Genomic DNA, 72,089 nt, shown 5'->3' with positions numbered 1-72,089 from the left:
TAAATCGAGGGATATCTGTACTGGTCCCTATATTATCACTGGGTAGTATTTACGATTAACAGATTAAAGAAATTAATGAATACAGATTTCTTAACATACTCAAATACTAAGATTAGGTAAGAAAGTTAAACATAAGTTCCACTTGTGAACAATTAGTTGTGTTCCCGAGAAAATAATAGATGTAATGCCACTAGGCTAGGCTCAGACATCACTTATGAGGATAGTTAAACAGGTATGGTAATTTTCTTACAACTGTACTGTACTAAAAATTAATACTATATACAAATTATACTCACAAATAAGAAGTTATACAAAAGTTAATGAAATCCTATTACAAAAGAGAAAATGAATTGGGGTAGAGCTCATAACAGTAAGATCACTGGCTAATAAAGAGTTTCGTGTCCTAGTATAGAAAATCACTGGGAAAGTACACAGTAGGACACACAATTGTTACACTAACTTGTCTATAAGGCTGGCACATCCCTAGACTTAAGAGACATACAGTAAGTCCTCGCTTAATGTCGGGGTTACGTTCCTAAAAACGCGACGTTATACAAAACAACGTTAAGCGGATCAATTTTCCCCATAAGAAATAGATAAAATATGGGAGTTACGTTTCTGAGCCTCTCTTTGCCCCATGAAATACATTACATATAAAGAAAATCATTGCCATATCTATAGAAAATAGTGCATACATATTGTCATGGTTTTGGTATATCGGTGGTAGTAAGAGTGGATTATATTATATAAAGATTATAATATGTTGTGTTTCTTATTTCTTACCGTAGAATTCGATACCTTCACACTGGTTACTTACAGGAGATTATGGCGTATCTACGTAGAAGTTCACTCCACCACTCGACATTCCATGATTTATACTTGATAAATGATGATTTAATGAATTCCATTAATTTCCAACATCCATCTAAGTTATTGGTTATACGTTGTCATAACCAATCAGTCATTACCTTTAGTAATAATAAGATAGGATCACAGATACGGGCAGATAATTGCACTTACATTTATTTGTCAAGCTTCCATACAATGATTTACAATTTGCATGGATATATGAGTCACTCACATTCACGCTGTAATAGAATTAATCTTCTAAAAGTGGGAATTTTCAACTTGGGAACACACGTGATTACTCTACTATGGGGATGACTTAATAGAGCCTTAATTCTTCAAGGGATACATTTACTGCCAGCCTGGATTGCTTTTGTTGCAACAGGCTTCCGCACAAGAACTTATTCCCACGGGGAATAACAACAAAAAGTACTCTTGGGTTACCACACATAGTCTCACGTCACTGACAGTCACTGTAGACGGTTGTCGCGGCAAGGAGAACTGGTAAGCGTGACTTGAATTAACCACTAAGGTGGAATAGACCAGCCTGGATTGCTTTTATCGCAACCAGTCTTCCACACGTGATATTTCCATGGGGATAACAAACCTAGGTTAACACACTTAGTCACGTGTCGATCACAGTCACTGTAGATGGGGTGTCGTGCAGGAGAACTCTAAGCGTGAATTGATTAACCATTTACTGTAGGTTTGATAGGCCAGCCCGGATTGCTCTTGTTGCAACCAGGCACCCACACGTGATATTTCCACGGGGATAACAACCTAGGTTAACACGCTTAGTCTCGTGTCGACGACGGTCCACAGGACGGAGTGGCAGTGGAGGACTCCGTGTGGTGTCCCGCTCCCTTCAGGAGGGAGGAGGTGGGCATCTTGCCTAACCCATGGCCAAGGGGATACTATTTAGAATGAGGTTTTTGGGTGCGAGGCGATGAACAGTACAACACTGTCTCACTGCCCCCGAAGGCTGGCTAACATACCACTAATGGAAAATATATGTCCCAGTTTTGCCTCGCCGGGTGCCTTATCTCTAGTAAAACAAACTTTGGAGTTGGTTGCGTGGGTAAGCCTAACGTAACCCATGACACATATACAACTAGTAAGTTTGCATTGATACTCACCGAAGGGTGGAGGTGGTAGAGCGAGTGTGTGGTGGGTAGTGAGGCATAGGAGGCGGGTGGCGGGAGGGGATGGAGTATGGCAAGAGCGGAGGAGAAGGGTGGGAGCAGAGGAGGGTGGCGAGTCACTGAGACTCTGCGCCAAGCTGAGAGAATATAGCTCAGTCAGACGAGAGAGGGTGGTGCGCCGTAGAAAGTAGTCCGTGATGACGCAAAACAACGTACAGTAGTATAGGATCACCGGGACATTAGATGAATTTTTGGTCTCTAAAGTTTAGCGATCTAGTACCGAAACAACGTTAAGCTTGGACTGACTGTATACTTAAGAAACTTAGCAGTATAAGTTAACTGGGCCGTGATGTGACTGGAGATGCGCTGGAGAGGTAGACCACCAATGTTGACACGTTGAGCTGAGTTGGAAGTATGGACAGAGAGGTGTGAAGTGAAGTGTGTCGAGAAGGGTATGGCAGCTCATTAAATAACCTCAGTGGTTATGTCACATTTCTATTCTAGAATTGTGATTGATTACTTCGATTCCATCAGCTGTTGTCCTAGAAAATTTGTGAGATGACGGAGACAGTGGGCGGAGTTTACTGGTGCCTCTCTGTAGTGATGGAACTAACAGAGATTTCCACATGGGTAACCAGCGAGCGATAGATGCCTTACAATATGCTTTTATACTCTTCTTCTCTAATGTTTTTATATTTCACCTGGTATTTGTTTTGCTATATATTTCAGGAAACAGCAAAAAAGAATACTAATGCAACCGATAAGGAACCATTAAGCCTTCAAAATCCTGTGGCTGGACAACCAACCAGCATTGTACCATGGTTTGTTATGATCATCCTGTAGGAATCCATGTGACAGCAAGCAGCATCTGACATACAAATTACCTCTATTCTTTGGTTTATATTGACCAATAATACAGTAATTCCAAAAGCTATGTGAACACACTTAGAATATTTTATTAATATTGTATAAATAAATAACACTAGGTAATCGAGGTATTGGGTGAGAAGCTACTGTGATATTCATACTGTAGTATACAAAAATCCTTTTAACTCGCATAAAGGGAACTCACAACTTCAATAAATACTGCATTTATTGTATCTTTTCATTTAAAGTGCAGTACATTTGCTTTATTTTGTAATTTTAGAAATAAAACAAACATTCAACTAAGTTTGTGTGAGTGTGTTGAAGCAAAACATAACATAACAGGAAATAAAATTTTACTTAACCCACTTTAGAAATTTTTCAATTTTCAATAATACTGTACATACAATACCTGTACTGTATCTGGTTTCTGAAACCTGATATCACGGGTCAGTACCTGTAATCATTTGTTCATTTAAAAAAAAATCCATTGAAATTTTTATTTAAATAAGATCTTGTTTTGTTTTTCCCAGGATGAAGGGGATTTTTTGTCCATAGAACACATTTCCAGTTATATATGAGGGTCAATGGGAAAACAGATTTTTGGTTATTGACAACTTTTCAGGAGCATAATCCTCCAGTAACCTGAGGGATGCCTTTACAAATGAGTATTCCCCAGAAGGGTGTTGCTCTTAAAAATAAGTGCGTGCAATAATAATATCTCTGTTAGCCAGAATCCCTCAAACCCGGAACTTTCCGATAACCGAAATTGAAATTTTCACGGAAAATCATTCCCAAAGTTGGAATTTTCTGAAAAATTACATCTTTGGGCACGTTTTTCTGAGGGGCACATTTTCTGGAAAACTCTGAGAAAATTTTCCCAGTACCCGAAAAATTCTGGGGATTGGGGCATTTTTTCTGGGTATGAGGGGTGAAAATCTGGAGCATTTTCCGGAAATTCCAAGAAAATTTTTCCAATACGTATCTGGAATTTTCCGGGGATGGGGGATATTTTTCTGGGTTCAAGAGATGATGAAATGATCAATTTCTGGAACTTACGAGAATATATTTCTTTTACCCGGAAAATTCCAGGTATGAGAGGTCTTTTTCCGGCTTTGAGAGATGAAATAATGTGTCATTCTGGAACTTCCAAGAACATTTTTCCGTTACCCGGAAAATTCCAGGTATGAGGGATTTTTTTCCGGCTTTGAGAGAGTCGTCTCGTTATCCGGAAATCTCTCATTCCCGGAAGTGCTCTGCACCATTTGTTCCAAACTTCGAAATGTTTATGATATCAAACTCCCATTACAATATTCATAAGATTTTATTAATACTGTACCTTGATTTTTTTTTCTCTGTGTAGTTATTAAGATTGGACTACTGAACTTAACTTTTTATTAATTTTCAGGTTTTCTATAAATACCTGATTGATGCAGATTGGTCAGTATCTGCTGGTAACTGGATGTGGGTAAGCTCATCTGCCTTTGAGCGACAGCTGGACTGTTCTACTTGTATTTGCCCAGTCAACTATGGGAGAAGAGTAGAACCCACTGGTGATTATATCAGGTAATAGAATTTTATGAAAACAAGCGATATTTTATCCACTTGAATGATTCCAGTATACAGATTTCCATTTTTCATTCATCTCCTGGTAATACTTTGTTATAAATTCAACTGTAACATTAATTAAATAATTTTTATGGGAACATAACAGTATTTGTAATGCTAGTTTTTCTGATTTCCTTTCTTTGTAGACGCTATGTGCCTGAGTTAGCTTCAATGCCCCAAGAATATATATTTGAACCATGGAAGGCCCCACGCAAGTTGCAGAAGAAGGTGAAGTGTATTATTGGCCGTGATTATCCAGAACGTATTGTTATTCATGAGGAAGTTTCACGGATCAATCGCAAGGTAACAATACAAAATTGATTACTGTACTGTTCAGTAAAGCCTCGTCTTAAGACAGGGATGTATTTTTCAATTTAACATCATAAATTGAGTCACCGTATTTCAAATCTTTAATGGCCATTCTCTTAACACAAACTATGACCTTCACCAGTGGAGGTTAGCTGTTGGGATAGCAGCCATCATCAGTTGACATTTCATGTTCCTTGCATTCCATTTTTGGACATATGGGGACAGAATATGGAAGCCTTAGCTACTTAAGGGTTGTTGGTACATAATAAATATGCCATTATGTTCCTGGAGACAAATGTATTTCCCAAAAGTAACATTAAAATACAAGAAAGAATAAATAATGCAATAATAACCTACCCATCAGGATGGGAAGTCCACCTACACATGAATTACCATTTTAAATATGGTACACACCAAGTTCCACACAACACTCAAGTCAACTTCCACCCAGGGAGGAATAAGTTGGCTAAATATTCTCTAGATATATATATATTAAAATATCTTAATACCTGATGAGTTTGTATTAAAAATACACTAGTAATTTATCAACACAATAAGGACCTGCATAACGAGCAATATTGTACAGTTGAGTCTGGATTTACACGGTGCCTTGCCAGAATTGAAATGCTTGATTTACGCGGTAAATTTGGTCATTTACGCGGAGAGCATCTGGCGGTCCTGCCGCGCCGCGCCATTTTTGGATTCAAACCTCCCGCCATCCTGCCATGCTTGGATAAGCGGCGCGAGTAGGTTGCGCAGTGTATGTCTCTGTTGCGTTATCGGTGACGTCATATGATGTATCAGACTGTGATTGGGCCACACATCCTTACCTCCCTCCGCTGCTAGCTGTGATTGGTTTAATGTAATATGACGTGCCCTGCCACGGGAGGGAAGAAGGCGCTTGACCTAGCCACGTCAGTTACTCTCCTCGCAGTCACTCCGTGTAAACTGTGTTCTATTGTTCCGATAATCTTGTAAGAATGGCTTCCACTGGACCCCCATTACCTGGACCCAGGCGCCCTAAGCCAAAGAAGATTCGACGTGCCCTAAGTTACGAAGTGAAGTACAAGATCATACAAGATTTACAAAAAGGAACGAGACAGGTTGATTTGGCGCGTCAGCATGGCGTGAACGAATCTACTATCAGGACGATCAACAAGGATGCAGCCAAGATAAAAGAACACATGAACATCACAAAGTCTGCAGGTGCTTCAATGGTGAAGTACTGCCAGAACAAAGTGCTGCTCAAGACGGAGAATTTACTTGTGAGCTACTTCATTCGTCAGGCAAGACGGAACATGGCGGTGAACACGCGGTCGGTTCAAGAGTACGCACGTGAACTGTACGTAGCAGTGGCACGTAAGATGGGAATTGCAGAGCCCAAATCATGCTTCCTCTGGGTGGCTGCAAGGGTTTAAGAAGAGGAACAAGATCACCAACATTAACATTGGTGGTGAAGGAGCGAGTGCTGACCGTGTTGCCGTTAGTGATTTTCCTCCATTCTTACGTGAAGTTATGGAGGAAGGACAGTACACCGACGACCAGGTGTTCAACATGGATGAATCCGGTCTGTTTTGGAAAAAGCTACCTTCCAAGACCTTCGTTGTCAAGTCTGCCAACAAGTGTTGGGGCCAGAAGTTGCAGAAGGAGCGCATCACCGTCCTGTTTACCACCAATTCCTCCGGTACCTGTAAACTCAAGTTATCGGTGATCCACACAGCCCGCAAGCCACACGCCTACAAGAACATGGACATGACCAAGCTAAATGTCCACTGGCTAACCGCACATAAGGCGTGGATGTTCTCTGCTCTGTCCCTCTCTTGGTTTGACGACTGTTTCGTTCCCAACGTCAAGAAATTCTGCAAGCAACAGAATGTTCCATTCAACATTTTGTTGCTCCTTGACAACGCACCAGGACACTCGCCCCTACTGTTGAATCGTCACCCCAACGTAAAAGTGGTCTTCCTTCCTCCCAACACTACGTCGTTAATCCAGCTCATGGACCAGGAGTTGATATGCAACGTTAAGGCTGCATTCTCTACAAAGAAGTTTAAGCTCCTGAACGACTGTACCAACACCAAGGATGAGTTGCTTAACCTGGGTGACACCGATAGCGAGAGCGACGAGGACGAGGAACAAGAGTTGGCAGATCAAGAAGTTCGTGTCAAACAGTTTTGGAAGAAATTTAACGTCAAGAAAGCTGTTGATTTCTTGGTGGGGGCATGGGATCAGCTGTCTGTAGCAACGATTCGTCACGCATGTCGGCATGTGTTGCAAGGTATCCCAGGTGGGAGGCAGAGTCAACCTGTGACTGGTGAGGTTCAGTCTGTTGCAGTGGCAATGGACCTTGCAAGAGAAGCTGCGCAGAGTGTTACAGCTGCAGGCTTCTCCGAGACCACCAAAGATGACATAATGGAGGTGATAAGGGATCCTGAGGTGACTGCCGACGAGATGTTAGAAGACGATGACGTCAGTGAAGATGCAGGTGGTGCTTCATCCCGAGAAGAACACAAGTTAACGCATGGTAATGTTAAGGATGCCATCGAGTTTGCAGAGAAACTCAAGCTCGTCCTTTCCAACGACCCTGACGATAACCGCTATGAAGTCTTCAATAACCAGCTGTTGCAGACTATGGAGCCGTACATCAAGGTGTATCACGACAACATCAACACTAGCCGTCAGCGTAACATCACGGACTTCTTCGCCTGCAACCCACCACAGCCAGCCCAAGCCAGTGAAAGTGACAGTGACGCTATGGACTTTGAGGGATTTGTCAGGGAGGCCCTGACAACTATGGTGGATAGTGATAGTGATTCACCTGAGGGCCAGTAATCTGCCCTCTGCCTCGGAACCAGCCGCCATTCCCGTACGCCGACCCACCTCTTCTACTAACGTAAGTGTTAAACCTAACCTAACGTAAGTGTTAAACCTTGATTTTTTTGTAACCTAACCTAACCTTACGTAAGTGTTAAACCTTGATTTTTTCTAACCTAACCTAACATTAGTGTTAAACCTTGATTTTTCTTTTACCTGGTACAGTATATTATTCTCTTAATGATATTTCTCTTCTATATTATGTGTGTGTGCATACCATCATAAAGTTAAGATACTATTTTTACTACAACGTACGTATTGTGTCGGAAAAAGTGGAGTTTGGGGGTTGGCCCAGTCTCTATTTCAATTAATCCCATACGTTCTGTTATTTCATTTACGCATTTTCGTTTTACGCGGTATTCCGCAGGTTCAATTGATCGCGTAAATGAAGACCCAACTGTATGTGTTCCTGTAAAAGAGAAAGATACACATGGAATTTGTTGGAATTTTTACATCTTTCAAGATGTTGTGTACAGATGAAACATGCCATAATTGTTATTAGACTTAGTATTGATGGTGCATGCACTGTTTGTGGATGCCATACTAGTTTGTAGACAAGAATAATTGTATCACTATACTGTAGTTATGGATTAGGTGATTTTGATTGATATGTAATAGAGTTTGAGAACTTAACACTTGTATGATAGAATCATGAGAATGAATTAAAAAAAAATCCAAAATATATGTGTTAGCAATGGACTCTTATTACTGACAGCATGTTGCTGAGAATCAAATTTGGATTTGTTTTACAAGCTCAGGTGTTTGGACTACCTGGGGAAGATTCTCACCTGGTTTCCAACATAAACAGATCCCATTTTTATTGAGAGAATTATTCAAAACAGGACTTCATTTTTTCTTGTCAGCACTATTGATTCTGATTTATTCGTTTAGATAGTGTGATAATCTACTTCAAGTTTTTGCTCGATTTTAGTTATAGAATTTGTTTAAGCAACATTTAAACAACTGTACTGTATTTAGATATTGCATGGTATTAACGGTATGTCAAAATTTCTATACTATACAGTTAAAACACTTTTATTTACAGATGATGAAAGAGATCAGTCTCAAATTGAAGAGAGAAATGCCACATTGCTGTCCCTCCAATCCAGATGAAATTAAAAAATTTCTTCGCCTTCCTACAACTTGTTACCATAATGTGTGCTAATATAATTCATGAAGAACTACTAACTCGCTCAAAGATGAGCCAAGTTCCATACAATTTAATTTTCACCTTTAAATTAGTGGTTCTTAAACTTGTTTCTTTGTGACACAGAACTTGATCCGGTCAGGCATGCTTGCGACCCATACTGTACAGTATTATAATTACAAAAAATTATTATATTTGTTTTGTTAGTGTGTCAGTATAAAAGCATTAGAGCAATATAATATAATATAGCTTAAACTAATAATATAATATCATGAAATGTAAATAATGTAACTCCAATTAATGAGGGGAATGACAGTGTTTTGCCTTCAAAGTGAGGTGTTGTGGCAGACAAGCTGTGTCTATGTCAAAGATTCGTCTTTGTCATTATTAATGTTTAAGTCCTGCCTCACAAAGGTACATGGTTATGAATGGTTGGAGGACTTTAAGAGCTTCAGCAGCAACGATTACTTTTTCATTGTACCGTAGTGTGTGACCCAGAAAGAACTGATGGAGATTGCTGGTTGAAACTTTGGCAGAGTAATTCATCATGTTGTATTTCTATCAGTTGTTGCTGCAGTCAGGTTGTGCTGTCTTTAATATTGAAAAAGATTATGAACCCAGCAGTATTTCCTGTTATTCAGCAGGAATATACTGTAGTGTTTGAATCCTTTTCTAAGATTGTTCAAGTGCTCCAAGTTACTGCCATGAATGTTTGCAAACGATGCTGATGCATTTTCCTCAAAGTCTTCCAACAGGTGGCTTAAGGATGGGAAAGACCCAGTTTTTCCTTGCTCCATTTTACTTTTCCACAACTTCAGTTTGTCCTTAAATGAAGACTGCTTGTCATTGAGTTTGATGAAAATGTGACCCCATCCTTGCATGGAAGCATTCAGGCAGTTCATTTCATCGAATAACTTTACAAAGTAGGCCACATGGAGCAACCATTTCAACTCGAGAACCTTCCCCAGACAATTGTCCTCCGCCAACTGCCCCGATAGGACAACTGCCCCTGGACAATTAACCCCCATTGCCAGTGAATAACTGGCACAAAACATGGAACACTAAGAATTAATGCTTTATTTTCATGTTTTATTTGTAGTAATAATTATATACACCCACCTCTCATTTTACGCGGGGGTTACGTTCTTGAAAACCACCACTTAATTAAAAAACACATAAATTTAGCAATTTTCCCATAAGGATACATGTAAATGGTACAGGTTAGGGGAACCATCGTATACCGCACAGGGTACGAACAGTGCTCTCACTTAAACCAAGCACGCAGCCAACCTCCGACACGCGCTCTCCTTTCTGAAGGCGGGTGATCACATTTAATTTCATGTCCATTGCGATTGTTTTTCATGCCTTTTTAGCTTTAGGCACCCCAGAGGAGGCAGATGGACATTTTCCAGACATGCTCAATGGGATAACAGTGTTTAACACTAAAAAGATACGTGATAAACACACAATGCAAATGAGAGCACAGAGAAAAAGTAGTGCTGGTGTGAACTGAGAAAGCGATACGTGGGAAGCTTGCTGGACGTCGTCACAGTTGTTGTACAGAATACTTCATTATCTTCATCATTAGTAGTAAAAATCTTTATTATTACATTATTATAATAATTATTATTATTAATACTAATATTAAAATTGTTGATGTTGATGACTGCAACTTTATAGTAATAACTTACATACTTACAAACACCTCACCAGGCATCACACGCAACTCCACTGCCAGGCGACCAGGTGAATACGCGCAGCAAATTTAAACTGTCTTGAGCACGTTATTTCAAAAATATGTGTGCGTAAACTAGCTTTTGGTATTAACGCTTAAATCAAACTCGCGTAAAACGCAAGTTACCTGTACACAAAATACACAACTCATACCTTTTTTTTTTAACACTACAAATCTGAAATTAGAAAAATATTGATAAAAAATTATGGTGAAATGAAAAAAATTGTGGATCAGTCATATTGAATATTTAAAAATTGGTTAGGTTAAGTTAAAGTTACATTAGGGTTAAGTTAAAGTTAGGTTAGGTTAAGTTAAAGTTAAGTTAGTTCCATGTTTTGTGCTAGTTATTCACTGGCAATGGGGGGCAGTTGTCCTTGAACCAGCCAAACCATATTTTTTGAGTGAATCCATGATTTAAAAATGTACATTTGAAAGTACAATCAAAGACAAAAGTTGTGTCGCGGTTTTGTCTGAAGATTAAATATAACTCATGCAACATTATGAGAGCCCCCTACCTCAAGGCAGAGCGCACCAAAAGCTTAGCCCTTCGGCATATGTTTTCACCAAATTTCACGTGTCTTTCATTGTACATTTCCACCATGCTGAAAAAAAAATGCAGGATTAACTTAGCAGCCTTTGACGCAAAGAACACACAAACAGAGCGACAAAATGGAGGGGGAAAAAGGAGCAAATTATTACAAAATTGGTTACAGCATGAAAATATGACAATAAAAAGTACCCCCGGTAAGTGATAAAAACTACATTCCCATACATAATTAAGCAAGTGTTTTAAAAAAAATTATAACAAACCAACCATCTTCACGAGTGACACGGTATGTTTTCTGGTCAGTAGAAAAATTAAGACTAGTAGAAGTGAAGTGTTTGCACTTTGTAGCCTTGACAACCATCGTAATGGTCTCATGACCAAATTGAACGGTTCAACATCTTGCAGCCCTTTCAAAATGCTCGGCGACCCATAATTCAAGAACCACTGATTTTAGATATATGATTAATTTGATACCCTTGAAAATTTATTCTTTCCTCATCATTATTACCACCATTTTAAAACCATTATATATACTGTATATATACCTGTATATATATATATATATATATATATATATATATATATATATATATATATATATATATATATATATATATATATATATATATATATATATATATATATATATATATATATATATTTCAGATCACAAATGGTATTTGTCTTCAAAGCAAGGTGGTACCTGATTTTTTTTCCCTCCATCCTGAACAGGGGTTGGTGTGTATGTGTGTGTAATTATGAACTGACTGTAATCAAATGTTATGTATCTATAATCAAAATTTTGTAAAAATTACTCGTCCAATATTATTCAACAGAATTCCAAAAAAAACTTGGTACAAATAGTATACAGTATATAGTGGGTGACGGGAGAATTCCAAGATAGTTCTTATACCACAGGTAATAATTTATTTTTATTTTTTATTAAAGACATAAAGTAGTAAACATACCAATAGTGTTTATACCACAGGTAGCCTTCAGGTAATAATTTCTTTCTTTTTTATTAATATATAAAGTACAGTACAGTATATACTCGATTTAGCAGAAGGAATTTTGTCCGTTATTTTTTACTCAATTTAATGAACTACCTGTAGTTTGCTAAATTGAGATTAATTCCGTTAATACACTCACATCTACGGAGACACCTCAGACACATGATATGTACAGTCTCGTTCAAGCTACTTAGAACACTGCTGGAGACAGTTGGCAACTCAAGGCCGTTTGTTTACTATACTGTAGTACGTAGTAAAAATTATGAATGAATGTAAAAGTGATCGGTGACCCTGTATGTAAAGGGTTTTTTCATCAAGTGAAGAATTACAGCTCTTAATTGATCATCTGTCACTATCAGTTAATTAAAACCTCATGACCTGCTCTTGTATGTATCTTCATGTTACCATCCATACTCTTTGCCGAGCAGACCTCATTATTAACATATAGGAAGTACAGTATGCTCTTCCTTCACAATTGAGATTTTTTTAAATGAACTGCAGACTGAATGTTTCTTGTTTACTTTTGCTTCTGCCATCTAAACGGGGAATTCTTTAATATTTTTTTTACTAATTCTGGGTGTATTTACATTTCAAGCATTTACTGATTTATGTAATGTGTGAAGAAAACATGTGTACACACTTCCCTTGTTATCTGTGATTTGATTATTTGCAAGTGGCATCTGGAACTGTATAAGTAGGTATACTACTGTAAAACTGTACTGTACACTGCCTCATCTCAAAACTGTTCTAAGTTTCTTGAAACAACTATCGCATATGACACACATTCGGCCATGCATTCCAAGTCATGCTCAATCTTTGTTGCACACTGGTAATCATAACATTCATGATCCATTTTCCTCAAACAATTTTGTGTTGTTCTTGCAGCCTTCCAAAAGAAAATTAAGTGGTGATAAAGGTGCTAAGTGCCAAAGAAGGATTTTCTTAAAGAAGTACTGTGCAGTACAGTAAGAGGTCTCTTTTTAATAAAATACTGTACAAAAATAGACATTAAATTTCAAGAATTATATGCTGTGTATAAATAATATGTCAGTAAGTTTAAGTGAACATTAGTGTTACAATTCATGTAATTTAGGAGTTCAAGAATGTATTTTGTGCTCTTAATTCACAAGTGAAGAATTAATACCTGATTGATGTTTTAATTAATTGTGTCATTGTCTCGGCTCATTCATAAGGAATTCCATTACTGTACCGGAAACAGGGTCCCTAACTTATCCCCTCTTGACCTATTAGTCATCTTCCATGACTTATCGGAAACAGAAATTTTTCTTTAAGGTCCTATCCTCAAAATAGTATTTGCACCACATTTGGTGATATTACTATACTGTACAGTCAAGGGAGTTAATCAGTTAGAAGGAAAAAATATTTTTAATGCTATCATTTTTAACTCTTTAAAAATGTAGGATAATGACCAGTTCATTTTGTGTTGCAAATTTTAGCCTTTTATGAATAACTGTACAAATAAAGCAATCATTGACACATTATCTAGTTTTAAAGATTTTTTTTTTAATCTACAAGCTGAAGTATAGAATAGGGTGAGAAAATTATTTTATCCTTTTTTTAGGTGAATTGAACAATCAAATTGTCATTTAATCATTAAGTACCGTATATACTCGTGTGTAGTTCGAGTTTTTAAGACCAAATATTTAGGCAAAAAATTGGGGGTCGACCTCTACATGGGTAATAGTTTTGTTAGGTTGAATCCGTGCATGATGGGAAGGGCGAGGAGCAACTTTTAGCTTTAGACATGAAAAATATTTACCATTTACTGCTAGTAAACAATGGAAACGTAAAATATGTACCAATTAGTAATGAAAAGCTGTGCAATGCCTTCAGCAGATGAAGCTCACCAACATACAATAGGCTAACTTACCTTACAACGTGCTTTCAGTAGTCCATGTTGAAGTTCTTAGCACAGGCTAACTTATTATACCATATACGGTATCACAGTACTCATTGATCTACAAAAAATACCGGTAATAAAAACCTTTTCGATTTTTCACACTTAATATAATAATCCACCTCAACCTCATATTGTTTACAACGATGTACGATCAGCTGTTGAGTATCGGCCAGACGGTACGTGTTTTTCGAATCGTTTTCAGTTAAAAACTGTTACACCACAAGTATATTTTACCTTAACTGTGCCTGAATGAATATATTCTCGGAAATAAATAGTAGTTTTGCTGAAACGTGATGTATTTCAATGTAAAATAGGATAAAATACATGATGAAAACAAAAGACTTTACCTAACCTTCCGATGTTCAAGAGATGTTACTCGTTTTTTCAATAGTTTTCGGTTAAAATACTGTTATATTACATTGATATTCTATTCATACTGTGCTTGATATAATACATTCACGGAAATATAATATTTTTGCTGAAATGACGTACGTATTACAGTGGAAAGTGGGATAAAACCATGACATAAACAATCGACTTTCGCTTTCTTTCGTTGTTCAAAAGATGTTACTGTAATCGCTTTTCGAATGGCTTTAAGTTAAAAAAAACTGTTGTATTACAATAATATTCCCTCCTAATTGACTTGAATGGAAATATACAACATTTTTGCTGAAACTACCCGCGTTTCAGTATAAAGTGTCGTAATAATGGTAAACAATTTGCCTTCGGCGCTCGGTGTTTCGGGCACGGCGACCCTCAGTTTATAGGATGTAGAGTGTTTTTAGTGAAGGTTTTGCTGTTCCATTACCCTCAAAAACTTGGGTCGACCTATAAACGAGGCACATCATAAATTAATGATTTCTTGGTCAAAAAATCAGGGTCGACCTATAAACGAGGGAGGATTATAGACGAGTATATACGGTATATAAGTGTAACAAACACTTAGATTAATCATAATAATGTAATTGTAAATAACTGTACTGTACAGTAGTAAATACTGTATCATTTTCTGTTTTCTATTGTGTGCAATGATATATATGCTTTTTACATATGAGGGGAATATGAATAAAGAAAATGCTTTTAAATAAGTTGCATCCCTATAGTTATTATCTCACTGCTTATTTTCGAGAATACCGGTAATATGATTCTACAAAATGATACCAAATATTTCACCAAAATGACATTTTCTCATACTCTATTTGTACTGCAGTTCATATTGACTTAGTGCCAAGTACAGTAGATAAAAGATCAGTACTGTAGCTTAAACTGGTCAACAGTTCAAAAATAGGTTTTGTAACTTCCAAACAATAATTTTTTTGATTGACATGAAATTTCTTTGTATACTGTAGCAGGGTACCATGCATTTTCAGGTACTATACTGTACTGTATAGTATTTTGGGGGTGATAATGTTATAGGTGCCCATATTCTATTGAGGTACTTTATAGCAGGGTAATGTTGGAGGGCACTTATCTTTCACCATTAAAATAAATATTGTATGGGTTTGCTTTTATTATTTCGTATTTTTATCCTTATAGGATATTTGATAAAAGTTCATACACAGAGTACTGTATGTCCTTCATACATGCTTTCTCTTGCATATAGTAAAAGAATAACCCATCTAGATTTATCCTCACGTAATTTACTGATTTATCTCGGCTAACAGTTTTGCTCTAAAAATGTCAGTAGATCTCCCTATCTACTATATTTTGCTTGAACAGTGGTGATGTATTAAGGTAGTAGGCAGCTATCAAACAGAGGTACTACCGCCTGGGAAATATGGAAAGCATAATGTGTTGTCTAATCATAGACCCTATTACCATATTGCTTCACAAAAATTGTGACCAAGTACCAGATTGCTGATCTGACTTTCTGCCTCATTTATGCACATTTGCAGGGTCTCAATTGTTTCTTTAACAACACAATATAATCTTGATTTGTTTATTTTTTTTATTTCTGTATTTATTTTTGGTTCAATTTATTTATTTTTTCGCCCGCAGGCCCTGATGTGGGTCGGTGACCTGTGCTTGGGTGGGCTAATCCCATAAAAAAAAATATCACATAAACGATGGTTATTGTCCGGCTAATATGGAATATGGAACATATCTCTCGGTGCACTTCTCAGCTGCAGCCTACCCATGTGCATCTACCCGGTGCACTACAGTCTCAAGCTTTGTTCCATGGTGATCTCACATGCTCTTGACTGTGTAGCTCAACAATTATTGGTCAGTATCGGTGTTGTTAATTACCAATTTTTTTTTTTTTTTTTTTTTTAAGTGAGAGGACGTCACTAACATTCACATTCCAGTATACTCTGTTTTGGTAACTGTGAAGTGATTTTTGCTATGGTTTTTGTGAATGTAAAGTGCTTTGTTTCTGTTGTTGTGACCATGATGTGTATTTATGTTATCATTGTTTGCTCAATTTTTGTGACAAGTGCTTTCACTCTGTGTCTGTGACTGTGAAGTAAGCAGAGTAACTTGAAAATGTCTGGGAAGGCCAAGGCACCCAGAAAAACCATGTCCCTGGAGGTGAGGTGAAGCTTGACATTGTGAAGCTGTGTGGGAGTCACAGTAACATCTCCACTCTACTTTCAAGAGTCCCCGTAAACGAAATGTGGTGATGACCAGGCTTGTTCTTACTGATGTGGTGAGTGTTGTTTAATTGTTTTATGTATATTATTAGTGTAGGAAATTTTTTTGGTGATTCATGTGGGTGTCGGACTGGCTGAGAACATATCCCATTGAACCCCATGTTAAAGTGATCCCGATTTACGACTTTTCGACCTACAATGGGTTTTCAGTAACAACTCCATTGTAAATAGGGGGATACCTGTATATTACTTTAAAAGAAACTATTGTCAACTTATTTTACAATATTGTATTTAGATATGGGTGAGAAGAATAGAGTTTCCTTCAGAAAATGTGGATACTGAACTGTAATTACTTTGGAGGAATATTGCCAGACACTTAAGATGAATTTGGGATTGACTGATTGGTTAAAATTTAAATTGGGGTTGATTGTTTTTTATTCACCAGATATGAATAAAACAATCATCAGTTACAGAGTGAAAGGCAAATTGAGAATTAGAAAAGAAGCTAAATTGAATTTTGATGGAATGGGAAAGCCATAGCTTGAAGATTCTGGTTTCCTTAATGAGCATAAGTATGTCTTCTAAGCAGGGCATTGTGAACTACCTTACTGTTATTATGATGGCGCTGAGTTAAGTCCTGTACAACTTTATAATTATGTGTCATCAGAGCCGCCGAGAGGGTGGGGAAACCGGGATAAATCCCTGGGCCCCGTTGTGTCATGATGATGTACAAGCACTGTACATAGTGCAGTCCCTAAAATAAATGAATGATGCTGTAAAAGGAATGTTGGCATTCATAACACAGTACAGTACTGTTATCGGTTTCTACCAACCAGACAAATTTTATTCGATCAAGAAGATTGCTCAAAACATGGCTGCATTGAGTCACTATTCTAGTCCATCATATACTGTATAAGGGTTAAGGGGTATCCACCTCCATGGGTACCAATTTTTGAGAACCAAGTCATAAGGGAAGTGCAGGCCTGCAGAAAAAAGGTGCACCTAGGTCATATGTCCAAACGTGATGAGGGAGTATCAATGCTGTAACTGACACCAAATGTGAAAAAGGTCCGGGTGTGTATGTTGACATTGAGCTGACGTTCTTGGGCCGTTATGGAAAAAAGATATAACAAACAAATAAACCAGTAGGACTTGTACAAAGATCGTTCACACACTTATTTGGTCCATACCACCATAACACTCATCAAAGTTAAGTGCTTCCCCATTCCATTGAATGGAGTGCCGACCACAGTGCTTCCTAGTGTGCAAAGCCTGCCACACTGCCTCAGAGTGTACAAGGCCTGCAGTCACTGCCTCAGAGTGTACAAGGCCTGCAGTCACTGCCTCAGAGTGTACAACAGGGCTGACGCGATTTTCAACTCTTGTTTACCAAACACGCTGATTGGTTCAACTGCTCGCGTTGTGATTGGTTGCGAGAACATGAGTCCATGACGTAATATTACGATTTTCTATAATATAATGTGTGGTGAGGGGTAACGAAGATCCCAGATACAGTAATTATATTAGAGTAGTCATCATACTCACTGAATTTCATTGTTCCTGTCATTAGTTTTATAAATTTCTGAATAATAACCACTGCATTATACACCATTCAGAGTGTTATATGAGATCACATTTGATTTGTATTTTTTCAATTGTAATTTGTATTACTTTAGTTCTGCTAAAATATCGCTAGTAAATGTAGGTAAGGTATTTAAATACATCCACAATTTATTTTTGTATATTCTATATGGTATTTTAGCCATGAAAAAGCATATTTCCTAAAGTCGGTAATTATTACCGACAGTCGGAGCAGTGACGTCACGGCTTACCGACTACGTCATCAATTTACCGATTAACAGACGAAGTACCAGATTTGAACCAATCAGCGTGTTCGATAAACAAGAGTCGGAAATTCCGACAGCCCTGGTGTACAAGGCCTGCCACACTGCCCCCTAATGTATGAAATCCTTCGTACGGTATAGTGAACTGAATCTACTGTATACCTCTCAATATTATGACTTTGGTGTAATACTGCTGTAGTGGACGTCTCCCCTACAAACTGCGTAGCAGTCACCACCTGCTATCACATTCCAACGTGCCGTTGCCTAGCAACGAAACTATTCACCGGCGACTTCTGGGTTTTCCCAACATGACTCATAGCGGCTGCTGCTGGGTATATAAGCTCTGTCTCTCCATTGAGATTCATTCTGACCATTCTTCTTGAACTAGCAACACCTCCTCCTCCGCCGCTGCCTGGCTGCCTTAGCTCCTCCTCGCCTGCCTGGTGGTCCTCGCTTCCGCCAGCGAGCATGGCGACCCACCAGCTGTCCTTCTCTGAGCTTCCTCACCAACCAATTCTCATTCTGCACCTCCAGCACCAGACTGTCTATCATATAACTTATAATATACAAGAATACCACATTAGAGTTTCCTTCCATCCTGAGTGCTAGACAACATTAATATCTCGATACCCCTACAATGGTGACTCCCGGAGATTAGCACTCACACAGGATGGAGGAGACACTGATCACGCTCCCAGTCTTCAAGCAGACACCGGCTCCTCTTCCTGCCTCACGCACCACATTCTGACGACCCCAGCACACCCGTCCTGCCTCAGACGCCGACCCCGGCCCAGCAATAACCCCTGACGCGGCCTCTGTTCCTGAATCCGGACCCACACACACCCTCTTTTCTCCCTCAGGTACTCCCTGCTAATGTCCTGCACCCTGCTGCTGTCGTGGACCCAGCTGCTGTCACGAGCCCTAATCTGCTTCTGCTGACGCAGCCCCTGCTCCTGACCCAGGCCCACACACACCCCAGCAGGCGCATCTGACGACTCAGTACCTGCCGTGAGGGAAGCACACAACATTCATCGCCTCCACACACCCTTTTTCTCCCTTCTCCCACAGATAGTGTGTATCTAGACAGTTGTATTTCAGCGATCGGCTCATCACGCCATCGCCGTTGTCTCACATGAGGCATGCACCGCCCGGTCTGCCTCACATGTGCTAAGCAACTCTACAATCAACAAGTCTCCTACACCGCCTGGAGGGAAGGGGGAGTATTGTAGTGGACGTCTCCCCTACAAACTGCGTAGCAGTCACCACCTGCTATCACATTCTAACGTGCCGTTGCCTAGCAACGAAACTATTCACCGGCGACTTCTGGGTTTTCCCAACATGACTCATAGCGGCTGCTGCTGGGTATATAAGCTCTGTCTCTCCATTGAGATTCATTTTGACCATTCTTCTTGAACAAGCAACACCTCCTCCTCTGCCACTGCCTGGCTCCCTTCGCTTCTCCTCGCCTGCCTGGCGGCCCTCGCTCCCGCCAGCGAGCATGGCGACCCACCAGCTGTCCTTCTCTGAGCTTCCTCACCAACCAACTCTCATTCTGCCCATCTTCCTGAACAAGCAACAACTCCTCCAGCAAGCTCCACGCTGTTAACATTTATTCAACCAGGAGGCCAGCAACAGGCAACATCTTCTCTAACGAAGCTCCTGCACATCTACCTCCTACAACAAGCTACTCACTGAACGTCTCTACTGGCCAGCTCCTCACCACACGGCACCTCCAGCACCAGACTGTCTATCATATAACTATATTATACAAGAAAACCACATTAGAGTTTCCTTCCATCCTGAGTGCTAGACAACATTAATATATCGATACCCCTACACTGCTAATGTTTTAAGCAAAGGCAAAAGTAAACTAATTCTGAGAGATATATACAGTGGACTTGTACTGTATATGTTATAGTCAAGCTATGTATTCATCATTTCATGAAATTATTTAAAATTTTTAGTCCTTTTGTAAAATTAATATTACACAAAGTCAATTAGAGAAATCCTAACAACTACAACCTTACCTAACCTAACCTGAAATTTTCGACAGTCAAATTGTGCAAAAATAGTACCATTTCAAATAATTTAGTGAAATGAACAATAAGGCTTTAGTCATTAGGGTTCAGTAAAATGACTGAGAGAAACATTAATTTCACGAAATAACAAAAGCAATTATTGCACAGCTTGGCTGTAAGTTGTAACATACCCAGTAGCGTATATGGATGGGGCGCTGCCATGCCCCCTCCATAAATATAATATGCTTGCTAAAAAAAGTGAATGAAAATAAAAAAGAGTATCCTATTACATAACCTTATCTTGTGACTCATGAGACTTGCCCCTCCCCCTTTCCTGCACCTGCCTCGTAAAATCCTAGTACAGTAATGTGCAATGTAGCACGCATGTACACTGTAGCTTACTGATGTGATCTCCCAGCCCTTTTATTTGGATTATCCTAATACTCGTCCTAGTACTTCTGTAGTAGTTATGTATTTACATACCAGTTGGAGAAATATTGGAGAGTAAAAGGTGGATGTTTGAGGTGAGGTGAGTGATTTGAACCCCTCCCTGTGGTGATGAAATTAAGATAAGAGAAAATACAAAATGAAGAACAAAACGGAGTCCAAGAATTGAAAATAAATAAGTAATTCCCACAGTCGCATGTCACTGAACTTATTTATAACGCATTATTTAATGCTGAAAAATTATCTACGTCACTCGTGCCGTGTCATTATTTAGTTAAATCAAAAGCCATGTAATATAACCATTTGTGTGGTTGAAAAGCACTTAACGATTCTTATAAAATAAACTTTATAGTCATTGTAACACGTTATTGAAGTCACAACTACTCTTGCGGCAGTTATAGGTGACGCCGGGTTGAAGGAATCGGGGGTTTAGCGGAAGTTAATATAAGTCAATTAATATTATCATCTTATTTCACTCGTGAGTTGATTAAACAATACGGAGAAGACGAACTTTATAATTATAGGTTATCAATATGTAACACGCCTGGATGAGAAAATGCACGACAATAGCCAACGTGGACAAACTTGGCAACTCTTTCGAATACTTGATGACCTTCGAACAACGATATACACAGCGTATAGGTGTTTTTTCTTTTAATTAATATTTTCCAGCTGCATCACCAGTATATGGTCCTGTTAATTTTCTTTCAGTTTGTTAAATACGAAGATAACATATCAATAAAGAACTTGCATTTTATATATAATATATATAAATATAATATATATATATATATATATATATATATATATATATATATATATATATATATATATATATATATATTTATATATATATCACCTGTTGAACCTGACCAATCACAAAGCCTGATTACGGAGGCGGCAACTGTGCAAGGCTTCTGATTGGCTAGCGCACTGTGACGTTGTACATCAACATTATAGGAAGCAAACGATATCCACCCGTCTTACCCTAGCTAAAGGGTAGCATTCCCTTTGTCATTCGTATCGAAACAGCCTCAGTAGGTCGCTGGGTTACGAGGCAGTGTGTGTATGATACTACAAGCAAGCTGTAAGAATCTCGTTCAGTCAGTCCTGGGCGTCACGGCGCGGTGGGTGTGTGTCGAGTACCTTGCGTCCAACTCTGGAGGAAACGATCGTTATATCGAATTCGGTGGTAAAAGGTGCTGACGTTAAGAAAGATTGTGTATTTTTAAAGATTGTTTACACAAGTGTTAGGGTGCCACACGTGTCGAGCAGCACAGGTGTCAACATCGTCCAGCAGAATGCCGCCGTTAGTTCCACTACAGCTGGTGTCTCGAGTTGTCCAACAGACACTGGGGGCTCCACTCCGCCACTCCACACGGGGGTTCCTCCTACACCCTCTCAGATCTTCCTCCTCCTCGGCAGCTAAGCCCGTGGTCACACATACTGGGGAAACCGCTACCACTACACCCATACCAGAGATAACAGATGTGTACCCACACCTGCGGACACATGACAGCATATACCAGTTCTCGCTGGAGCAGGTGAGCTCGTCTGTGTTAACTGTGTGGGGCCAATGGGGGGAGAATTGGGGAAAGTTGATTTTCGAAAATATGGGTTTGCTTGCTCTGTTCTTTTGTACTTGCTTTATTTTAATCCAGATGAATAAAGTGTTAAAAGGTTCTGTTTAGTTCCGCTGGCGGTTAATGTTCGTTTTTATCCCAATAGGTATTGCGGATTTTTTACCAGTATCACTAGGATTCTTTATTTAGTTAGGGGTCGATTTTCATCTATGGCAATAGTAGGTTAGGTCGTCCAGTTAATATTCGTTTTTATCCCAATAGGGATAAAAACGAAATTTTTACCTGCTGGCTGAGTTATTATAGTTGACGGGCTGTACAGGTACTGTATCTGTGTGTTGATGCGTAGCGTGTATATGGGGTCGTTCAGCAAGGAAAAGTGTAAACTATCGGTCTTAAGGTATAGTTTTGTGGTCTGCATCAAATTGATTTTCAAACCTACAATTGTTTTTCTCAAGCCCACAGAATTAAACAATACACAACACTATTTAGAAACATAGTAAACGTACACATGTATGGGCTTATTAGATGCTAAGTACGGGAAGATAATTTTCTGAGTGACAATGTTATGTAAGTGGTGATATAACTTTTATCTTAACAGTTATTAAAGCCTATAAGACTGGCACAGATCCAAACGTGGTTAATGTGTTGGTCGTTTGTCTGTGAGTGATGTACTGTATGTTTACACGTCTATATCCAGAAATATTTTGTACTCGTCCGGTGAGTACAATGTGTATTTTCAGGTATGGTGTGTGTGAGTGAATATCGTTGCCTGTTGGTGTTCGAGGATGTCGTGTACACGTTCACGCGTTCGTATACTGTATTTACATATAAGCATGTGTGTGTCTTGTGGACACTTAGTAGATTTTGTTTGAAGAGTGTTGTGCTTGAAATCGTTTCTAATAAATATAAGCAAGAAGACATTGCTTAAAAATCAATATGGTTCAGCTTCCCTGTCTTTGCACATCTCACACCCACATAAGAACATAATATTCCTCGTCAATGCTGTAGAAATAGACCATCAATTTAATTCCCGCCAACATCAACAGCTCATCTTGCTGCCAGTGGAGACGTCATCTGCCCGACCTTGGAAGTTGTTGACGTTGTGACTAATAATTAATGGTTGGGGGTGTGGAGATGGGAGGTCGTAAAGGAAGGATGTGGGGTTGACGGTGTGGAAAGGCAAGATTATTGTGGAAAATGTCCATGAGTAGTGATAATTAGGAATAATGTATATACAGTCGAACAAAATGAATTTTTTCCAACTGCATGATACTGATTTATGTACACCGAGCCTAAGTGTAAAATGAAGGCATATGGGTGTTAAAATGACAATCATATGGCAGCATACTGTAGATAGGCCAGCCATACGCGCAGTCCGTGTAGGTGATAACCTAGTTTTACCTATATCGTGGGCCTCTTCAACCAAGAATATGCTTTGGGTTATCGTTAAAAAAGATTTGAAAGTAGGTCACACTGGACTGGCCTCACTTAGCTAAGGAGGCGACAAGTATTTGTGACGTCACACTAATTTTAACACCTCAGGAGAATGGATAAGTCTCTAAACTGTTTGATTTTAACAGAAAGAAACCATTTGAGTACTGCCAAGCATGATTGCCATTCAGTGGTTAATTCCAGATAAAGTCGGACATAGTTCAATAATGATTTATTTTTATTTGCCGTTTTGTTTTATTCATTAACAGTCCACCGGATTTGAATTGTGTATAAAAACAAATGTCTTTGTGATTCACGAAGAAAGCAAACCATAATCAAGGCCCAGAGTTGTTCTTGACATTTGCCGCAGGAAGTTGTGCCTAAATATAGCTGTCACCAAGAGCATGCATCACATACAGTAGTGTTTTTAATTAATGCATTACTATTTTCTATTGTGGCTGAATAAATTTAATTAGAATGTGGGGTTGGCAATTCCGCCTCGTACCCTTGTGTACAGTACGTTGCAGTTGCCAACTGAGGCCGGCCTGGTGACTAATACTGATGAATATGGTCTTTATTATCAGTGCCAACCTTTCATATATAGAAAGCATTAACGTTAGATTTCCATTAAAATTTGCGTGTTAACTCCACACTCTGGTGTTATTGTATAGGGGTACCTAGTGACGGCACAAGGATCCCGCTTCCTCTATCAAGGAATAAACAATTGAAATTGAAGTTATGGACGTTAAGCAACTATCCCAGACCCACTACGAATTTTATAGTGCTACTCCTGGTACATTACAGTATAGTAACTTAAGCACTCCGTGGAGTGGTAAAATGTACTGTTTGGTATAGTGAGGGAGCAACTGCCTGGTACGGTGAGGGAGCTACCGCCTGGTACGGTGAGGGAGCTACCGCCTGGTACGGTGAGGGAGCTGCCGTCCGGTACGGTGAGGGAGCTGCCGTCCGGTACGGTGAGGGAGCTGCCGTCCGGTACGGTGAGGGAGCTGCCGTCCGGTACGTTGAGGGAGCTGCCGTCCGGGTACGGTGACTGAGGGAGCCGCCGTCCGGTACGTTGAGGGAGCCGCCGTCCGGTAGAGGAGTGGGGAGCCGCCGTCCGGTACGGTGAGGGAGCCGCCCGGTACGGTGAGGGAGCCACCGCCCGGTACGGTGAGGGAGCCACCGCCCGGTACGGTGAGGGAGCCACCGCCCGGTACGGTGAGGGAGCCACCGCCCGGTACGGTGAGGGAGCCACCGCCCGGTACGGTGAGGGAGCCACCGCCCGGTACGGTGAGGGAGCCACCGCCCGGTACGGTGAGGGAGCCACCGCCCGGTACGGTGAGGGAGCCACCGCCCGGTACGGTGAGGGAGCCACCGCCCGGTACGGTGAGGGAGCCACCGCCCGGTACCGTGAGGAGCGTCCTTATGGGAATTTCTTGTCTCTCCGGTGTATGTATGGCCGAGCTGTCAACTTAGTCTTGCTAGTGCGGGACATCCCTACGCTCTTCATATATAGTAGTATCCAGATAAGCAAGATTTTGCTGTAGATTTTCGGTGGTCAATGCCAGTGATATGAAAGCCGGAATGTGGAGTGCTTATCACACCAAGGTTTTAGTTTTGTAACTATTTTTCTTCGTCACTTATCTGCTTTTGCTCGCGTCTGTTTTTTTCTTCATTATTTTCATTTGTGCTGATGTACTTGTTCTTGCTATGAATGAATTTGTTCGTAAACACACACACACACTCTCTCACCATCCATACATCATTCGCTGCTGCCAACCGTCACCGAACACAAACACATTATCCCAAACACGTTTCCTGCACCTAATATTATTCCTCCAAAATGTAGTGTAACCTCATCTGACCTTGATATCCCAAGTGACATGGCCGAAATTGCCGAAAGGCGAAGCAACCAGCAACTCAACAGACACATCGACCAGGTCAGAACGCAGTCTCGTTCTCCAGGACTTATCTGCGTTACGTATATTCCGACTTTTATCACATACGGCTTGGCCTTAGTTCCGGGGTCTGGGAGTACTGTACTGATAAGTGTATCGTTTCGCCACTGAAGATAGTTTTTTTTTTTATAAATACACAAGTTTTAAAGATCCTGAATGTTGTATAATCATCGCATTTATTGCTGTAGTTATCGGTATTTTTACTACTAAATTTCCATTATTTGACTGACGTGAACCGGACATAGCGAACCTTAAGTAACGTAACCTTACCAAATTTAAGCAACCAAATCCTGACAAACCTAAGGTACCAAGGTATTTTGTGCATTTTTTTTTTCGCTGTTGTAATTTTAGTGGTGGAACTTTGTCCAGTGGGGTTTTATCCTACAAACTACGATGGTGGGTGTTTGTCCGTGTATCTTATCAGTTACGTTGAATGGTCTCTTGAGAAGGCAGGAGCGTATAACGTTGAATGGTCTCTTGAGAAGGCAGGGGCGTATAACGTTGAATGGTCTCTTGAGAAGGCAGGGGCGTATAACGTTGAATGGTCTCTGGAGAAGGCAGGGGCGTATAACGTTGAATGGTTTCTAGAGAAGGCAGGGGCGTATAACGTTGAATGGTCTCTAGAGAAGGCAGGGGCGTATAACGTTGAATGGTTTCTAGAGAAGGCAGGGACGTATAACGTTAAATGGTTTCTAGAGAAGGCAGGGACGTATAACGTTGAATGGTTTCTAGAGAAGGCAGGGGCGTATATCGTTGAATGGTCTCTAGAGAAGGCAGGGGCGTATATCGTTGAATGGTCTCTAGATAAGGCAGGGGCGTATAACGTTGAATGGTCTCTAGAGAAGGCAGGGGCGTATAACGTTGAATGGTTTCTAGAGAAGGCAGGGGCGTATATCGTTGAATGGTCTCTAGAGAAGGCAGGAGCGTATATCGTTGAATGGTCTCTAGAGAAGGCAGGGGCGTACTTAGGAATTTCTTGGGGAGGGGACGAATTATCAGCTCCCCAAATTAATGACGAAATACATAAAGAGTGTGCCGCCTCCTTCAGTATGCATACTGAAGGCGGCGGCACACTGGGCACTTTTCCTACCAGTATGATGGGCCAACACGGTCCACCGGCCAGCAAAACAAAGACGTTTGCGTCACACTGGGATGTTTCGCTGGCGCGTCTGCCCAACGCAACGAAAACAACAACAAAGCTTCTAGACGAGGTTCGCTATGGATCTCGTTATCATAGTTCTTCAATTGATGAAGCCAGTAAAGCTGCTGTTACCTCTATGATTTAATTAAACTATAGCGGTCTTCATTTATGGCTCCAAAAGAACTGAATCAATTTTAATCTTAACGACTTAGCCGGGTAGTGAAATATTAAATGCTTACTCTGGCAAAGGCTCCTAAAGCAGATCTTGTTTTTGTGTTGTCGCCAAGGAGGCGAGGCCCTTTCCCGCTCCCGGGGTTTGTGTGGTGGCCAGCCTCCAAGTGGGTCTCTCACCAAGTACACAATATTGGCTGACATAACCTCGGTGACAGTTGGTTTGACGTTTCCACAATGCAGCGAAGTTGACAGCTGACTAAACGCGAGAGCAGGGATGAAAGTAAACAGTAACACGTGACCTTGAAAGTTGAACTGCCCAAAACCTAATTTGATTAAACTTGATCACTTTGTCAGGGCGCATAATTATCTGTACCTCTCCTAATCCATCACGTTATAAATAATTATCTGTATATATATATAAATATATTTAAAGAAAGGTGTCATGGGTTGCGTTAGGCTTACCCACGCAACCAACTCCAAAGTTTGTTTTATCAGAGATAAAACGCCCGGCGAGGCATAACTGGGACATGTATTTTTCAATTAGTGTATGTTAGCCAGCCTTTAGGGGGGTGGGCAGTGAAACAGTGTTGTACTGTTCATCGCTTCACACCCAAAAACCTCATTTTAAGTAGTATCCCCTGAGCCATGGGTTAGTTAAGACGTCGTCTCCATCCTCTCCCTCCTGAAAGGGGGCGGGACACCACACCACACAGAGTCCTCCACCGCCACTCCGTCCTGTGAACCGTCGTCGACACGAGACTAAGCGTGTTAACCTAGGTTGTTATCCCCGTGGAAATATCACTTGTGGATGCCTGGTTGCGACAAGAGCAATCCAGGCTGGCCTATCAAACCTACAGTAAATGGTTAATTAATTCACGCTTACAGAGTTCTCCTGCACGACACCCGTCTACAGTGACTGTGATCGACACGAGACTAAGTGTGTTAACCTATGTTTGTTATCCCCGTGGAAATATCACGCGTGGAGGCCTGGTTGCGACAAAAGCAATCCAGGCTGGTCTATTGCACCTAAATGGTTAATTCAAGTCACGCTTACCAGTTCTCCTTGCCGCGACAACCGTCTACCGTGACTGTCAGTGACGCGAGACTGTGTGGTAACCCAAGAATACTTTTTGTTGCTATGGCCCGTGGAAAGAAGTTCTTGTGCGGAAGCCTGGTTGCAACAAAAGCAATCCAGGCTGGCAGTAATTGTATCACTTGAAGAATTAAGGCTCTGTTAGGTCATACCCATAGTAGAGTAATCACATGTGTTCCCAAGTTAAAATTCTCCTTTAGAAGATTAATTTTATTACAGCGTGAACGTGAGTGAATCATATATCCATGCAAATTGTAAATCATTGTATGGAAGCTTGACAAATAAATGTAAGTGCAATTATCTGCCCGTATCTGTGATCCTATCTTATTATTACTGAAGGTAATGACTGATTGGTTATGACATAGTATAACCAATAACTTAGATGGATGTTGAAAATTAAATGAATTCATTAAATCATCATTTATCTAGTATAAATCATGGAATGTCGAGTGGTGGAGTGAACTTCTACGTAGATACACTGTAATCTCCTGTAAGTAATCAGTGTGAAGGTATCGAACTCTCCGGTAAGAAATAAGAACTACGACAAATTATTATCTTTTTATAATATAATCCACTCCCACTACCACCGATTCATACTAAAACCATGACAAAAGGGATTCTGGCAGACCATGGAACTGGGCGACTATCCCAACACCATCAAGGTTGACCCAATTGCTTGTTGGGGATGTTACAGAAATTTTGCCATATTAAAAACATCTATGCTGTGATTACCTCATGCGGGTGACCGAACTGGAAGTGACAGATGAAGGGGTAAAAATTTTCTAACAGTAAAGGAAATGTCACAGCCATTAATCAGCTTTTGGTTATCGGGTTGCGATGATGCTGACTCACTCCCAAGTAGCTCAGATGGTTAGGTCATTGTACTTGGTGATCTTACAAAGTACCGTCTGGAGATTCAGACAAGACGACTAAAAATTTATGTTGGCGCGTGACTGCTGTGTCCAACTCAAGACTTTCTCGCGGTAGAGTACACACAAAGATTATATAGACATTTTGTCATGGGATGTGATCAAGCACGGAGTTTTGGGAAGTGTCGTGGATTATATCTTATAATTATCTTCCCAACTACCTCAATCAGTCAAGGTTATGTCCATGCTCCGACACTTCATTCTCACATTATCATGATAGACACTATAGACCGTGCTCGGGCTCAGTAATTATTTATTGTCAGTTTCCTGATCACTGACTTCACTGATTATTATTTTTTAGCTGTTTTTATGGTCTTAATGTTGGTTCTTGACGTACTGAACGAGAAAATAAGTATTTTTGAACTGTGTTCAAAATAATAGCAGGTCTTGTCGCAATGGGTGATGATGCTTGCTTTTTCCCCTGTGCATGTGACCAGGAAATGGAAATCTTAGGCAGATTCACGTCCCGTTTATGTTAACAAATGAAAGCAATCATAACAGTGTAGCAGACAGACATGACTTTCAGTATAAAATATTTTCTCAACATTTTGCGGTACTTTTGACAAAAGTCAATAAATTTTGCCCCTCAATGGCATCGGACCTCCCAGACTTACTCAGCGGTTATGAAACGAACGCAGAATATTGACATGAAGGCGATTGAACCCTACAGTAAAAGCAGATGTTTAACCATGATTCTACAGCTTTACTAGTGATTTTGTGCCGCACTGAATACTCTGAAACACATTAGAGTCGTGGCTTGGAACATGTGAGAAGGGTGTTAACCCAGTGTTTCCCTACCTAACATTGTAGGTTTCCTCCCAGTTTACTACCACTGGACAATAAACTTCATAATAAAGTAAGAAATAACAGAACACCCGCCCGAACGACTAGTAAGCTGATAAGTGGTGAAATTATAAAATTAGATTAATTAAAAATAAAGGGAATGTCGGCGACCTATGACCCATAGATTTGCCATCCTGTCTAAAACTACCTCACCTGAAGACAGATTTGGCTGTACCTTGAAAAGTTAAGCAAGGATTTCCAAGGTAGGTCTGGGTACTTCAACAGACATTCGAAGGATACTCGTTTGTTCCGGAATCCATTGCCAACCAATGATGTGCTCGTTAATTCCTTTAGACGTCAGTAATTTGATAGGATTTTATATTCTCCAGATTTTTCTTTCCTAATTTAAAGAGACTCGCCGCTGACGTGGTTATGGGATTTGAGCAATGCCTATATAGTGCTGTACCTGTAAACGGACCTTCTCGAGGATGAAACCTGTGAAGTCAAAGTTTCGTTCAAGGTTGGCTGATGCTATTACGGCACTGACCAACATGCGGCCTTTTCAGTTCAATTTACCGGAACATACAGTATAGCCCTACTGCAGATTATCTGTTTCTGCGTTATTTAATTGCTGTATTTTACTTTAATAAAGAAATGCAAAGAAAATTCTAAATTTTATCACCGCTAAGAGCACTTCTGAACTGCTCAGTTTTAGTCAGGCTGCGGCCAGGTCAACATTTGACTGGAGTGATTTACTCCCACCACGTAAAATGTTATTGGCTGCTATCCCAGATATGAGCTGTGGATCTTACAGATAAGCGAGTACTGCATCACGATGCCATAGCAGCATGCGCCAATTATACTAATCATTTAGCATATATAACCAGTTTTCTCTGAGGACTCCATTATTGAGCGGAGAAGAAGAGTAGCAACTGTTTGACGCCAACCGAACGTATCCTTGTACGCCCTCCCTACGCGCGGAAAGCAGCCGTCGCGTCGACGTGTATACGATGCACACATCTCTGAAGTCTGGACTTACTGTACCGTATGTTATTTGTATCGGTGTATTTTGAGTTGATATTGTTACTTGTACCCAGTGTCATGAATTATTTCACCTCGGATAACACAAGTGCACATAGTCAGATATAAACATACTGCTGCAGCAAACGAGATTTCGAGACTATAAACATCGTCACGGCCAAGGCCGAACACGTGCCGTATACCTCCAGACAGACAAAAGTATTTTATTTTTGTGGCGAGGCGGAATAACCCATATAAGTCAGTTTTACCTTAAGAACTTGAACTAACGCGCATTATTAATCCCCATTAAGGTTTATTAGACTAGAAATGGTAATATCTTGTAGTTCTTGATAAAGCTGTCAGCTTGCAAACATGCAAAACTGCACGCGTATCCACCCTGGGAGCCGCCGCCCATGGACATCTGCTTTATATCCCCTAGTATTAACAGGCGTAAGGCTGTTGAGCCAGGAGATAAGTCAAGACTTATTGATACCTAACATAACCGCATAGTTGCACCTGGATTTTCAAATAACGTTGGGATTTTTAAGTCCAGCAACTAAAAGCACATCAGCCAAGGACGTGATAACCTAGCGCCAGCAAGCATGCAACGCCACGACCGACGGCGTCAGAGGGGTGGGCGGTACGTATGAGTCCTGGCCAACACCAACCCCTGCCGCAAATATCACACACTTAGGCAGCGGCCGCCAACACTGCTTCAGATAATCTCGCTGGGTGACCTGCCAGAAATACTCTCGACAGCATCAGCACAAGCGGGGCGTACTTAAGTACGAGATGAAGTAAAATACACAACTCAGGAGACTGTCTAGGCTAGGAAGATAATGAACTAGAAAATGAGACCACGTGGTTGGGATTCGAGACTACATGACCAAGATCACATCGTGTGGGAGACCAAGCAGTGTTGGGACCAAACAGCTGGGGAGAACATAACCCGCAAGACCACATGACCTAGATCACCCGTTGTGGCGGGGAGTCGTCTTGGAGAACAGAACTCCTAGGAGCATATAACAGGCAAGAGCATTGACCCCCACGACACTCGTGTCTGTGATCGGGCCTCAGCTGACACTCATTCCTTAGCGATGCAACCAAGCAACTTTCACTCTTGTACTTTCAACTGCAGCACTTACTCTTGCTGGAAATATGTAGTTTACCTTTACACCGATCAATAGTCTAGCGTTTTTACTTTCACGTTCAACTTGTTTCAAAATACGAGCTTTGAGCGACTGGCAGTGTGGTCAGATTTTTAACCTACTTACTGAACAAAGTTTTCCCACTTTCAGTTTTTTCTCTTGGGGCAGTGACCTAGCTCAAACTATCCTAGTGTTCATTTTATTGTTGTTGTTTTTTCTTCAAGCGTAATTTCAGTGTTTTGGGTATTACGTTCTACTTCGAGCTTCACGGTTAAATTACAAAACAAATATTGTTTACAATTAGTAACCCATTAGTATTGTCTTTTAATAATAAAAAAAATATATTGTTCATGATCTGATTAAGCTACACACACAGTACTTGTAAGTATAGGTTAAGTTAGAAAAGGGATGAAGTTTAGGTCTGAAGTAAAAAGTAGGTTCACTAAGGAATACAATGTGGGCGACACCTGCACTCAACCGCCTTCGTTTTCCCAACTGTAAAAGCAGGAGTTGACTTGGGGCTAACTAGCATCCCTGGAGACAGGAGGCGGGCGCTATTTAGGATAGGACTATAAAAAAGAAAAATCATTGGCAAGTTATGCTACAGAAATAAATATGTTGCTACGTTTTACTTTCGATTTGTGTATGATCAATACTGTACTGTACTTGTAATCGGTAGTAGGCAGGGAGATTACACTACACTAGACCATCGATAATATCAGCACTTACAAGCAAAGGAGATAACATGTAACGGCCTTGAAGGTCGCCACCACTTACATCTAATCGTTCTTTCGTTAACTCAAGTGCAGAGGAATCTAGCAACTAATATATCTTATCAGGACTCAGCCACACTACGATCCCAGACAAACAGCCTCTCAACACGACCATACAACGTAGTCACCAACACAACCACGCAACACAGCACGAGTCGGACTAATTATGTCAACATATTAATTAATGAATGAATGAAGAAATTTGTGCAGTCTTATGCGACCTGACTTAAAGTACCGGTACCTGAAAGTTTCTTGGTTTGACGTAACCCCGGTGTTTGATATTCATCCCTTCATCGGTGTTTGATATTCATCCCTTCATTTGGGTCACGCAACACCAAAATACGGGCGCAATCCTAATGTATTTTTTTTTTTTTTTTTTTTTTAGAACTCGTGAGATGGGGCCCCGTGTGTGTACAGTATGTTTGCTGATGTGCGTGACTTGGCTTATGCGGTACACGTTTGTGCATTGAGCTTGAGCTTAAACTTCCATGTGTGTTTTCATGCTAGTATGAGATATTTTGCTCATCTCACGTATCCTCACAGACCGCTCTGTTTATCGGAGAATGACCCAGTGGTTTAGGGAGGGTCATGGGATCCACTAAATTAATTAAGTTTATCTCAAATTTATCATTTCATAAGACGATGATTCACTAAAAATGTAGTTATACTGAACCTTAAATATTTGTATATCAGAAATATTATAGAGTATAGCGGACTTCACTTGAGTGTATGGTCAATGGACTAAAGTGTTGACGTAAAACTCTTGTTTCAGGATATCTAGATAATAACACAAGTCTCATCATATTCAACTGTCGACGAAAAAGAACTTATTAAACCAATAAAAAAATTAAAGTTGAAGTTACATGAAAAATACCTTCTTTCACCACAAAATCTTTTCCGTACGATTGTTTTTCTGCACTCGACCAGCAGTTGTCTTCTAGATATCAGATGCTCCTGACATCATGGTCAGTACAGTAGGTAAGGTTATCATGTAACAAGATAATAAGTACACGTGTAGAGGGAGGGGAGATCTTTTTTATGCTTTGCCCTCTGGTGCCAAACATCCACACTACGTCACTGTTTCAACCACTTGTGTACCCTAGTGATACCAGTAGCACCAATGACTGTTGCTGTCAGTGGTCTCGGTTACTACCCCCATGAGTAATTGACGCCTTCATGGTTCCCACTACTTCCCCTTACACAGTGTAAACGTACCGTCCACTTCCCTTCTGTGCGGTGCTGCTCGAGAAAGAAAATGAAAGTAGTTTCATATAATTTTGTTAAACGAGAGAACACAAACGTGTAGATAACGGTCTTTACAATGCCTCAGAAACTTACACCACGATGAGTACTAATTTTGTGAACTAAAGTTTGCTCGTAATTACAGAAATATTTGTTTTAAAATGGCAACCCCAGCGTATATTAGTCATTTACATAACACCTTCCAAAAATTCCTGACACATTTGAAGGTAGGTAGTTTTTATATGATGTCCTAGACTATCGTGATGGCACGAGGCTTATAATACAGTATCTTGCTTTTTTTTATTATAGCTAAAGGGGTTCGGTGATTCCCCAAAAGCAATTTATTTTATGATAAAGTATTTACGAACTACGTTCTCTCTCTCTCTCTATATATATATTTTTTTTTTTGGGGTGGGGGGGGTGGGCATTGGCCCACCCGGGCACGGGTCATTTTATAATGACCTTAGACTTATACTTGATTATCAGTTGGTAGATTCAGAAGCTTTGTTGACACTTCTTTGTGCCAGAAGCTGGTTGTCTGCCAAGTGTTCACACTAACTCGGCCTCACCAGCTAATAGAAACATCTACCTGTATCCTTAATAAACTAGTCTACCACCATTCTAGAACTGACTTATGATATTTATTTTATTAGAATATCATTACCATTATGTATCTCTTTCGCTGTAGATAATGTTAATTCATCACAGGTACAGGACAACATAAACAAAATTAGTTTCTGGTTAGATCTAGCACGTGGCGAAGATCGGCTGACGTAAACAAGCTGGTCCGCCGGGATACTAGTGACCAGCATCACAGATTCAACACAGGCTGGTTTATATTATACACACTACACTTCTTGACATAAATACACACAGTGAAGCTTGTTCAGCCATATCCACATACACTTTATTTAATTAATCTCGCTCTCTAATACAGGTACATAAATAAACACACACAAAATCGAACCTTCCATGCCTGGCTCGGTGAAGGGACCTGGGCAACACGTGAGCAGCAGGTGAAAGTTGGTGGCTGTGTAAGTAGGCTAGCTTATGCTCCTTCACCCTAGTCAACACTCCACCTCACACTCGCCCCCCACACTGGGATGACCCACTCCCACCTTCTTACTACCTACCCCCACCCAACACTTTCTCACAACAAACAGGCCAGCCGTGTCCGTCCATAAGTCCTTGCACAACACCAACCCGATGCACCTGTACCGGACTACCACTACCTGAACAGTGTCCAGCTTTTAACGACTTTCTTGGGCTATCTTTGTATACCTGTCTGTGTACATCCTGAACCAATGTCACCATTAATGTTTTGCGGCCATATTCCACCACCCTTACATGAGTTAGCCACGATTCCTTGAGGGCGGCTCTCCAGGCTGCACGGTTTCTAAAAACAAAGTGAGTTTGTTTTGTGGTTTTATTTGAGTGAATATATCTATTATCTGGCCGGCTCCTATCAGCCTCCATACTCTACTTGTACACTCGACAAAAAACATAACTACGTATTAATAGTGAAGTACCTATATGAAGGGAAATATGAGGTAACTTGTTGCCAGTTGTGTGGAGATTTATACAGTACAGATCGGGCTTGTAAACATCAGTCTCAGCCCAGTACCTACCGGTTTACTATCGGGCTTGTAAACCTCAATCTCGGCCCAATACCACAACCAGTTCACTACCGGGCTTGATAATAGAATCGTATTTGCAGTTTATATCCGGGCCCCAGTGTCTGCCAAGGACTTCATATTCTCACTGCAATTCCTGTTACGCCCCCAGTATGTCGTTTGTTTTTACCACACTAGGCATGTTCAGTATAGCTTATTATTCTCGCTGCGTTTAAACTTTGCCATTCAATTTCAATTGTTTATTCCTTGATAGAGGAAGCGGGATCCTAGTGCTGTCACTAGGTACCCCTGTACAATGACACCAGAAGCATCTGGCAAGTGTGACAAGTATATACAGTATAAATATTATAAAGGGGCTTACTAAAGCCTAAGGAAGGAAGGATATTCCTTCAACACATAATCAATATTATTTACAAAATATCTGGCCAGTATGGGGAGGATCATCGTGTCTCCGTCAGGGGGTCGTGGAGTGGTGGTCCAGCAGGCGTCACGGAAGCGTTGTGTGTGGGGACATCTTAGGAGGTAGTGGATAAGGGTGCTGCTGTCGGGTCTTCTGCATAATGCACAAGAGCGTTGCTCAGGGGATGCGGGGATACCAATCTCCCAAGCAAAGTCGTACCCAATGATGATACGGGCAGCAATCACGTCCCCTTTCCGCGACCCTTTCCCGTAGACGTACGAGAGGTCAGGAAGTTTACGGAGGAACTTTGCCATTGTTATTAGGTATTCAAAACCTTCCTGCAAGCTATCTACCGTCCACCTAGTAACATTAACTCGGTAACTACATTGTTCTGTACAGCAATTGTTCTAGTTTTGTTTTGTTTTTCACCCAGACAAGAACAGATTATAACCAAGCAAAAAAAGAAAAAGAGTTCACTTCATTCCTGGATGGCGTGGAAGGAAGAGGAAAAAGAATACAGTAATTTCAGGTCATTATTTCGAAACACACGGTTTGTGTAATTTATAGTATATATATATATATATATATATATATATATATATATATATATATATATATATATATATATTTCATGTAAATCCACAATGAAAATGTCTTGAATAAAGACGAAAGCTAAGGTGCTCCGTTGTTTCCATTTTCCCGTGTCAAGATATATATATATATATATATATATATATATATATATATATATATATATATATATATATATATATATATATATATATATATATATAATTTACGCAATCTGTTTACATAACCTTTTTAAGTTCTGACCTCACTAGGGGAAAGGTCACGGCAGGGTTAGCTCCGGAGGGATAATTATCAGATATGGCCAGTGCTATGTGCGGTCTTGGGTATGAGAGTTTGTTGACCAAACTGGAGTGGTCCACTGAAGAATTGGCGAGGGCCAAGTTAGAAAAGAAGTTACCACGTTCACGTTGGAGAACCTGAAATTAAGGAAAGAGCTGGCGAAGTTAAAAGGAGAGGCTGGACGAGTAAAGCCAGTGTCTGACGAAAACTCAAGCGAGTGGAAAGTTGTGAGTAGTGGGAAGACAAAGCTGGTGGTGAAGAAGCACACCAAGGATACGACAACAACGACAACAACAGCTAAGTGTACCAACCCGTTCAGTCCCTTGATAGACGAATTGGACGTTAGTACAGTCAGGGACAGGGATGACAAGGAAGGTATAAAAACTTTAATTGTTGGTGACTCACAGGTAAGGTACATGGACAGGGCCTTTTGTGGTAAAAACAAAAATAGGATGAGGGTGTGTTTGCCAGGAGCTGGGGTGGGGGATATAATTGACAGGATGGACAATATCTTGTCTGGTAATGGGAACAAACCCATTATCTGCCTCAGTGCAGGAGGCAATGATATTGGTCGGTGTAGGAGCGAGGAGCTTCTTGATAAGTTCAAGGCAGCCATAGATCGTATTAGGACTAAGGGAGGGATCCCTATCATATGCGGTGTCCTGCCTAGAAGGAGAGTTGGCAGTGAATGGTTGTCAAGGGCAGTTGGTGTCAACGACCGTCTTGACAGATATTGCAAGTCAATATCAGTCCCATTCATTGACAACTGGGACAACTTCTATGGCAGAAGGGACCTTTATGCTAGGGATGGGGTGCACCTGTCTAGGGATGGAGTAGCAACCCTGGCTGGGGCTCTAGAGGGGCAGTTCAAAAGATATCGAAGTCTTTAAACTGCTAAGAGAACATATGGGCACGGGGGTGGAGGAGACTGCAGTGGGGCGGGTAAACAAGGCGAAAGATTACAGGGAAATAGTAGCAGGAATGATAAAACTAAATTAGACAGGGAGTTTAAAACTAAACGCAGTAAGGGGAGGACTCGGAACACGACTAACTTAAATGTATACTACGCGAACAGTAGAAGCATGAGAAACAAAATGGATGATATTAGGGCCTTGGTATGTACCGAAAAAATCGATATAATTGCATTCACTGAAACATGGATCAACCTAGACACACGTGAATTACCAGTCGAATACCAAATTGCGGGTTACAAACTGTTCCATACCGATAGGCAGACCAAGAAAGGAGGCGGAGTAGCAATCTATGTTAGGGATAATCTGAAGTGTGAAATAAATAAGGAAATAAAAACTGAGAGGAATACAGAAACAATTTGGATAGAATTATGACGGTCGGGAAAAATTAATCACAGGAGTAATATATAGACCACCCCAGTCTTGATAGCGCAATGAGCGACTTATCGGGATGAAATGCAGGGCTTCCATACACAACAAAGTCTGTAAAGTAGGCGACTTTAACCTGGCCAAATAGATTGGACTGACCTTACGGGTAACTCAGAATCAGAGGATTTTCTCGAGACGATCCAGGACTGTTTCCTAAGTCAACATATAACCGAACCCACACTGGGTAATAATATACTGGATTTAGTTCTGTTGAACAGAGAAAACCTCATTAGCAATGTCGAGGTAGGGAACGAACTTGCAAACAGCTATCACAAAGAAATTCGATTCCAGTTAGATTTTCAGGGCAGACGTAAGGAAAATTCCACTAAGTGCAGATTTCAGAAGGGCAAACTTTGACAGTTTAAAGAGGCAGCTGAGAGAGGGGGTGTCGCGCTTGGCCGTGAACCTGACAGATGACACCGACCTGATAACGAGATCTGAGATTGCCGAGTTCCACGACAATTTAAATAGTGAGTTACTTAATGCACAAAGGCAGAACATACCATACAAAAAACTCAGATCAGACAACAATGACCCTAAATGGATAAATAATTATTTAAAGAACATCATTGACCAAAAGAAGGCTATAGGTAGAAGGATAAATCTTGGCGAAATTCACCTCCGGGACTATTATAGATTATTGGCGTAGGGTTAAAACCGAGATAAGGAAAGCAAAGAGGAATAATGAGGTAAGGATAGCAAGGCGAAGACAAACCCCAAAGGATTCTACCAAATGTAATCAAACTAAAATACTGAAAAGATTGGACCAATACACGGCCAGACTCGGCAGCTCACTGATAACGACAGAGAAATGAGCAATAATTTGAATAAATATTTTTCAACAGTTTTCACCACCGAAAATTTAAACATGATACCCGAGGCACTGACTCTATTCAGAGATAGTGAAGAAAACAAATTAAGTGAGATAGTAGTGACTAGTAACGATGTTAGTAAGCAAATAGACAAACTAAAGCCTAATAAGTCACCTGGTCCCGATGAGATATTTGCCAGAGTATTCAAGGAATGTAAGGAAGAGCTTAGTATGCCCTTAGCAAAGTTGTTTAACATGTCCTTAAAAACAGGTGTGGTACCAGAATCCTGGAGGATAGCAAATGTAATACCGATTTTCAAGAAGGGGGATAGATCCCTATCCTCTAACTACTGCCCAATCAGTCTAACATCAATAGTAGGCAGATTACTGGAAGCAATCATTTCAAACTCTATTCGAAATCACCTGGAGAAGCACCGATTGATCAATGATTCCCAGCATGGCTTTACAAGCGGACGTTCTTGCCTAACTAATCTATTAACATTCTTTTCATCAGTTTTCGAATCGGTGGACGGGGGGCACAATTATGATGTGGTATATCTCGACTTTAGCAAAGCCTTCGACAGAGTCCCCCACGAAAGACTAATTAGAAAGGTAGAAGCTCATGGCATCAAAGGTGACATCCTTAAATGGATTAGGGCGTGGTTACAGGACAGGAAACAGCGAGTGAGCATTAACGGCACTAAGTCCCATTGGAGCAACGTCACAAGTGGAGTTCTCCAAGGCTCAGTACTTGGACCATTATTATTTATTATATTCATAAACGACATAGATATCGGCATAGACAGCAACATAAGTAAATTTGCTGATGACACTAAAATAGGACGTGTTATCAAATCTGACGAGGACTCGGCAAAACTACAGGAAGATCTAAACAAATTTTTCGAATGGTCTGAAAAATGGCAGATGAAATTCAACGTCGACAAATGTAAAGTACTCAGTATAGGAGATGTAAACAGGGAAACCAGGTACCAGATGAACAACGATGCCATAGAGAAATCCGACTGCGAGAGAGATTTAGGAGTAATGATAAGTAGGAACCTTAAGCCAAGTAAACAATGTGTTTTTGCTCGTAACAAGGCTAATAAAGTACTTGGGTTCATACAAAGGAGTGTTAGTTACAAGACTAGCGAGGTCATCCTAAAACTGTATCTTGCTCTTGTGAGACCACACCTGGATTACGCAGTTCAGTTCTGGTCACCGTATTACAGAATGGATATAGAATCCTTGGAAAGAATTCAGAGGAGAATGACAAGACCAATCCCAGGCATTAGGAACCTTGATATAGAGACAGGTTAAAGCATCTTGGTACTCCTTGAGAGACGAGAGCGGGGCGACCTGATAGAGGTGTATAAGTGGAAGGCAGGGCTAAACAAAGGGACATTACAAAGGTACTCAAATTATCCAACCAGGCGAACTCAGAAAATGGTTTTAAATTAGACAAATTTAGATTTAGGCGTGAAATAGGTAAACACTGGTTTGGAAACAGAGTAGTGGATGAATGGAACAAGTTACCAAATATCATCATTAACTCGAATACGCTGAATTGCTTCAAACATAGGTTGGATGCTCATATGAGAAATAGGGGTTGGGTGTAAACGGGACTGCCCAGTATGGGCCAATAGGCCCGCTGCAGTTTCCTCCATTCTTATGTTCTTAAGTTATGTAATTTTCCTATGCAATCACAGCAATTTATGTAATTTCCTTATTTCATGGAGTTACTGTCAGTGGTACGCCGCCAGTCAATAGTTCTAGTATCTGTTTTTAATACTATAAAATAAACTGTATTCTAGAAGACAATGTGTCCACAATGTCCTGTTAAACCCTTTTATAAAACAGGGTAGAATAGGACATGTGGACACCCTGTGCACACCAAAACTGAACCGCATAATCCAATTAAGTGGTCTCAACATCGTTGATCCTTTCACTAACCTTGCTAGGTATTATGAACCCTAGTACTTTGTTAGCCTTATTTCAAATAAAAAAGCATTGCTTTCTAGGTTTAAGTATCTAATTATAATAACCTGAGACTATATACGGAAGATAGGAAAGTGGCTGCCCAAAGCATAGCATAAAATATGTTGTGGAACTGTGGCACCATCTATTGAACTGCCAGCACAGTTGGACGACCTTTACAGACGTCAGATATTTCCAGTTGCGTATTGTTGCTAGTTACTACAAAATGTCGATTGTTATCTTCTTCAGCCACAGTTTTAGATTAATAAAACACTGTAGGTGTGTTGAATCTCTTAAACTTTATATAAACTCTGGTTTCCAACAAAATTTCACTATTTGTGTCACGTCGAGGGAATCTCTATATCTCCCTATCTTTGATAATGATACCGAAATCTATCTCACAGTCGGTTATTTTAGGTTAGGTTTGATTAGTTTCTTTAGATGATTTGGTGATTTTTTTTTTAAGAAATATCACAGTAATTGTTAAGGCTTCTTGAAGTTGAATTGTAAAACTGAGAATTGAAGAGACTGACGTAAGTGCCAAGTTTGAAGTTTCAGAATATGTTAGACATATTCAGGGAACAACATAAGCGCAAACTGTACTGGCGTGGAGAGCGTACTCATCCAGACTTAGGAAGGAAAATAAAAATTTGTATGCACAAATTAAAAATGATCCATTGTACATCAGCAATAATCGTGCACAGACACAAAGGCAAGGACCTCACAGGAAGATGGTAATTACATGCATGAAAAGATTCTGCTTACAGCAAACACCAGGTCGACAGTGTCAATTCTCCAACATATGACGTGACGAGCGACTGTCAATACTCAACACATCTCTAACATTATTAACAAAAAATCAACCTGACACAAAACAATATTTACATACAGGGTGTGGTGGCCCAGTGGATACAACCTTTGCCCCCTGTCCTAAGGGTTGTTTGTCCTCACCCAACGGCACCTTCAGTCACCCAGCTTTAAAATGGTACCTGGTTTTAAAAATTGGGAAATGGAGGGTGTGAGCGCAGTGCCAGCCATGTTGCCTCCTTTTGTACTGCAGGCCAGTATTCACTGTGTTGTATCCGTATTGCCTCTAACACTAACATTCGACACAGCGACACTCGACAGGAAGTACGCAGGCTAGACTGCTCCCCAGGTAGGTCACCTCCTCCAGGTACAGTAACACGTCAGACATCCGTACCCTTCAAGGTCACTTAACGATTCTGGCGGACTGTCCCAGTGTAATGCGCAGTTGAATGTGGAGTTCCCCAAATTCCCCCTTTTGGTGGTCTCTGAATATTAACTTTTTAAATCACTACAAGCAGGTGGTGTGACGATTTAATTCTCTATTCCGTAGTTTTAGTTTAACAAATTTATTGACAAAGCTTGGAGTACAGTTTGCCTATTCTGAGTAATTCAGTCAGGTCTTAACACGAGGGTGTTATCACTTCTCACTGCCACGCAGGACAGAGGTTCATACAAAAAGGAATAGATCATATTCATTAACAGTATATATAGGTCAGAGTCATGTGGATAACATAACACACAATTTTTACAGATTTTATTACAGTAAGATGGTAACTTGGGTGCTTGAAAAACGTTCACACACACACCAAACACATTAATTCATTAAATAACAGAACCCTCTAGGGAACAAAATCATCGCCGAGACAGTACCTTCATTACAGTATAAACGTCCCCAAAACTAAACATCTTGCGGCCGGCAGCTACGTCATAGCATCTCGGAAAACTCGTACCACTTGTAGAATCTTGATCGTCGTCCGTCACCAATATTATTTTTATCTCCTAATCAATAGGGATTATCCTTCCGTCCCTGAAAATCCATACATGTGAGTTTTTTCGATTTATTCTTTAGTTTACGTAAACAGTGGTGAATATTACCTGAAGCGGTAGAAAAAACGTGTGAATGTCTGAATCAGTAAAGCTCTGTAAGCGTGTGATTGTCTGAATCAGTAGCTATAAGGGTGTGAATGTTTGAATCATTAGCTATAATCGTGTGAATGTCTGAATCAGTAGCTATAAGCGTGTTAATTTCCGAATCATTAGCTATAATCGTGTGAATGTCCGAATCAGTAGCAATAACGGTGTGACTCTGAATCAGTAGCTGTAAGCGTGTGAATATCTGAATCCGTATCTGTAAGCCTGTGAATGTCTGAAACCGTAGCTGTAAGCGTGTGAATGTCTGAATCCGTAGCTGTAAGCGTGTGAATGTCGAATCGGTAGCTATATAAGCGTGTGAATGTCTGAATCGGTTGTTATATAAGCGGGTGAATATCTGAATCGGTAGCTATATAAGCTTGTGAATGTCTGAACCGGTAGCTATATAAGCGTGTGAATGTCTGAATCGGTAGCTATATAAGCGTGTGAATGTCTGAATCGGTAGCTATATAAGCGTGTGAATGTCTGAATCGGTAGCTATATAAGCGTGTGAATGTCTGAATCGGTAGCTATATAAGCGTGTGAATGTCTGAATCGGTAGCTATATTTAAGTCAACTTGAGTGACTCATTCCATAGACTTGTACAAAAACGGTCGTGATTCGTGAGGACTCACTGTGTCAAGCCAAAATTAACCAAAGTCAATTAATTGGTCAGTCCATCCACTCTTGCCACCCATCTCCTCCTACCTGTGATGGTTTTAAGCACGATGTTTATCAGTTGATGAGTCAATTCGTCAACTTCTACCTCCATCTCATCCTACCCATGGGATCCTTTACCTTTGCTTGTTTTAGACATTGATAATAATCAATTGAGTCAATCCATCAACTATTGTCTCCCATCTCCTCTTACCTGTGCTTATTTTAGATACGATGTTAATCAATCGAGTCAATCCGTCAACTCCTGTCCCCATCTCCTCATACCTGTGCTTGTTCAAGGTGCAGGGTGATAACCAGTCCATTAACCCCGGCCTCTATCTCACCTTACCTGCATTTTCTTTATTTCAGCCGGAGGAGTTCTGGGGGCGGCTGGCTCGCTCGCGGCTGGAGTGGCAGAAAGAGTTCAAGACGGTGACGGACCACGATCGCCATCATTACCATTTCAGGTGGTTCCCCGACGGCCAGCTGAACGCGTCAGGTGAGGCTGTAGGTGACACTGCGTTTCACATGAGTGTGGATGAATGTGTGCGTGCGCTTCAGGTTTATTAATAGAGTTGCAGCCGGTGGCTGAAAATATACAAATTTACATGTGATTTAGACATAATGGGCTGAATTTTGTTGTACCCGTAGTGGCGGACTGCGCGAGGTGGGCAGGGTACTGCAGGTGGTATTAGGTGGCGATGATGAGGATGGCGCAGTAGTCCACTACCAAACCTTGCTAGTGCGTGGTGGTGGAGGTCACTGAGGGATAGCATTTCCAGGGTGGAGAGAGCGTTGTTGTAGCCGGAGTAGTCTGCGCCGAACATGTTTCTGCAGGCCCTCTTCTGTACCTTCTTTAGCTGACGTTGTTGGGTAGAGTTGAGAGAAGACGACCAGGCTAGTGACGCATACGTTAATTTTGGGAGTATAAATGCATTGTAGATAGTCCTCAGCTTTGGCGAGGGTGCCCCAAGTGATCTGAGTCGTCGTAGCATGTAGAGACGGTACAAGGCTCCCTTGATAGTGTTGTTTACATGGGCCTTCCAGTCCAGTTTGTGGTGTGTGTGTATATACCTCAGGTGAGTGTGGGGGAATGCTTGTGTGTTTCAGGAAGGTGTAGTTGAATGAGTGTGTGGTACTGGTAAGTTTGGATGAGAGTAGGTTCACCTCAGTGTGGATAAACGAGTGCATGCCTCGGGCGAGTGTGTGTGTGTGTGTGTGTAGAATTGATAAGTGTTTAGGTACTGTGTTATTCAGTAAAGTGTATTTCGCCTGAGTGTTCCAGCAGTGTGTTCAACCAAGTTTCGTGTCTCAGGTGAATAAAGTCACTTGTATTTGTGCTCTGGGGAGCGAAAATATGATAAAGATAATAATAATAATAATAATAATAATAATAATGATAATATTAATAATAATGATAATATTAATAATAACTATTATCATCATTATAATAATTAAAAATATAATAACAAAATACCTGTACAAAAATAAAAATAATATACCAAAAATAATAATAATAATAATAATAATAATAATAATAATAATAATAATAATAATAATAATAACCATAAATAAATACAAAAACGAGAAAAATAAATCAAGAATGAGAAACGATATACATTATGTATGTTGTGTTGTCAAAGTAAGAGAAACATTTGAGACCCTGCAATTGTGTGTAAATGAGGCAGAAAGTCAGATCAGCAACCTGGGACTTGGTCACAATTTTCGTGATGCCATATGGCAGCAGGGTCTACCATTAGACAACACATTAAGCTTCCAATATCTTCCCAGGCGGTAGTACCTCCCTGTTTGATAGCTGCCTCCTACCTGGTGTTACAGGTGGTTAGGTTTCATTTAGGTCAGATTTTATCATATTCCAAGGGAAGACAGAGACTGGGATGGATGGATGAACGAAATTAAAAACTGGATCCCCCAGAGAGATACAAAACCTTAGAGAATTGGTAAAAACAACCCAAGAACGTTTAAGATTGGAGAACTGCGGTCGCCAACCCTCACATACGAGGTCAGTACTCGGATTGGATTGCGCCCCGACCAACGTACCTGACACTGGATACTTACACTTTTGTTAAACACCTTATAGAGGCGTAATATGTGATGACAAGCAGTGTTATTAGTATATCCCAACCATATATGTATAACTCAGAAGTAGATACCAGATATTGCTAAGTGTTCAAGAATTTTGACCCCGACTGTATGTAAATTATAGAGATGGATATACAATAAGTGCATTAAGAAGTGTTTAGATAATGTTGATAAAAAGTAATATTGTGTTGTTCGAGGTTTAATTGTAAATAAATAATGAAAAGCATGACGCTAGAGATTGACTGTTGATTGCCTCTTCAAAGGATTCATTTTTTGTGGGGGGGGGGGGTGTTAAGTGACATATATCCTGCCTGTATTGCAGAAACCACATTATGTATTACAGGATTTCTTTTGATGAATGTTCTTTTGAATAATAATGCATGTATACAAATACTGGCAAAAACAAGTACAGTACTACTGTACTAGGAAACAGCCACATCAATCAGTCCCCTAGCCACATGAGTAGTGCCATGGTGCCACTTGAGCAAGGAAGGCACGGTAGGGCATAACATCGCACCTGGATGCGACTGTGCCTACACGAGAGCTGCAACACTTAGAGGCTCAGCCATGTCAATATTATTGTTCACTCTATATCTCATATACCGACTAAGTAACCTTTCAATTACTGTACATTATAGTTAGAATGAAAATTTAACATGATGTATATATCTAATAAATGAATATAATGCAGTGTATGAATATGAGGTGGTTATTGTAAGGCGTTTCAGGTGCACGGAATAGCTAACGCGTTAGCTATTCTGTCTGTGCGCGTCTGCACAGATAGAATAGCGGCGGGAAATATGACTGCGAACTACTTTATGTTTTTCCCGCCTTTGCTAACCGTCGTGTAATATTTCAATGTGATTCTGATCTTTTAAAATGTTGTTTTTGCATAATGTACTGTTACTGATATGTAATTTGTCTTAGTATGTTTTAGTGTAGGCAAAAATAAGTACCTGTATATATTGAATGCATCATCCGAAAGCGTGAATTTGCTACCTGAGTTTATCAGTTAATTCACGTATAATACTTCTGATAAAATTCCTACATGCTTATGTTTGGAAAAATGAATGTGTGTATCTTTATATAATTTAGCTAAATATCTTTCTCGTCAGAAACAGTCATCCCAACGATTATGAATAAACTCATTTAGAAATACATCATTACTCAGGACAAAATCGGACAGGTTTCCAACAGTCAATCGGCTGTAACTCTTGAGGAGGGGGTGGGGCATTTTTTCTTAGCTGAAAAATAACGCTCTATACTGTAGTTGAAACCTGTTTAGGCTCCGCCCTTTTTACGTGGGTGCAGTCCAATTTCATTAGCCGTTGGTGACTTTGGTGAAACATTATTGTTAATTACTTAAATATGATTAAAACTTTAATATCATTCCTCATAAGATACTTTAAATAAGGGTGAACAAGTTGATTACAGTTCTGTGAGTGCAAAATTTAAGACTTAAACGAACTTGAATTTCGTCGTATTACGTGCACAAATATGCGAACACAGCCACGAGAGAAGAAGCGTAGAGCAGAGCTGCTCTCTGGTTGTTTCATGTGCTTTCCAAGTCCTTTATAACGGGCCCGATTTTTTTTTCTTATTTATTGTTGATCGGTTGACATTTTTTTTTTTTTTTTTTGTGGCTTTCTTTCCACAATTTTCGATATAATTACTTCACTATTTCTTTCTGTATTGTGTCCAAATAACAGTTCTCCTAATTTTGTTGTTTTCTGAAGACTGTGTTGTACAACAGTTATTCCCAAGACGCGGTACAATGTCGTATTTTTTAATGACAGTCCGGGAAAGCTAACGCGTTAGCTATTCTGTGCACCCTAAAACGCCTTACATAAACGCCTATAATGATTGCGTGAAGTTGAGAATGGGTGTCTGAAGTACGAAGCTAAGATGTTGTCCATGTATGACGCAGTGAACTGTGTGGACCGTCATGCCAGGCGTCACCCAGACCGTGTGGCGCTACTCTGGGAGAAGGATGAGCCAGGGCAGGAGGAACGCATCACCTACAGGTAACCTGGTATGAATCAGGTGCAGGGGAGGGTGGGAGAGAGAGAGATAGGAGTGATGGGAGTCAGACTACAGCTGTCTAGACAAATTCATCACAGGAGACGACCCAGTCATGTGAAGTACTGTATTGTATTACCTGATAACCTCATGTCCACCCTATAACACAAGTACAGTACCTCACACACATACATCCAACCCTTATGACCTTCCCTGCATCACCGTCTCTTCAGGGAGCTGCAGGACCTGGTGTGTAAGATGGGGAACGTCCTGAAGGATAGCGGTGTTCGGCGCGGCGACCGGGTGGCTCTCTACCTGCCAGTGTCACCACTCGCTGTTGCCGCTATGCTCGCCTGCGCCAGGATAGGAGCCGTCCACTCCGTCGTGTTCGCTGGGTTCTCGGCTGAAGCTCTCGCCTCCAGGATACAGGATGGTAGGTGGCCTTGGGTGGAAATTCATTATAGTATTGGACACTAGTGTAATGGAGGTACTAGAGGATAAAATACGTTTAGTAATGTATTAGTCTAGTAAGTTTCTCACTCCATAGAATAGACAACTTGTGCTTTTAAAAGTTATCCAGTGAATATAATCCCCACTTTTTTCCGGGCTCTGGTTATTTTAGGGTAAGTTAGGTTATGGATAGAGATTTCAGTTATGTGCAGATATTTTATTAAATTATTGTCTATAGATGATGGACCATAGAAACTTCAGGACATTGACAAGAAAGCCGTAAAAGTAAAATAACACCGTAATAAACTTAAGTTAATGTTTATTGTCTACAGTAGGTTTGTCACTGTTGTTGATGATAAAGCCTTACTGTATGTGAAAATGTGGCAAGAGTTCAATTTACATGTATTACTAACATCATGTAATTAATTGTAATCCAGATGACCTTTGTTATTAATTATCTGAGATAAAGGCACAATATTTATCAGGTGTCTTCGAGAGCTGCAGCACTAGAAAGTCTCATTTATGTCATTACAATATTTTTGTTGTTCACACTTCATTTTTCTGATTAATTGTTTCAATTTCAATTTGAACAGCTGGGGTGGAGACAGTCATCACAGCCGACCAGGCAGTGCGTGGGGGCAAACTTATCCAGCTGAAACAGGTGGTGGACGCTGCCGTGGAGAAGTGTCCCTCCATCAAGCGGGTCCTGGTGGGCACACGCACCGGTGCCCAGGTCAAGATGGGGCCAAAGGATATCGCCTTATCCCAGGTGTGTGGAATCTTCATTCAACTTTATTTAGTTATACTGTATTAGATAAAAAGTCATACATGCTTACATATACCTTATAAACATTTACCAAAACTAACACATAAGTATCAAAAACAATTATTTCCAATGTGTCCTCCACTCAGGTCACCTCAATCTTCCTCGACACCCATCTTTTGTTAATGTTTCTAAACTGCTGCATTTAATGTACAGTACTGTACAGCATTACATAAAGTACCACAGTAGGATAAGCATATTATACAAGGTACCTGTATATAAATATTTCCGGTATATTGTCACATCTCATGATCTCTGCCACTGTGTTTTGTGTGGTCACAATGCTTATCCACACTACACCATCTACAAATATGTGTACACTTTGCCATTGTGTGGAAGACTTATATATCAGTCTCCTGAACCTTGACGAAGTTTTGTTTATGTTCACAGTTGATCTATCTCAATACTGGAGATTTCTGACCTCCTGCACACACACACACTATCATTGTCTTCTTTATGTACCGGTACATAGACTCTTAGAACACTAGCATATCCCCTTTAAACCTTGAAATATCCCATTATGTTAGTTCTTTCAAAAGCAGAAGAGAAGTTTTAATTCTCTTTTAATGCCGGCCATGAGTCCCATATTGCTGCTGACAAAATGGGTCTTGTCCCCAAAAAATTTAAGTGGAAAATACTGATAACTTTCACACCAGACACGCACATGGATGGACGGAGGCAACAGGTGACAAAAATAAATAGAAATATAGGTACAACTACAAGTATAGGTATAACTCAGTGTTTTAGTTGTATGGTAATGAAATGCTATCAGTGGGTGTGCATAGATTGTATTGGAGTACCCACACACAGCACTTCCCTGTCTTGCCTCACTCCTCCACCTTCTTTTGATACAGGCCCTGAGCAGTGCCTCAACAGAGTGTCCCCCAGCTGTGCAGAATGCAGAGGACTTGCTATTCTTGCTGTACACTTCAGGCAGCACGGGCTCCCCCAAGGGCGTGGGGCATTCAACAGCAGGCTACCTCCTCTATGCCGCCACCACACACAAAGTAAGGCAGCAACTTGGTGCTCATCCACATACTGTACACACAACACCATCATCAATACACCTCACTCTGAATTCTAGCAGTACTGTATAGAAAATGTCCACATTGTAGAATAAGTTTAGAAGTTACTGACACAAGCAAATATAGTCTACAGCACACTTACAGCAAATTGAAGGGAGCACTTGCAATACCAGGCATTACTTTCTTTATGTAAGTTTCAAGTTGATAATTTGGAAAAAATTATTTCACTATTACTCTGTAATAATGAGGTATCACTTTTTCTCTGATCTTTTACTGTTTTTTGTTTTATTTGCACCTGAAGCTTGACTCAAGGTAAGGTAGAATCTCTTCTCTGTAGTAAATGTTTCTGAAGTTATGTTTGCATTGATGCTAGATTGTTCCCAGTAGCTTGAGCATGTTTATAGCTTATCATGATTCAAGGAACTTCAGTTTATTTACTGTAGCTAAAGGCTGTTATGATAGAAATTGATTGTGTAGTATTATAAGTGTTAACAGTAGCCATAAGACTGTTTACTGGAACATAAGACTGTACAAAAAAGCCAGACTGTAATGTATAGTTCTTTATGGTAGTGCAAGACTGTCTGTGTTAGAAGATTAAGGTATAGTAGTGTGGAAAATGGATCGGATAAACGATTACCGTAGTTACCCCCTAGTATTATTGCTATGCTACAGTGTATTACTGTATATGTCAGTTGAATATATATATACAGTATATATGGTTTCTAGTTTCTGTGCTGTGTGTTTGTAATTAATGATTGACAATGTAATACTATCAAAGTATTCTAACAAAGGATGTACAAATAGACATTAATATTTTGTAAGTTAGCACCACTTAGTGTCTGCTCCTTATAGCACGTCTTCGACTACCGGGAGGGGGACGTGTTTGGCTGTGTGGCAGATATTGGCTGGATCACCGGGCATTCCTACGTGGTGTACGGCCCCCTGGCAAACGGCGCTACTACCCTGCTGTTCGAAAGTACCCCCTCCTATCCCAACCCAGGTATGTTACCCCCACTACCCCACCCACTACCTATCCCAACCTAACCTTATTACCCCACATCACCTACCCCAACCCAGCCATATTAACCCACATCACCTACCCCATCAAGTAAGCCTTATTACACCACACCACCTATCCAATCCAGGTATTTGAGACATTCGAAAATCATCTCTTATGGGTTCTTACTAACTTTTTAATCAGTTTTTTGCACCTCAGTTGTGAATGGTGCTGAAAACAATTAAATTATCAGGTTCTTACCTCAACAGTGACCTTGCCTGGCTGTGTGAAGGCATTAAGGGATCACTGTACAAAGTCATTCTGTGTCTACTTAAGAGGTTTATCACAATCTATTAAAAATCTCCCAGGCTTAATACTATCAGTTATAATCTTTGAGTCCTGTTTTTTGCTATGTATGAATAGAACTTAAAGTAGTAAGCTATTTCTGTTTGTTTTTCTATGTAATTAAAAAATGTACAGTAATATATATTTAAATGCAGGAGGGCAAGAGCGGATCCAGGGGGGGTCCTGGGGATCCGAACCACCCCCTTTTCATCAGAGAATTCCAAGACTTTTTCTTTAATGCAGTATTGTACTCAGGCATTTTTGTATTATAAAAAGTAATTGCTATTGACCTTAGAATATCTCCTAATATCAAGTGCACATGACTTCAAAATGCCCATGATATTGGTCAGATTACAACCAGCTGAGTAGGCTGGCTTTGCTCACCATGTTCCCCACTTAGGTAGTAGGCAGCAGGAGGTACTTCTGCCTGGGAAGATATTGGAAGCATAATGTGTTGTCTAATGGTAGACCCTGCTGCCATATGGCATCACGAAAATGTGACCAAGTCCCAGGTTGCTGATCTGACTTTCAGCTTCATTTACACACAATTGCAGGGTCTCAATTGTTTCTCTTACTTTGACAACACAACTTATATACTGCATATCGTTTCTCACTATTGATCTTTTTTTTGTTTCTGGCATCTGTTTATTGTTCTATTTATATATATATATATATATATATATATATATATATATATATATATATATATATATATATATATATATATATATATATATATATATATATATATATATATATATATATATATATATATAAAAATATATATATATATATATATATATATATATATATATATATATATATATATATATATATATATATATATATATATATATATATATATATATATATATATATATATATATATATATATATATATATATATATAATGAGGCAAACAAGCACTAACGCCAGAAAGATACTGCCCCCCCCCTTTCCTGCACTAGATGTAGTCACCCACATGTTCAACATCTGTGATCGACCCTGCCGGTCCCATATCGGCCTCTTTAGTCACCTCGGAACTCGCCAACCTAGGTGTCACCCTAAATAACTCGTATCATATATGGATGATCGTCATACTTGATTCCGAGCGACAGCAAAGTATTAGTACTGTAGTACGCTGTAGTAGGAATCTTGATTTATATGTGTTTCTTAATGTTAATTTTTTCCTTGCTTCTTTACCAGGTATGCCATTCTGGATATAAGAAACAAGCATCAGTGGAGACCCTTTCGAAATACAGTATATAAAGAAATGAATGTGATGGAGCTAAACTTAATACTTAAAACAAGAGTTTCAGCAAACCTGTCATAAAAGAAGTTAAATCACTTAGAGTTTGTCGTGCAGGTCGGTACTGGGAGATGGTGGAGCGGCTACGTCTGACACACTTCTACTGTGCTCCGACTGCGCTGCGCCTCTTGCTGCGTTATGAGGACGACTTCGTGCTGCGCCACGACCGCTCCTCCCTGAGGGTGTTGGGATGTGTGGGTGAACCTCTGAACCATGAGGCCTGGCACTGGTTCAACGACATGGTGGGAGAAAAGCGCTGCGTCCTCACTGACACCTGGTGGCAGACAGGTGGGTAATAATGACTGATGAGGAATAAGTGATGAAGGACACGAGATGGGCATGTAAGATGAGAATATAATAATTTACTTCAAGCTCTGTGAGAATTTCCAAAAATATTAAATTAATGAACTTATTTGTCTGGATCCTTCATAAGTTTTAATTTTTGTAGTCTAGTTCCAGGAATGCAAAAATCCGTTTTGGCTCTTTAATATAATTTACTACTGTATTGATAAACTCCAATATAAAATGACAGTTTTACTTTATTGATTATGTATTTTGTCAAACCCCTAAATTGTTCGACAGAGACGGGAGGCATCATGATCAGCCCACGACCCTCTGCCCCTGATGCACCTGTCTATCCAGGAATGCCCATGAGGCCCATGTTTGGAGTGAATCCAGTGTTGTGTGATCCCAATGGAAAGGTGGTCGAAGGGCTGGGTGTGGACGGTGCCCTGTGTGTGAATTCCGTATGGCCCGGCATCTCCCGCACTGTCTATGGTGACCACAAGCGCTATGTTGACACCTACTTTAGTCCCTACCCAGGATATTACTTCAGTGGTGATGGTGGCTTGAGGTGAGGTGCCAGATGATCTGCTCATTGGTAAACTAATAATTTAAAGGGAGCTAAAGATTGATTTTGATAGGTTTCATTGGTTTGAAATGAGGTCCATAAACATACTGTTAATCAGACAGTTTATACAGCCGTAATAGTCAGGGTATCAGAATCTTAAGCATGCAAAAAATAAGCTTGAGTTTTTTTACTCGTGGGTCTTTTAAGTAACATCCTAGAATATAAAAATGCTACGTTCACTCAGAACTCTTATGCAATATGACTGTCTTTTTTCAATAGAGTTTTTGTGATACTGTATTGGCAAATTGTCAATGGAGGTTTTTAGTTTTTACAGGGCATGTCTTGTATTTTACTGACCTGATTAGTATATTTTAACCTCTTGGGTACTAAGGGTAACTGTGCAATGAATAAAATTGTCTTTAGTGTTGGCCAAATAAATTACTGTACACTATTGAAAATGACATCCAGTAGGGAAGATGTTGTAAACAAAATTATAAAAAGCACCATCTAATTTGAAATTAACCTAATTTATTCTACTAAATGTTGACCCCCATGGGTGAGCTCTTGCTGTTGATGAGCATGATAGGTGTGGTGTGGGTTATTTAGCAACTTTACTCACTTCCAAGCTCAAAGTTACTGACCCCACACATGTCCTAACATTTACTCAAATTAACTGAATGATTTACTCTTTCATAGTTAAATTTTTATAGCATTTTGCTGGTTATTAGACCAGACTTAATATGTTGTTCAACTTTATTTATATGTTGTTAAATTTGGACAATTTTCATTATTATAGTACCTAGTTGGTACCCTAATACATTTTATTGGGTAGTCTTTGTACAGTAATCCCCCAGTTTACGGAAGGGATGCAGCCTTGAAAAGTTTACCATGACTTGAAATTCCGTAACGTGAACCCCATTTTCCCATTGACTTCCGTTATGTTGTTGGAGATGCATTCCTAAGGATATTTTTTCAGCAAGGAGAAGTAATACAAACTTTTATGAATGAAAATAGTCATTTTTAAACACATGCATTGATTATTTTCTGATACAGTATTAATATGACCGTAAATACAGTAGGGTCTCGGAGTACTTGTAATCATAGTACATGACCCCACTTATACATGGCTGACACTTGGGACTCGCTCTTTCATGAACCAATCCACCCACCGTCTCTTGCTAGCTCAATGTGTTTATCTCTCGGCTGTGATCAATTGAGAAAAATATAAATAATCATTACAATACTCTAATGTGGCTTAGAAATAAAGAAAATCTAATGTAAAACTATAAAATATGAAAAATGAAGAGCATAGGTGTGTATGTGTGGGAAGTGAATGTTTTTGGGTGCAGGCAGTGAGCTGTAACAGCGTAGACAACTTGCCAGTCTGGCTCCCTTCCTCCCTCCGCTGGGTGACTGCCCAACTAAGAGGCTAAACTGTGTCTCATCGCCCAGAGGATGGTTTGAGTGTGGAAAGAGCTATTCTTTGTACAGTACTGTACATAAAATGATATACAGTATATTGTACCAGTAAATGTGAGGAATAAATAAAAATAATAGCTACTGCACACAAAACACTCGAATTTAACTCCACAAATGATGTTGAGTGCAGTGTGAGGTGAAGTGGTGCAACGAAAGTTATTGGGAGGGAGAGGCATTCAGGAGCCGGTGCATGCCCAGTACTTGTCAACATTGCGTAACAGAGACGTGACCGATCGCCCAAGCGGCTAACGAGACGATCAGTGGTGAAGAGGATAAAAACAATTACTGTCTTCTGCCTTGCCCTCTAAGTCATCATCAACTGCTTCAGGCTCTGCTCTGGGGGTGAAAAATATACCCAAAATTGTTTGACATTTACAGCGCATTTTCTCTTTGTACAGCTCACTGTAGCAGGTGAGGCCATTATGAACTGCTCTTGCAACTTCGAAGTTATGTTCATAATTGGGATCATTAGCAGCAAAGATTTGCAAACCTTCTTCTATAAGTGCAAACCGTTTTGCCATTTCCTTTGTAGTCCACTGAAGTGGGGTGGGTGGAACTTTTATATCCTCCTCTTCTCCTGCAGCTCGCTCTTGTTCCAACAGCATCAGATCCTCGTTAGACAGATCTTCTCTATGGGACTGTAGCTACTCAACCACATCATCTTCTACAACTTCTGCAAAGCCAACATCATTTGCAAGTGTCACAAAGTTTTATTGAACTTGATGTATACTTTCTGCTTGTGGAAAACCTTGAAAGTCGTGGGTACACTCTTGCCATATGTTTTTCCAAATGCCATTCATAACCGATGATTTTACTTAATCCCACGACTCTGCTATGATCTCCACTGTGTCCATGATGTTGAACTTTTTCCAGAAATATCTAACTGTAGGTTTATCCTCCCCTTCAATTGTTTTTATGAGATTTAAAAAATTCTTCTTAGAAATATGCCTTGAAGATTGCAAACACACTTAATCCATTAGCTCCACTTCATTTCAAGTTCACTGGGTGATTTGGTGCATTGTCTAAGAGGAGCAATGCTTTGTTGGATATATTATCCTGTCACTGTACCTTTCACCCACAGACAAAAAAATAATTAGTGTACCAGTCTTGAAAATGGCTCATAATCATCCAAGCCTTCTTATTTGAATGCCAAATCACAGGTAGATTAGACTTGGCGTACCTCTTGTAAAACCACGGATTTTCATATCACCAGCAGTGGCTAACGAGCCGATCAGTGGTGAAGAGGATGAAAGTAAAAGAAGCTTTAAAACCTGATGTTGACTTTCTTCCTTCGAAGTAAATGTTCTAGCAGGCATGCACTTCCAATAAGGTCCAGTTCATCCATGTTGTACACTTGTTCTAGTGTATACCGGTAGCCTCTTTCATCAATAATTTTCTTTAGCTTGTCAGAATATTTAGGTGTGGCTTCTGTATCAGCACTGGCAGCTTCACCACTAATCATAATGTTATGCAAATTAAGGTGTTTCTTAAACCTTTCAAATCAACCTTTACTCGCCTGAAAAAGTTTTGGCTTAGTAGCTAAACCTTCCTCTTTCTGCAAATCATTATATACAAACTTTTTACCTTCTCTTGAATGATCATTGTGTTAATCAGCACATTACATTGGGTCTGGTCTTCGATCCTCACACTCGGGAGTTATTCCATATTAAGCATCACATAATGATGTGATGCTTAATATGGAATGACGTATCAAACACTAGTGTTTTGGGAATCTGGCTAAAGTTTTTCACCCACATCAAACCTCCGTAAAACATCCAGTTTTATAACATAATTCCTTTATGAGGTCATTTAGCACTACTGCTTTCACTTGTACTTGATGGCCTCTTTCCACTCCTCTTGAATCGGGGTAATACACAGGACAGGCTTGAGTAAGATATGTACATAAGTACAGTATTAAATCCAAGAGCTGGGGTCAAGAGATCAAGCGTACAAGCTGGGAGAAAACAACACGCCGAATAAATTATGATTTCTGTGAAATATTTTTTTTTTTCTGTCGCAATTTTTATGTTGAAAATTTGCCCCATTTTCGTAAGGTCAAATTTACGTGCCCTATCCCAAATTTAGTGGTCATAATTTACAAATTACGTATGGCTGAATTTCCACAACCTGAGTTTCCATATTGTGGGGATACCTGTACAGTATATCATTAGTATGCATTTGTTGGATATAATATTAAATAAGGAAAGAAGACCCCGTCATCAAATGTAACAGTGTAGTGATGAAAGTGTGTTGTCATTCCAGGGACAAGGATGGTTACTACCACATCACAGGCCGTATGGACGATGTCATCAACGTGACCGGTCACCGCCTGGGCACAGCTGAGGTGGAAGATGCTATGGTGGGTGTCCATGAGTTCTCCTCTTGAGTTTTATCAGATCAACAGTGCCTCGTTTTTTCCTCTCAATGATTCAAAGTACTGTACTGTCAAATATTTTATTTTTTTATGATTTTCGGCACTCATCAGCTTACTAGTCAGTCAGGCGGTTGGTCTCTCCAGTGTGTATACAGGAGGAAACTAGGGACTGGGAAGCCTGTGATATTTTGTAGGGTCACACTGGATAACACCCTTCTCATGTGTGCCTGGGCCAGGGCTCAAACCCTTGACATATTGGCAAGAGTTATGCTTGTTACTGCTATTCCATTAAATTTTCTTTGAGGAACCGAGTACATTATTGCTGATTATATAAATATTTAGGACAACACTGAATAAGGTACTTCTTATAATACCAATGAACTTGTCGCTTTAATCATCACTTGAGATTAGAGAAAGTACAGCAATAGTAAGCAATTACAGTTCACTATTCTACTGTATGTACTTTCCAAAGTGAACATTATTAATTGTTATGACTCAATTGTGAAAGGGTTCACTGTCACTCCTTTAAATTGTATAAATTCAGTAGAAATGTCTACAGCAGCTCCTAAATTAGATAACGAAGCACAGAAAATGAGAATAAAAAGATAGTATGACACTCCACTGAAGTATTTGGAGTATCTTCCCTCTCTTCCCTCCTTCCTTTTCATATGACCCTCCATTCCTTCATCATGTAAGATGCAACTTTTCAATGTTTAGAGTTAGTACTTGATTTTTATTTCTATAACTTTCTTGGTTATATCTCTTTTATTTTCTTTATTTTCCAATTCATTTTCTCAAAGTATTTATTGTATTTACTTCAGTCCTTTTATTTATTTATTTTCTATTACATGTACTGTACTTAATTTTATTCTCAGAGTTCCTTGGCTATATTCTATTCTGTGGGTTAACCTGGAACAACCACCTCGTCTATTCTTAAACATTCGTGTAATTCCTGGATTTCCGTCTTAGAGCTTCCACCACCCAGGCTTTCTTTAGAATATACCATGTACAATGAACCTCTCCATTAAATTGGTAGCATGGTATGCACGAGAGGATAGGCATGTGAGTTATCAAGTGTATTTTCAGGGATGGCAATTGTTAGAAGGAATAAGCGGTGATACACACATTCTACTGAATCAATATTTATTAAAATAAAATCTGAATACTGTGGCAATTTAAACCTTCACTTGTCACAATAAAATTGGTTTCAATTACCGACTACTTTACTGCAATAATTAGACAAACTAGGACTGACCGTTGGGTTGTGCTTCATGAATAGCAAAAATAAATCTTCAACTATCATTTACAACATTCAATAATTATACCTCCTTATGTGTATTATTACACTTCAGTGACAATAATGATGGTCACTCTTCACACTTGTCAATAGCACAGAATGATGGTATTACTTAGAGCACCATGCCATTACTTGATTAACAGGAAAACACATATCAGCATATCTGCTGTGAGTATAGCTGGTTCACTCACATATATATACGGTAACAAGCACTAATTCTGGTATAGTAATATTTATGGTTTCAGAACTCAACCTGGGACAATTGTATTCCCGATAACCCATCCACAGTGATGTACATACAGTAATAATCATTAGTACATACAGTACACCAGGCTTACACTGCTGGCTCTGATGTTCAAAACAAATGCTGCTCGGCTACACTCTAAAGCCACGGTGCTCGAGAGCCCACTCACCCTTAAGTGGTTCCCAGGGCTCATCACGCACTCGGATCTTAATCTTGTTGTATTAAAGACATCCCACCTCAGACATCTTGTCTGCAGCAGCAACTACACACACAGTGCCTGGTATACAAGGAAGACAATTCAGAGAAGTGTAAAACCAAAATACAAAATCTCTCTCCACATGTCTGGCAAGGGAATGCATGGATCACTGAACACATTCACTTAATATGGCAGTGTGAGGCACTAAGTACATACCTGGTATATGAGGAAGGCAATTCAGAGACGTGACTGCTCATCTCTTGTGCACCACTTAATACGCCATGATGCCACATCAAGAACTTGTATTTTCATTTAACTCTGTTGCGGTATACATTGCACTATGCGAATCGGTATCATGTGTCAGATCAATTTCTTAAGGCTATCGCTTACAATCTGAACCAGTGTTTGAATTTGCAATGCAATAATTAAATTGCAAAAAGTGCGTAGACTGGCATTAGCACATTGGGCTAAATAGGTGTGAGCCGTCGACAGGTTTCTCTCAAATGATTAAGGCCATTCTTAAATACAAAACTGACAATTATGTCAATACAGCCATCAGATTCTCTGATGATTGTAAATCAAAACAAACTGATTTCAGTGGCAACAGAAACTTTGTATGTCTCGCATTGCGGGAATAGGATTCTTTCCGCTATTGCAAACTTTAACTCGTGACTTACTTGACAGTTTTACTAAAGGTAAATATAGTTGAAGATTGCAGCATCACTCGCAATGGATCTTGAATGTTTCAGTTGTAAGCATGTACCATATACAGTATACATTTCATCTTGGAGTAACTCATACGCATTCATTCGTAATTTCAAATACTGTATATGAATGTAAACATAATGTACAGTACTAGGGATTCTGATCGATAGAGAAAGTGGACTTCTCAGTAGAGTACTGAAGCAGACAGAAAATGGACCTCTCAGTAGGAAGACTCGGGAATTAAGTTATAGCTCCATTTTTTTATGGGCTATTGAGTGTAATATGAATCATCTGATTTTACTTTAACTAACAAGTATGACTGTGGTCAGTACAATCACAACCATCTCTTCCTCCTTCATGTCCCTCTTATATCTCCATCACTCACCTTTTTTAGTCATCATATTTCACCCTCTCATTGTACATTCCTCCTTCATGCCTCTCCTTTGGCCTGGCCAGATGGAGCACCCAGAGGTGGCAGAGACAGCAGTGGTTGGGTTCCCTCATGACATCAAGGGCGAGGGAGTGTTTGCCTTCATTGTGCTCAAGAAAGACCTCCACTCGACCCAGGAGGAGATTATCTCGGACCTGAAAAAGCTCGTCAGAACACAAATTGCTGGATACGCTGTGCCTGAGGTTACGCTGGTGAGTGTAAAACTTACCTCTCTAAACTAAAAGCTCTTTACGTGGAATAAAGGTGTAAAGACTCCCATTAACATGTCGCCCAAATATTAAATAGCCCTAAGCTTTTTTTAGTTATTTATCTAATGCATTGTATTGTGTTGTTCCTTGGTAAAACAGATGCTTTGCCTAATGTTCTCCAGTTAAGAAATGTTTCAGGAAAGTACATAAAACTGATAGTTTTATAAAGCTAAACTGATCTATGTTAACCACTTGTGTATGGTTTCCCCTCTTGGCTGAATAAAATTGTTTGTTAGCCAAACAAAATATCAAAAGTGGCATCCCTGTAGTGAAGGGATTCGGGGAGATAGTCTACTTACCCCTTGTGTACAGGGTTCCTTCTGAACCGAATAAAATTGCCTGGCATCCCTGTAGTGAAGGTGTTAAGGGCATTTCACTTGCTGGTAGGCCCTGAGTTTCACTAATGTAACTGTTATATATGGGACAATAAACGAGAGAGAGAAATACTTGAAAATATTACATTACAAACTTTACTCTGGAGCTACCAGATAGTAAATCACCTTGTAGGATGCCTTGATGTGATCACTTTCTATAGCTGGTATTGATATTTTATTAATAATTTGTGTAATGAAGGACTTAACCATTGCTGAGGAACTAATCTTGTTATCTTGATGCAGGTGTGTCCTGGCCTGCCCAAAACCCGCTCAGGTAAGATCATGAGGCGGATCCTGAGGAAGGTGGCTGCCAACAAACCTGAAGAGCTAGGGGACATCTCCACTCTGGCAGACCCCTCTGTCGTCAAGGCTATTGTCGATATCTTCAATGCCCACCGCACCCACTGACATAACCTGTACGCCCACTAACGTTATATGACATGTTGTTTAGTAGCATATGCACAGTCACTGTAGAACTTTCACACCCATGAAGAGGACACGTAAATAAATTTCTGGAACTAATATCCCTATGGACAAAACTTGCAGAACTTTATACTGTATCTGTAACCATGGCATACACAACAATTTTAATACCTGTATGTTCACAGGTTACACACACACAGCCATTTACTGAACTTTACCGAAGGAGAAGTAAACACACCCTGTAAACAGATCCCTGTGCACCTACTAACAAGTTGTAGATTGTTACTGACAAATATTCCATGTTTACTGAATCGTCCACGTCCTCTGACTTTACAAAAATGTCCACTCGTGAGTTTTTATTTCATCTCGGACACAGTCTAGAGTTCTCCTGGACTTACTTTACTACTGACGAATACCAGTCTCGCCCATTAACATTCCAGTGAAGTGTTTTGCTCTCTTATCTGCCAACTTTCTCGCCCACAAGATGACGCCACACACATTCATGCCCCGACTCATGTCTCCCATAACCAATCTCACTCACTCATACCTACCCATAAACTCCTCATAACCACTCACTCCCGCCACACTCATCCTTCATACTCACAAACCTACCGTATCCCATTTGTGCAGTGTAGTTAAGCAATACAACACTCTTGACCCATGGCACCCGCCTCCTACACACATACATACCTACAACACTTGTTTTTATGACTCGATGAGCTAAAACTGTTGATCACTATGTAAGGTAATTTGGCAGCTGAGTCAGCAGGTGTACAAGGATCAACACTGACCGTTGGGAAAACTGAGGCTCGACACTGACTACAGTTCATTTGTAGACAAGTTTTACCGAGTTGCACTCCAGTACAGTACAGTAATTCTTTACAGTGTATGACATAAATCATGATACATCTTGTGTGGGTATATACTGTCCCCTTTATCTAGGACCTGTTCTGTTTTAACAAGCTTTAATTTAGATATGTGTGGAATCGTCTTTAATATTACGATTGTATCCAATGGTATTTTCTACTAGAAAGGCTCAGATTATAGTAAAAACACTGATCAAATATAATATTCAAGGCAGATAGAAGTGCAGCATAAGCAAGCCTTATTTAAGCGACAGTTTTTCATATAAATGGCAGAAATATACATAGGTAGGTGTGTGTGTGTGTTTGTGTTTGTTTGTGTGTTACATAAGAAGGTATATGGCCTTTGTGTGTACATGGTACACAAGTGACTTTCGTCCACAGTGAGTTTGGCCAACACTGTGGTGTATCTTTTGCGTCCACGCTCACTTGGTGCTCGGTGCTACCTAATGTTCAAAGCTGTATCTAATGCTTCTTACTGTTGTTAAGATGTATTGCTAACTTTGGTATTTTCTGGCAGGGAATAAATATAAGTCTCATTAGTTGACTACTGTACCTGTAATTCAGTAACCAATATATGGGTAGTGAATGTGGAGACGGTGGAAAAGTTTGAAGCAAAATTAGATAAATACTGGAAATATCAAGAACAAGTATATAATTATAGGGCACAAATATCCGCCACACGCTGCCACTGTCTGAGTATAGAAGAGGCTATTGAGCTGGAGTCACAGGCGTGAGCCTCTTCCAGAAGATCATCTGTGAGTATATGTATAGTTGCTTTTTTTTCTGTCAATGTTGACCAGATATGACTTCGCTCTGTATTGTGAGGGAGACGTCCACAGATAGAGAGACACACGACCATCCAGGTGTGCCCAGCCAACACCACTCTTAGTTATGACAACAGATGCTTAAAGCATTGCCACTGCTGGTGATGAAACAGGATAAGCAGTAGAATATATTTAATACCATCCATAATTGGCTTTTTCTTTTTCCTGAGATAGTTGTTGTTGATGTGGGCAACTTTGACCCCATGAGGATCATACCAAACCTTTGAGTAAAGTGAATTAGTCCTGTGGTTAATGCAGTACTGTATATTGTAATTTCTTGAATACATGAGTTTATTTGAATATGATGTTAACTAAATATGATTATCTTTTATCTTGAGTATGATGACATTTTACTCAGGATTAGGTCATCTTGCTCATGGATTTAAATATTATTCCCGCCCAGGTGAAGAAACACCTGTGTGGATACAGGTATTACCTGCCTACATCTTAGTTCCTACTGGATAGGTGTATTTCTCTAGGGATCCATGACTGAGAGGCCACTAGTAGTCACCCTCTTATATTCCTTGGCCACCCATAAGGTAACATGACATAATATCTTGTTGGGCCACCATGGTGTGTGTGTGTGGGGGGGGGGGGGCACACTTAGATATAAAGTTATTTCTATGTGACCAATGATTTTGGAAGTTGGTACTCCAGCCCTCATCATTGAACAGAGTGTCTGCCGGTGGCTATTGTCCAGTTCATATGGATTCATCTTTGAATATCAAATCGTCCTCATCTTTCTTAGTCAGATCGACAGACGCTTCTCAACTTTTGCTTCTCGCTTGCTAGATTTAAAGTAGAGGAGGCAGACCTACTTTTCAGGTCCAAACCATATTCATAACCTAAGGATTTGTACAAGAACACTTCATTCACCTCGACCCCAATCTTCTACTTGGAAAATGAAATCCCTCCTCTTGGACCTGTCAGACTCTCCCATTGAAGCAATTTTGTTCTTTTTCTTTCTTTTATCCTCTTCACCACTGATCGGCTCGTTAGCTGCTTGGGCGATCGGTCACGTCTCTGTTACTTTTCTTTTTCTTTTATCCTCTTCACCAAATGATCGGCTTGTTAGCCGCTTGGGCGATCGGTCACGTCTCTGGTACGCACTGTTGGCAAGTACTGGGCATGCACCAGCTCCTGAATGTGCCTGAACCTGCTCCAGTGCTGGTCAAGTCTGATCTTGAAAAAGCTCACACTTTGTGCCGACACAACACTTTCTGGTAGATTGTTCCAAGAGTTCACAACTCTCACTCCAAAAAAGTTTGCCCTCACAGTTTTCTGGACCTGCGGCTTCTTCAATCTTGAGCTGTGACCCCGTGTGGGGCGAGCGTCCACCAGCTCTAAGTAAGGACACTCGACTAAGTAGTGCCCCCTTGAGATGCTTATACACCTCAATTAGGTTGCCCCTTGCCTGTCTGTAGTATGAGCTAGGCAAGTTCAGGCGCTCCAATCTCTCAGGTTAGTTGAGCTGCTGAAGTGCAGGCACCAGTCTGGTGGCCCTCTGAACATCTTCAACCAACTGACAGTCCCTAGCATATCTAAGGGACCAGACGGGGTGACAATACTACAGATGGGGAAGCACTTTACTCTTGAAGATAGATATGAGGGACGGACCGTCTAGATATCTGAACGACCTTCTTATAAGACCCAATAATTTATTCGCCTGATTTACCTTCTTCTCACAATGGCCCGAGAACTTCAGCTCATTGTCAACATAAACACCTAGGTCCTTCTCACATTCAGTCTCAAATGGTGCAGTTTCTTCATCCCGTTGGGACATATGATATGCCTCCTTGCTCTTGGTACGCCCCAGGTGCATCCTCTTACATTTCGTGACATTGAATCTCGGCAGCTATTTCTTGACCATTCTTGGAGTTCACAGAGATCCTTCTGCAGCTCTTCGCAGTCTGCATGGTTCTTGATTTCCAGAAATAACTTGGCGTCATTGGCAAACATTTGTATGGAGGAGTGTACAACATCAGGCATGTCATTTATGACAATAGATATTCATTGTCTCTGATGCACATACAACATGTGATGTAAGTGTACAATGAATATTTTAAATGTAATAAACTTTCCTTCCAGCCACCTCTTGGTATGCTGATGTGAAATACTGTACAGTTGTACCCCGCTTTACGCGGTCAATTGAACCCACAGGGTACCGCGTTAAGTGAAATCCGCGTAAATGGAACAACAGAACATATGGGATTAATTCCAATAGAGACTGGCCCGACCCCCAAACTCCACTTTTTGACGACACACAACTATGTTGTTGTAAAAATTTTATCTTAACTTTATGATGGTATGAACAAACAAGTAATATAGAAGAGGTTAGGTTAGGAAAAATAAAAGTTATGTTAGGAAAAATAAATGTTAGGTTAGGAAAACTAAGAGTTAGGTGTAACACTTACTTTAGAAGAAGAGATGGGTTAGCATACGGGGATGGAGGCTGGTTCCGAGGCAGAGGGCAGATTACTGGCCCTCAGGTGAATCATCATTACTAGGTGCATCACTATCAGTTACAGTTGTCAGGGCTTCCCTGACAAATCCCTCAAAGTCACCTTCACTGTCACTATCACTGGCTCTGGTTGGCTGTGGTGGGTTGCGGGCGAAGAACTCGGTAATGCTTTTTTGATGGCTAGTGTTGATGTTGTCTTGATACACCTTGATGTACGGCTCCATAGCCTGCACCAGCCGGGTATGGAAGACTTCATAGCGGTCATCGTCATTGTCGTTGGAAAGGAAGAGCTTCAATTTTTCTGAACACTCGATGGCACCCTTAATATGACTGTGCGTTAACTTGTGTTCTTCGGAGATTGAACCACCATCTTCCTCTTCACTGACGTGATCATCTTCCAACATCTCGTCGGCAGTCATTTCAGGATCTCTGATCACCTCCAGGATGTCTTCGTTGGTGGTCTCGGAGAAGCCTTCAGCTGTAATACTGTGCGCAGCTTCTCTGGCAAGGTCCACTGCTACTGCAACAGTCTGAACCTCACCAGTCACAGGTTGACTCCTCCTCTCACCTGGTATGCCATGCAACACATGCCTCCATGCGTGACGAATCGTAGCAATAGACAGCTGATCCCATGCCTCCACCAAGAAATCTACAGCTTGTTTGACGTTAAATTTCTTCCAAAACTGTTTGACGAGAACTTCTTGAGCCACCACCTCTTGTTCCTTGTCCTCGTCGCTTTTACTCTCGCTGTCGGTGTCACCCAGCTTACGCAACTCATCCTTGGTGTTGGTAGAGTCGTTCAGGAGCTTGAATTTCTTTGCCCAGTATGCAGCTTTAACATTGCAGATTAACTCCTGGTCCATGGGCTAGATTAATGACGTAGTGTTGGGAGGAAGGAAGACCACTTTTACGTTGGGGTGACGATCCATAAGTAGGGGCGAGTGTCCTGGTGCGTTGTCAAGGAGCAACAAAATGTTGAATGGAACATTCTGTTGCTCGCAGAATTTCTTGATGTCTGGAACGAAACAGTCGTCAAACCAGGAGAGGGACAGAGCAGAGAACATCCACGCCTTATGTGCGGTTAGCCAGTGGACATTAAGCTTGTTCATGTCCATATTCTTGTAGGCGTGCAGCTTGCGGGCTGTATGAATCACCGATAACTTTGGTTTACAGGTACCGGAGGCATTGGTGGTAAAGAGGACGGTGATGCGCTCCTTCTGCAACTTCCGACCCCAAACCTTGCTGGCAGACTGGACAACGAAGGTCTTGGTAGGCAGCTTTTTCCAAAAAAGGCCGGATTCGTCCATGTTGAACACCTGGTCGTCAGTGAACTGCCCTTCCTCCATAACCTCACGGAGGAAAATCTCTAGCCGCCACACGGTCAGCACTTGCTTCTTCACCACCAATGTTGATGTTGGTGATTTTGTTCCTCTTCTTAAACCCATGCAGCCAACCAGAGGAAGCATTGAAGGGTTTGGGCTCTGCAATTCCCATCTTACGTGACACTGCTGCGTACAGTTCACGTGCGTACTCTTGAACGGATCGCGTGTCCACCGCTATGTTGCGTTGCGCCTGACGAATCGAGTAACTCACCAACAAATTTTCCACCTTTAGCAGCACCTTGTTCTGGGAATACTTCATCATTGAAGCACCTGCAGACTTTGTGATTGTCATGTGCTCTTTGATCTTGGCTGCATCCTTCTTAATAGTACGAATCGTAGATTCGTTCACTCCACGCTGGCGCGCGAGATCAGCTTGATGTGTTCCTTTCTCCAAATCTTGAACGATCTGGTATTTCACTTCGTAGCTTAAGGAACGTCGTGTCTTCTTTGGCTTAGGGCGGCTGGGTCCAGGTAAGGAAAGGTTTCTCTCTGGTGGCGGTGGTGGTCCGGCGGAAGCAATTTCAAAGAACAATGGATGCACGTATACACGGTGTGGCCTTGAGGGATGAAACTGCCGCGGCTAGGTCAAGCGTAGTCTTTCCTCCCTCCCTCCCTCCCTCCCTCCCTGGGTGGACACGTCATATTACTTTAAACCAATTACAGCTAGCAGCAGAGGTGGGTAGGGATGCATTGCCAATCACAGTCCGATACGTCATATGACGTCAGTGGTAACGCAACAAAGACATGCACTGCGCAACCTTACTGCGCGGTTTGCCCAGGCGGAGGAGGGAAGAGGCGGGAGCAGGCGGGTGGGGCGAATCTAAAAATAGCGTCGAGCCGGACACACTACGCGTATATGGGTAGATGAACCGCGTTAAGTGAAAGTTCGGTTCTGGCGAGGCACCGCGTATATGAGAAATCGCGTTAAGTGAAACCGCGTAAAGCGGGGTACAACTGTACAGTACTAGTACTATATAAGGATAACTACCCCTGAGGAGTGAAGAGTCATGAGTGTAGTTTGAGCCATTCCTTCCCCCTGGAGACTCCACATAATTGAGAGTACTGTTCTACTGTATGCCATAATATCTTTGCCCCAAAGTCGCATACTGCAAACGTCACTCATAAATTCCCCTATTCTGCCCATTTAATTTATTGTTCATAGCGTTACCCAGTACGTATATAATAGAGAGTATACTGTACATATTTACCGTTATAAACTGGCCATTGTTTTTCCTTGCACACGGAGGTTTGTAACAGTCTTCCAATTAATGCATCCATTTTTTAGTAAATTCAACTGTAGCAAAGAGAACATTGATATTTTCCTTGTGATGCTCCCAAGATACACCCCTATCAAAACTATGAAATATATTCACCTGGACAGCTGTGTGACGACATTTCAGAATGTCAATATATTGCATCCAACAGTTACTAATATCCAGCATTGGTTCTCTCTTCTCTGAGATTCAGCCTATTAAGATTTTGTTGATTCCTTTCCAAGTGTCACAGGGTATGAGAAGAGGTGGTGTTGTCATGAAGTTCACTTGTACCCCCGCACTAAAAGCATTCCTCGCATATTATTATCCAATGATAAATTAATTATGCATAGAAATTGAACGACACAAGTAGATTATATTTTGATGATAACATGACAAGACACTAACTTACATTGCCCGACTATATTCAGGTCCTCTCTGCTGCATTGTTTCGATGGTGGTGGCAGAGGAATGTACCTGTATACTAGTAGGCTTGTCTCATTTTTTATCTTCTTTATCTAATGGCCACCCAATAGAGGTGGCGATGCCGAGGGAAGGGGGCCAGTGGCGTGTGTAGGATTCCTCCAGTGTTCTTGATAATTTTGTCTAGGGCCATTTTGAAGCCCAATATTGTTCTTAATTCTACAGCTTGAGCTGGTTGGCTGTTCCATAAGTCTACCACCATCTGTTGGAAGAAATATTTCCTGATGTTCTTTGTACATGATAACTTGGCAAGCTTGTAGTTATGTCCTCTTGTGTTGGTGGTGTGTGACATTACAAAGAAGTGGCCCGGGTCCATGTTTTCCATCCTTTTCAAGATTTTGAAGGTTTCAATGAGATCTGCCCTATTGTTTGAAGGGTTGTTAGTCCTAAGGCTCTCAATCTCTTTGGATAATCAACACCACAGTTCTGGAACATCTTAGTCACTCTGTGTTGCAGCTTTTCTAGGGATGTTAAGTGTTTCTGTAGGACTTTTAGGCCTATATACAATAATCCAGACTGGAATGACAAAGGAGCATTTAACTATTTTTGTATTCGAAGTGTTATTAACAGAATACTATACATAGTTGTGATTAGGGCGATTGTATCCTATGTGGAGGGTCTTTTATTTCATAATGTTAACGAGTGGTTTGCCAGTCCTGAGTCCGTTTGACCAGCTCATGCAGGTTTTTCTGCATTGTTTCAACATCGTCTGACGTGCTACCTTCCCAAATATCTTCATCTCGCCCACGAATTTGACAGTAAGTTCGATTATGTTTTCATCTATGTCATTTATGCCGATCATAAACAGGGTGGGTCCAAGGAAAGATCCTGGTGGTAGTCCATTGACAAAAAATTCGTATTCAGAATGTTCACCATTATTTTATGACCACTCTTTGTTGCCTGTCTTCGAGCCAGTTATTAATCTGCTTTAAAATCTTGCCTGTGATGCCATGTGATAGTCGTGCATGTGGGACATTGTGAAACGCCTTGGAGAACTCTTAAAGGTGGATCCACACCATTGCAACGAAGTTGGTAACATTGTTGTCAACATGTTGGATAAAAGGTGTATATATTGTTGGAAAGAAAGGTGAAATAATTACTTGACATATTTCTGTTGGCGACAATATTCCCAACACCAATGGTACAAAAATAAAACAAAATTCACATTTTCCATAATGTAGTTACCAACACGTCTTACCGACAATGTTGCATTGGTGTGGATCCATCTTAAAAGATTTAATTTGACATAAAAAGGCCGAAAAAAAGAAATAAAGGAAATGTTAATCTGTTGGATGTGACTTATGTAATTGGGATATGAATGCCTTTATGTTGTCTTTATTTGCTTCCACTTTTGTGTGGGGTGGATCAAGAGGCACACATACCTTGCACACTGAGTTAATACAGTACTGCTGGGAGTAAAGGGTGCAGGAGATTACTGTAGTAGGATACACACAGACACACAAACACATACATATGTGCAAACAAACACATGCAAACAGGAACAAGCAAGCAAACAAACACAACACACACACACACACACACACATTGTGAAAGAGGGTATAAGGACAACATATTCGGATTCTTTCCACGTCCGCCACTTTTCCCTCAGCAAAGACAGAGACGGAAATAAACTTGAACGGAAAGTTTTCAAGCGACCTCATCACCTCAACTAAAACTTTGCTCGCTCTTTAAAACTTGGCGGCTCTTGGGGAATAGTTTGGGTCGTTGGAAGATAAGAGCACGGAACTAAACTTGTGATTTTTTGCCAAGTTTATGGAAGCGGAACAAGGAACACATGCCAGTTGTCTGCGATATTTACTGTAACGTCGGCCACTCAGATAAAGAGAAGAAAAAAAAGAATTCTGGAGGTGAGCTGATTGGTGTTGGACATTATGTTATGTGTCGGACATTGTTTCAGGAGGTGATATGGGCTAGACATGATAATAATCTATTATAATGTTGATGTTGAGGATGTTCGTCTTGGTTGACTCGGAAGTTTCGATTGCTTAAATAAAGATGCGTTTGTGTGTACAGTATATTTATGATGTTTATGTCTAAAGGTCACCCATACTTATGTCCCGCCTCCATTTTCAGCACATTTGTTTCACCTTCACTTCCAACACGACGGTTTCAGCTTCACCTCCACACTCGACTTTCACATTCAACTCCAACACTCGTTTCGCCACCATCTCCAACACTCCTTTGTCACCTCATCACAATCAGTATACTTGGGCCTATCTATATTCTAGAATATAAAATCCACCGTAGAATTCTTATACATATCAAAATAAACTTTTCTCACCCTCGCCTATCCTTGCCATTCTACCTTCATTGTGTTCCATCATTCCACGTGGAACAGCCCTCCTCAGGGCTCCAGCTCCTTTGTCAACGAGTTTGTCCAGCCCTTAGTCCTCACCCCTTGTCTTATTTATATACATTGTTCACTTGTATACCCCTTAGATAGATAGGTCAATTTATATTTGTTTAGTAAAATTGTCATAAAAGTTCATATTGGTTCAGCATATAGCCTATAATAGAGACAGTGCAGGTAATGGTAAACAATAAGTTGATCAAACCCGTGATAGCCTCTCTCTCTCTCTCTCTCTCTCTCTCTCTCTCTCTCTCTCTCTCTTATATTCTATGCTTCATCTTCACGCATTTTAGAGCCATATACAGTAGCACTGAAGACATACGAGAGAGAGAGAAACGTCCGATGTCAAAAGTACATAATGATCTTGAAGTTACGGTCTCGGGGAAGCGAGTAATCGTATCCCGACGCTTGGCCGTTTTTGTCGGTAACTCATTTGATGATAAACATGGAATTGTAATTATTCTGAAAATAAAAGTAGAAAACACAGTAATGTTATTTTCTTGATAATTGTAGTCACGTATATTAGTATAATTTTGATGTTAGTAGCAGTATTATAATAGTAATAGGAGTAGTCTTAATGATAGCAGTAGACGTAATGATAATAGCAGTTGTAGTATTAACATTACAAGTAGTAGTAATAATGATATGGTAAGAGTTATATTAATACTAAAAATAAAACTTATCGTAATTGTAATAATGATTATAAATATTGTTATGCCAATAATGATATTTTATGCCATAATTGACCATATACACACTGACGACCGACCCCTGATCAGCCTTGGACCAAGTCCCTTGGTCATACCATAATTACCCTTGGCAGGTGGTGCTCTAAGACGACATTGAGATAATTTGGTAGATATTATGTTTATCCA

At 40.3% G+C, this 72,089-nt stretch overlaps 2 protein-coding genes across 7 annotated transcripts in view; both read left to right on the top strand.

The window, feature by feature from the left end:
* The window catches only part of LOC121875146 (cryptochrome-1-like), a 40,144-nt gene extending 29,782 nt beyond the window's left edge, over positions 1–10,362 (top strand). For 2 of the 4 annotated variants that reach the window (XM_042379577.1, XM_042379567.1), the window contains exons 11-13: positions 4,261–4,418; positions 4,607–4,763; positions 8,689–10,362. In XM_042379577.1, the coding sequence (XP_042235511.1) occupies positions 4,261–4,418; positions 4,607–4,763; positions 8,689–8,808 (435 nt within the window). In that variant the 3' untranslated portion in view covers positions 8,809–10,362. Of the gene's footprint in view, positions 1–2,717; positions 4,025–4,260; positions 4,419–4,606; positions 4,764–8,688 lie in introns of those variants that run through there. The other 2 variants (XM_042379594.1, XM_042379585.1) reach the window with 2 other exon arrangements.
* Positions 10,363–16,032: 5,670 nt separating this feature from the next.
* On the top strand, positions 16,033–63,412 carry LOC121875140 (acetyl-coenzyme A synthetase 2-like, mitochondrial). Of its 3 annotated transcripts, none has more exons than XM_042379544.1 (12): positions 16,033–16,226; positions 44,232–44,361; positions 47,893–47,989; positions 48,218–48,417; positions 49,028–49,203; positions 50,112–50,264; positions 51,135–51,282; positions 52,991–53,221; positions 53,516–53,786; positions 57,525–57,621; positions 60,535–60,720; positions 61,395–63,412. In XM_042379544.1, the coding sequence occupies exons 1-12, from the start codon at positions 16,140–16,142 to the stop codon at positions 61,557–61,559; spliced, it is 1,941 nt and encodes a 646-aa protein (XP_042235478.1). In that variant the 5' UTR covers positions 16,033–16,139; the 3' UTR covers positions 61,560–63,412. The 3 variants fall into 3 exon arrangements, with proteins under 3 accessions (XP_042235478.1, XP_042235488.1, XP_042235467.1); XM_042379554.1 differs by lacking the exon at positions 16,033–16,226 and adding an exon at positions 16,417–16,650; XM_042379533.1 differs by lacking the exon at positions 16,033–16,226 and adding an exon at positions 21,988–22,447.
* The last annotated feature ends 8,677 nt before the right edge of the window (positions 63,413–72,089 follow it).

Source organism: Homarus americanus, unplaced genomic scaffold (assembly GCF_018991925.1).
Source record: "Homarus americanus isolate GMGI-L3 unplaced genomic scaffold, GMGI_Hamer_2.0 scaffold43456, whole genome shotgun sequence".
In the NCBI taxonomy this organism is placed as follows: Eukaryota; Metazoa; Arthropoda; class Malacostraca; order Decapoda; family Nephropidae; genus Homarus; species Homarus americanus.
This window is presented reverse-complemented; position numbering and strand designations above follow the sequence as displayed.

Coding starts and splice junctions, on each gene's coding strand:
- LOC121875140 (XM_042379533.1), top strand. CDS start 22,205: ATGCCGCCGTTAGTTCCACTACAGCTGGTGTCTCGAGTTGTCCAACAG. Junction 51,283..52,990: donor CCCCTCCTATCCCAACCCAG/GTATGTTACCCC, acceptor TTTGTCGTGCAG/GTCGGTACTGGGAGATGGTG. Junction 57,622..60,534: donor CTGAGGTGGAAGATGCTATG/GTGGGTGTCCAT, acceptor TGGCCTGGCCAG/ATGGAGCACCCAGAGGTGGC.